The sequence below is a fragment of the Ochlerotatus camptorhynchus genome, unplaced genomic scaffold, assembly GCF_037179485.1.
Source record: "Ochlerotatus camptorhynchus isolate MF236.1 unplaced genomic scaffold, CSIRO-AGI_Acam_v1.1 ptg000616c, whole genome shotgun sequence".
Lineage (NCBI taxonomy): Eukaryota > Metazoa > Arthropoda > Insecta > Diptera > Culicidae > Ochlerotatus > Ochlerotatus camptorhynchus.
Window position 1 is genome coordinate 49560 of NW_027041095.1, and position 72089 is coordinate 121648.

The window sequence follows — 72089 nt, forward strand, 5'->3', positions numbered from 1 at the left end:
TCAATCAAGAATTGAACTAGTTCTACATTTCCGTTGTAGCATGCACAATGAAGTGCAGTCCATTTATTATCGTTCATCTCATTTGGGTCCGCATTTTTCGCTATCAACAGATTAACAATATTCAGATAGCCGTTCAACGCAGCAATGTGAAGTGGAGTTTCACCATTGATTGTCCGAGAGGAAATGTTCATACCGCGATCAATAAAGAATTGAACTAGTTCTACATTTCCGTTGTAGCATGCACAATGAAGTGCAGTCCATTTATTATCGTTCATCTCATTTGGGTCCGCATTTTTCGCTATCAACAGATTAACAATATTCAGATAGCCGTTCATCGCAGCAATGTGAAGTGGAGTTTCACCATTGATTGTCTGAGAGGAAATGTTCATACCGCGATCAATAAAGAATTGAACTAGTTCTACATTTTCGTTTTGGCATGCATAATGAAGTGCAGTCCATTTGTTTTTGTCCACCTCATTTGGGTCCGCATTATTCTCTATCAATAGTTTAGCAATATTCAGATGGCCTTTCTCCGCAGCAATGTGAAGTGGAGTTGCACCGTCGATTGTCCGAGAGGAAGTGTTCATACGGCGATCAATAAAAAATTGAACTATTTCTGCATTTCCGTTGTAGCATGCATAATGAAGTGCAGTCCATTTATCATTGTCCATCTCATTTGGGTCCGCATTATTCGCTATCAATAGTTTAACAATATTCAGATGGTCGTTCCTCGCAGCAATGTGAAGTGGAGTTTCACCTTTGATTGTCCGAGAGGAAGTGTTCGTACGACGATCATCAATCAAGAATTGAACTATTTCTACATTCCCGTCGAGGCATGCATAATGAAGTGCAGTCCATTTATCATTGTCCATCTCATTTGGGTCCGCATTTTTCGCTGTCAACAGTTTAACAATATTCAGATCGCCGTTCCCCGCAGCAATGTGAAGTGGAGTTGCACCGTTGAATGACCGAGACGAAGTGTTCATACCGCGATCAATAAAGAATTGAACTAGTTCTACATTTTCGTTTTGGCATGCATGATGGAGGGCAGTCCATCTCCTATCGTCCACCTCATTTGGGTCCGCATTATTCTCTATCAATAGTTTAGCAATATTCAGATGGCCATTCTCCGCAGCAATGTGAAGTGGAGTTGCACCTTTGATTGTCCGAGAGGAAGTGTTCATACGGCGATCAATAAAGAATTGAACTATTTCTATATTTCTGTTTTTGCATGCATAATGAAGTGCAGTCCATTTATCATGGTTCATCTCATTTGGGTCCGCATTATTTGCTATCAACAGATTAACAATATTCAGATGGCCGTTCCCCGCAGCAATGAGAAGTGGAGTTGCACCTTTGATTGTCCGAGAGGAAATGTTCATACCGCGATTAATAAAGAATTGAACTAGTTCTACATTTCCCTTTTTGCATGCATAATGAAGTGCAGTCCATTTATTATCGTCCATCTCATTTGGGTCCGCATTATTTGCTTTCAACAGATTAACAATATTCAGATGGCCGTTCCACGCAGCAATGTGAAGTGGAGTTTCACCTTTGATTGTCCGAGAGGAAATGTTCATACCGCGATCAATAAAGAATTGAACTAGTTCTACATTTTCGTTTTGGCATGCATAATGAAGTGCAGTCCATTTATTATCGTCCATCTCATTTGGGTCCGCATTATTCTTTATCAATAGTTTAACAATATTCAGATGGGCGTTCACCGCAGCAATGTGAAATGGAGTTTCACCGTCGATTGACCGAGAGGAAGTGTTCATACGGCGATCAATAAAGAATTGAACTATTTCTGCATTTCCGTTTTTGCATGCATGATGGAGTGCACTCCATCTCCTATCGTCCACCTCATTTGGGTCCGCATTATTCTCTATCAATAGTTTAGCAATATTCAGATGGCCATTCTCCGCAGCAATGTGAAGTGGAGTTGCACCTTTGATTGTCCGAGAGGAAGTGTTCATACGGCGATCAATAAAGAATTGAACTATTTCTGCATTTCCGTTTTTGCATGCATGATGGAGTGCAGTCCATCTCCTATCGTCCACCTCATTTGGGTCCGCATTATTCTCTATCAATAGTTTAGCAATATTCAGATGGCCATTCTCCGCAGCAATGTGAAATGGAGTTGCACCTTTGATTGTCCGAGAGGAAGTGTTCATACCGCGATCAATAAAGAATTGAACTAGTTCTACATTTCCGTTGTAGCATGCACAATGAAGTGCAGTCCATTTATTATCGTTCATCTCATTTGGGTCCGCATTTTTCGCTAGCAACAGATTAACAATATTCAGATAGCCGTTCATCGCAGCAATGTGAAGTGGAGTTTCACCATTGATTGTCCGAGAGGAAATGTTCATACCGCGATCAATAAAGAATTGAACTAGTTCTACATTTTCGTTTTGGCATGCATAATGAAGTGCAGTCCATTTGTTTTTGTCCACCTCATTTGGGTCCGCATTATTCTCTATCAATAGTTTAGCAATATTCAGATGGCCATTCTCCGCAGCAATGTGAAGTAGAGTTTCACCTTTGATTGACCGAGAGGAAATGTTCATACCGCGATCAATAAAGAATTGAACTATTTCTGCATATCCGATTTGGCATGCATAATGAAGTGCAGTCCATTTATCATGGTTCATCTCATTTGGGTCCGCATTATTCTTTATCAATAGTTTAACAATATTCAGATGGGCGTTCACCGCAGCAATGTGAAGTGGAGTTTCGCCTATGATTGACCGAGAGGAAGTGTTCATACCGCGATCAATAAAGAATTGAACTATTTCTGTATATCCGATTTGGCATGCATAATGAAGTGCAGTCCATTTATCATGGTTCATCTCATTTGGGTCCGCATTATTCTTTATCAATAGTTTAACAATATTCAGATGGCCGCTCACCGCAGCAATGTGAAGTGGAGTTTCGCCTATGATTGACCGAGAGGAAGTGTTCCCACCTTTATCAATCAAGAATTGAACTAGTTCTACATTCCCCTTGAGGCATGCATAATGAAGTGCAGTCCATTTATCATTGTCCATCTCATTTGGGTACGCATTATTCGCTATCAATAGTTTAACAATATTCAGATGGCCTTCCACCGCAGCAATGTGAAGTGGAGTTGCACCTTTGATTGACCGAGAGGAAGTGTTCATACCGCGATCAATAAAGAATTGAACTAGTTCTACATTTCCGTTTTTACATGCATAATGAAGTGCAGTCCATTTATTATCGTCCATCTCATTTGGGTACGCATTATTCGCTATCAATAGTTTAACAATATTCAGATGGCCTTTCACCGCAGCAATGTGAAGTGGAGTTGCACCGTTGAATGACCGAGACGAAGTGTTCATACCGCGATCAATAAAGAATTGAACTAGTTCTACATTTTCGTTTTGGCATGCATAATGAAGTGCAGTCCATTTGTTTTTGTCCACCTCATTTGGGTCCGCATTATTTGCTATCAACAGATTAACAATATTCAGATGGCCGTTCTCCGCAGCAATGAGAAGTGGAGTTCTACCTGTGGTTGACCGAGAGGAAATGTTCATACCGCGATCAATAAAGAATTGAACTATTTCTGCATTTCCGATTTGGCATGCATAATGAAGTGCAGTCCATTTATCATGGTTCATCTCATTTGGGTCCGCATTTTTCGCTATCAATAGTTTCACAACTCTCAGATGGCCATTCTCAGCGGCAGAATGCAGCGCAGTGCATTTATCGAGATTTGCATTGTAATCAATTAGAAAATTACATATTTCTAAATATCCGCATTTTGCAGAGACTTTTAACATTTCGTTTAGTAAATGAGTGGAGAACTTTTCAATTTTTAGGGATGAAACCAATTTCAGACAACCACTCTCGCATACCCACAAAGGTACGTTCCAGTAAAGTCTGCACAATTTGTTTAAAGTTTCGGAGCAGTTTTCATTTTCTCCAAGCTTGATCAGTGTCAGTTTCCTAATAACATCGTGTTGAGATAGAACGTTGATCAATAAGTTTGGTTTCAACTCGGAAATGTTATCACTTAAATATGTTGCTACGAAGTATTCACCAAATGATAAATGGCAGAACTGAACATTATTGTTGACTACTTTCACCAAAATAGATTTTTCTGCATCCTGCTCACAACGGCTTTTGAATGAGTCATATTTTTTCTTTAAAAACGGCACCGTGAATAAATCCATGAGCATTTCAATGTCCAGCAGCTTTATCGCTAGCAGTTGATGTTCCAAAATGTACATGTCAATTATTGAATTAAATTCAGCATCTTGGGTATCAACCCTGAACTTAAATTTTTCTACAAATTTCTTGTGAAAACATTTATTGGCAAACTGCTCTAACAGTTGCACAATATTCAATGTGTCTTCTGACCAATCAAACTGTTTCATATTGTCGGAATTCGCTGCTGAAATAAATTGTTCGAATTTATCAGAGTAAATTTCAGCGAGCATTCGCATCATCAAAGGCAAACCGGAAATTTCACTCAAGTTGGATAAAATGCTAGAATGATATTTTTTTAAAAGAAGTTCCGAAAAGTTTTCAACATCTTTCTCATCAACACTGTCCTTCATCCATATTTTCTTCAAGTACTGGATCTGATCCTCATGCCGAAAAGGGACTAGGGATATTAGCTTCACATCGAACTTCCTTTGCAATAATTCCTGCACGTGGAGTCTCGAGCTGATTATGAACTGAATACTCTTTCTAGAGCTGAGCAGTTCAAGTATACTAATTACTTTCTCGGTGTATTTGGAATGTATTTCGTCAAACGCATCCAATGCTAAAATAATGGAATATCCTTCGTCATTTCGCCTTTTCGGGGCATTAAGGATGAGATTACAGTTATTCTCTGAAAGAGCAGCGCTGAGAATTCCCCGGACATCGTCTAAGTTTGATACTTTTTCAATTTTGTTTAGTGCATTACAAAGCGTGCTTAAATACACCAAGAATACTGCAGAGTGGCTTTGTTTTTGAACCTGAAATGCCAAAAACTGCAGTAAAATGGTTTTTCCCATACCGGGGTCTGCTACAAGTAAAATGTGTTGCTGGTATTTGAATCTTCCTCGAAGCTCTTCAACTAATATAGTATCACTTATCTTTCGAACTATTGTGCTAGTCCTATCCTTATCTGTTGCCTTGGTTAATAATTTACCGGTTGGTTCTAATGCCGTCTCTTCGTACTTGATATGGCGGTTAATATACGTAAATTGCCATTCTTCCACCTCTGCCATTACGCGCTTTATGACACCCGTCTCCATTCCACGCTTTAATTGTCCAAAGCATTGTTCGATACCTTGTTTAGCCAAAAAACGCTTCCTATTTTTGGTATCAGGTTCGTTGCATTTGACAAAATTATCTTTCAGGTCGATATACACCTGATCCAAGTCCTTTTCCCCCAGCTTACCGAGAATGTCCGGTTGAATCCACGTCTTCATCCAAGCCAGTAGTTCACCAACGATGATGGGTTGCAAATCGTTCGGTTGACCCACAGATAGAGTTAAATCGCGAAAGAAGCCACGAATGTCATCCTCACCAACGAATGGTGGCAAAAGTTTGTTCCTTGAGTCTTTCGCCAGGAAATTATTGTTGACGGTTACTTCTTTCTCCATATCAACCTGATCGCTTTGCAACATGGTGTATAGCTTGGCAACATTGGGATTTGTATGTTCAGCATTGAAGTTGCTTGCAAAGCGACACTTTTTCCGGTCTATGATCATAACGTCTTTCAATGGAGTGCAATAAAGAGGTAAAATTTGGCTAACCGTTCCGCTGTGAAAGAACTCTTTGATCGCATCTTTAATCGCAATGAAATCTTTGTTGATGTAATTGCGCACCTCTGTGATAGCCTTCTCGTATGGAATAAGTTCCAGGTTTTTGGCACTGGATCCAGAAAAACGTAGAATTTCATTTACTTCCCGTTTTTCGATCTTCACCCACTCGTTATCGGTCTGTTTCAGATCCTTATTGGTGAAGATGTAAAACATCTTCTTGAACGCCGTTAGTTCCAATCTTCCAGTCACAGTCATGTAGGATTTGGCATACTTGCACAAATCAAAGTCCCCGGAGTGTTTGGCACTATTTCCAGTTGGAAACAGGGCATCCAGATCGATATTTTTAACCTTTTCATCCTTGGTATCGGCGTGTTTTGCTTGAATTAAGTGGATCTCCTTGTTTGTATCGTCAATCAACACAACATCGTCAAACTTGTCGGCCATCTTCATTTCATACGCCATCCTTGTAGTGGAACTTAATTCCCGCGTACGCAGCAACAGTACGAGGGCAACGTCTGTTTGGAATTTTTCGCCGTGGCCACCCGACTTAATTTCACTTTCATACGATTGTTGATCCATTTTGAACCACCTGAAAAAAAAGGATAAATATTTCATCAACAAGCTATGAAGGCCACCCGTTACAAAATTATCTTGTAAGAACAATATTAGATATAGTAACAGAATTTAAATTAACGCTTCGAACAGGGTGGATAAAAAAAAACTTTATGCTGACTACGAAGCCTCCGGAAAACGTGTTACGGAAAGTTTCCAATGACTTTGTTTGAAGTTCTTGACAAATTTCAAAAATAGTGGTACCACACGAATTTCTACACGGTAAGAAAAAAGTACCAAAATTGAGTTTCTTTCACTCAACGGCCGGCTTCAGTGGGGCTAGGCAAAATTAGGTTAATACATAGGTAAACTTTACCCAACGTTGGAATAATTCATAATTTAATAATTTTCCATTCTTTATAATGGAAATCAACGAATATATGACAACCAAAGTAAAATTGAATTTATTTGCAGCCATTGAAATTATTACACAACAATTAATAAGCACTTCCGCAACCACTCGTCTACGCGACACCACTCGTTTGCAGCAGAATAAATCCTCATCGTCCTTATACCAAGTTCGACTTCTTCGGAAGCTCATGGTCGATGCAAATCTACAGTAGATACAAATTAAGATTTTTGTAAACAACGGAAGAGCGTAAGGGCATCGTTGTGCCAGGTTGGTCGTGGCACATTTCAAGTATGAGAGGGTGATTGAAGTTTCCTCAAAAGTGCCTGAGTAAAATGCAAATACTTTCGATGATTACCCGTAGTTGCGATAGTGAAGATGTAAACCCATTTTTCCTGTTAATGTCCGGACGTGTTTACCATACATAAACCTTTTTATTTGATTTTGTGTGGGGATGGGTTTTGGGTGTGTATGGGCATATGGGTGAGACGATATTAAGTTTACATTAGAATAAAGTTGAAACATTGAGAAATGTATTGCTTCAGTTTGAGCAGTACTTGACTTAGCAACCGATGAACCATTCTGATGGCCCACATTACAGGTTCCGTGAGTTGGCAGGATCCAATATGGAACAGCTTGATGAGTCACTATCAGTTAAAACTGTATTTTTGAGCTTTATCTCTATATATTCTTTGGTGTCCATAGCATTGAACTGTCCATAGTTGGGCGTTGTTGAACTTGTGGTACTTGCACAGTAACCATATAATCACAACATAACTTTAAATGTAGGTTCAGAGTGAGACAATGTCACTGAGATACGATGTGGTTAGTTAGGAATTCAGATGAAACTGTTACTTTAAAAAACTCATCATTTTCTGTTGCACACTAACCATTCAAATCTATGATGCACCGAGCGTTCATTTCGGGTGGTGAGCGAACCTGAAGAAGAAGAAGAAGACTATACAGGATGAGTGGAACCATGAGCCCCTTCTCCGAACGATTCAAAGTTGGATTGGTGGCATCATTATCTGTACATACTGGAGAAAAACTATTGTGTAGAGTTTAAGTAACAAATTCATGCATAAAAATTTTCGAAAAATAAAGAATCGGGGCAGTTGTTCTGATGAGTTATTATTCGAGGTTTGCTAGGTGCGGACGAGCACAGTTCCAACCTCAGGATAATTGATTCATCAAAGAGCTTTTTCCATACAGTAGAAATGGAATTGCACTGTCATTCTGTCTGTCTGTCTGCTCTACGTTGGGCGCTTCAACACGGTAGTGAAACATGGATGCGCAACGGAGTTCGGGCGCTTCAACCGGTATTTGTCAGGAACAGGTCTAGCGTCGATGGGTTGCCCGCCGGTGAGATGAATGTTGGCTCGTCCGAGAATCAAACGGAGTACAGCCCATGCTGTGAGTGGTCGAACAGCAGACGACCGTTCTGGTTCTGCTGGTAGTTCATGACGACCATAGCCATTATCTCTTGCACCCCGAAACTTTTTGAGGCGATTATAGATGAAAAATTGTTTGCCCAAATCAAAAATAGAATATCTACTATGCAGCACGGCTTTTTTAAAGGTCGTTCGGCAACCACTAATTTACTCGAATTCATTAATTATTATCTAGGAACAATGGACAACGGAAATCATGTTGAAGTTTTGTACGCAGACTTCAGCTAAGCATTTGACCCGCGCTTCTTTTTAAACTTTAAAAGATGGGAATGCAGCCAAAACTTCTTAAATGGCTTGAATCATATCTAACCAACCGCGATCAAATAATAAGATTCAAAGGAAAAACAAATCAACCACTATTCATGCCACATCAGGGGTCCCACAAGGTTCTCATTTAGGGCCCCTTCTGTTCATTCTATTTGTACAACAAATCCTTATTCTTAAAAAAAACTCAGTTTTAATTTACGCTTTTTCTAGAAATTAAAAATGCTGAAGACAACAACCCATTCAAACATGAAATACAGATGTTTCACACTTGGTGCAACAAAAGCCTTGTAGCATACCAGATATTCAACATTAGATGAAGCATACCAGATAAACGCAATAGTCAAATCCATCTCTCATTAATTTCAATACGAATGAATCTTAAGTTCAGTTATCAAATTTTATAGCGTTAGAAACAGAAAACATTGAACATTTTCCTACATTCAAACCCTGTAACTTTCCCTCCGTCAAAAATCTTTACGTCACATAAATTGAATTATTACCATAGCAACAAATATGAACATGTAAACCACTTCAAATAATTTTATGTCATTCTTGCCACATTGGAACAGAGGTGATTTACCCGAGAGCCAAGCCCAAAAGTTCCTTGCCAGACAATCGATTAGGCGTAGTTCGATCTCCTTACTTACGCTGTAGCGCATCGTTTCCACGATGCAAGTGCCCAATCAATTATTCCACGTTCACAAACACAATACACAATACGATGTTTGTCAATATATTGACATGTGTAATGGGCGCTGAACAACAAACAAAAAATCCCGAAGGTGTATTTCCACGGTGTATCACCAGTGTTGGCAGTTCAAAGGATGGAAGATCCGGGGGGTAACAACTTGTAAGAAATTATCAGGGCGCAAGATGTTTTATTCTCAATTTCACGAAAACGAAAACTGTTTTTCTTTTTTGTTTTTAGTGATGCATGCTGATAGATTACACAATTAACTATATTTCAAGCATCTAGAAAATGGAAAGTTGTGAAATAGGATTTTCTCGATATGGTCATTTTGGAATTCTGTCCTTTTCAAATGTTAGTCTCCACAGCGTCGAATTCCGATAACGATAATAATACATGGCAAATCCACAATCTCGTACTGGCGAGCAGTGTTGAGCCAACCGGTGAACACTCGTGTTTATTTCAGTTACCATGGAGACGTAATTTGTGATTAGCCCCGGTCCCTTTCAAATTGTATCATTATTTATGAACGGTTCTTATATTTGAAATGACGTTTCACATTCATCTAGTGATGTCCGATTTTCATTCGAATAATCGTTTAATCGATTAACGAACCGAAAAGTAAACTATTTATAATCGGTTACATCATGCCGATATAAGCATTAACATCACCACAGGATCATCACCGATCGTTTCAAACATGTGCTGCACTCTCATTGGTATAAAAATGGCAGCACAGCGAACAAAAAATAATCGATTAGTTGTTAATCGAGTAATTAAAAAATGGGACATCTCTGATTTTGGTGTGATTGTTTTGATAAAAATGAGTGCAAAATTTCATCTCTTCCGAGGGGGCAGCACAACCACAAAATTACCTTGAATACGGGGGGTTATCATTGGATGAAAGGGACCGTGAAAGAAGGCACTAAAATAGAAAGTTTTTCTTCCGACAGTTTCATCTTAGTATTCATCTTTGGTTGAGCCTTGTCATTGTAATTGACAGACTTTGCGCAGTATAAGTACAAGACACTAAAGAAGTCTGCAAATTGTAGACGAAATACGCGTATGTGTCAAGGATAAGCAAATAAGGTAGTGGAATTAAATGAAAATTACTAATCCTTCTCTCGATCTTTCTGTAAACTATCCATAATTATAAATGTAAGCTTAAGTGTGACAAATATTATGACTCCCAAAAATCTGTGAATTGAAATTCTGATGCAGTGATGAAATAAATTCAATATCAGGAACGGCCGAAAATAACTGCAAAATCGGCTTTTAAGCTGAGCTGATTTTAAGGTAACAAAATAACCAAACGGAAAATCACAAGCTTAGTATTACAAACAAAATAAAACCCGACATCCACCGCCATTTTGAAATCCCAGATGGTGGAAAAAATTCAGTCAGTATGGTAGTCTCTGGACACCGCATATGCATCTAAACCCATAAAATATGGGTATCTATTGAAAGAGCTCAATGAGTAAAATGAAAACTGGAATGGCGACAAATTTCGATTTTCCACTTTTAATCATTGAGCCCTTTCCATAGATAACCATATTGCATGGGTTTAGATGTATATTCACTTTCGGGGGGCCACCATATTGGATTTTGGTCCACCATCTTGGATTCCAAAATGGCGGCGAATGTCAACTATCCACTTTCGCTCATCTAGCCCATTTTTCGTAGATATCCATATTGCATAGGCTTAGATGCATATTCGCAATATTCGATTTTCCATATTCGATTTTGGTTCACCATCTTGAAATCCAAAATGGCAGTGGATGTCAATTTGCCACTTCCACTCTTCGAGCCCATTCCGTAGATATTCATATTGCATGTGTTTACATGCTTATTTCCTGTTCAGAGGCCGCCATATTGGATTTTGGTCCACCATCTTGAATTCCAAAATGTCAGTGGATGTCAATTTTTCACTTCCACTTATCAAGCCCAGTCCAGGGGTCGCCATATTGGAGTTTGGTTCACGATCTTGGATTCTTACATGGCTGCGGATGACAATTTTTCACTTCCACTTATCGAGCTAATTCCGTAGATATCCATATTGCATGGGTTTAGTTGTATATTCCCTGTAGGGGGGCCACCATATTGTGATTTTAGGAGATAATGATCTTGAAAGAAAGTTGATTTTGATTTTCTGATCTTGATTTTAGGCAACACTGTTCTGGACACAGTGTCATTTAATCACAGAAACCTATGTTCAAATCCCTTTGTTGTGCAAAAATACAACGAAATTTAAAAAAAAATGACTTAAGTTGATGTTTAGGAATTTGGCCAATTTTGAAGCGTCTTAGTTTTCAAATTTTCTAAAGAAACCATTTTTTGAATAAGCTTTTTTATAAAAGATAAACAGTAAATATTGAACAATGTCAATTTATGTTAATGCAAGTATTTTGCCTAATTCTTCTCATGAAATTTATAAATTATAAAAAAAAACTACAACGGACAGCCCGATAGGGTTGTACGCAATGGTGACGTAGGACTACGTGGTCGTATATAATAAATGTTATTAAATCAGATATGAACCAGCCGATGGCTGAAAGTCTATTTAATAAAGAAAGATAAAAAAGATAATGTTATTAAATGTTATTAGGAGCTTGTATTTTGTGTAGGAATAGGAATTTGAGCGGGGTTCTCTCTGTGTATACTCCTTAGTATGACGCGCTTGGCATAGATGGCCTACAGCGACTCACGAAGAGCTACTGATTCCGATCAATATCGGTGCGGCTTCATCCTCCTTCTATGGTTGCTCATGTGGGCTGCAGCTCGTTGTGTACTGGAGAACAATGTTCAACGCCACGCGCCGGAAGCACTGCTGATGCCGACCGGATACCACCACACACGGTGATTGGAACTGAATCTGATCAGCGGTTGAGGACAGCCTTGATAGCTAGCTGTTTGCGGGGAGCCTTTGGTCGTGTGCTGGAGAAAACCACCATTCACCAAGCGGTGATTGAATAAACACCGTTTGGTAAGACCAGATGGAATTCAACTTTGAAATCTGTGTTAGCGAAATCGCTTTTCGCAAGCAATCGGTGATAATTTTAATAATCATAGCAACAGTTGCATGTTCGTGTAATTTATAATAGTGACATTTTGAAAAATGATAAGTTCTCAATTGCGTAGAAATATTCCTGATCGATTGGTGATAAAATTATTGAAATTGGTCCAGGGACAGCTTTGTTATTAACGTTCAAAATCTATCATAATTTTGTTACATGTTCCATTTCCGGTTTTCTCAAAGTGTACCCCCATATAGAAATCACAGACGTAGTCTTACGTCAAAAAATTTCGTTTTTTCGAGTTTTCGAGCTATGATCAGCGAATCCAAACACATAAAGCAACCAACGATACAAACAAAACGCTTGCTACGACTACCACGACAAACTCTCACTGCAACACAGCTCGATCGGAGTGGTAGAAGGATAATGCTATATTACTTGCCTGCATTGTTGCAATAGACATGGCGGAGGACATAAAATGATCGTGTATCGTGTATCATCTTCGGCTATACTTCGTGAAGAAGCTTGCAAACAATTTGGTCGTTTCCTTCTAAAGCTCGATTCAAAGTAAATCTCGACGCACGGTTTAATACACCACCGCGCCCCTGGTTGTTGGAACAAAAAACGTTTGACAGGCATTTGTTGATGTTTCATTGACGAAGAAATCGGTGAAAAGTTTTTCTCGATTGATCGACGCTTCCCGAAATTACGGATCGTGTAACATGATAAAAGAAAATTAATTGTGCACAAACATTTAGAGAACCCTTCGTGGTCTGCCTCAAAAATAGCAAAAGTGTTAAAATTTCCAAAGTCAACGGTGAGTCTTGTAATCAAACGTTACAAGAATACTCTGAGTGTGGATAGAGCACAGCACATCTATCATAAAAGTGGCACTAGGGACAAAGAACTGAGGATTTTACCCTTCATTCGGCAACACAAGACCAACGTTATGTTTTGATCGGATCTAGCCAGCTGCCAATACTCTGAGGAGGTACTAGAATGGTATGCTGCAAACAATGCTAATTTCGTCGCCAAAGAAATTAATCCTCCGAATTGCCCTGAGTTCAGACCGATCGAAAAATATTGGGCAATTGTCAAGCGAAAACTTCGAGGATGCGGTAAAGAAGTGACAAATGCACAACAAATGCGTTTAAAGTGGAATAAGTTCGCCGGTACAGTGTCACCAGCGACTGTGCAGATCATGATGGCATCGATCACAAGTAAAGTGCGACAGTTTGTTCCAAACGGTGAAATGTAATAACTTGTTATAAATCGTTTGGAAGCTGAATAAATACCCTTTTGTTTGACGTGTATGTTGTTGTTGTTGTTGAGTAATGATCACTTGAATGCGTCCAAATTTATTTTGAATCGGGCTTTACCTTCTACGAGCTATGTTGCAGAAATTATTCGTCATGAAGAAAAAGGAAGAAGATTATATCATTATTGCTTTTCATTTCTGACATAGCTTGTTTATCGTTTGCCATTTTGTCTTCTGGAGATATTTTTGATTCCTTGGCTATGAAACTGACGAATAGGCCATATTTTTAATTTGTACAAGGAAATGGCAACACAATAATGCAGCTTGCAATTGTTGCAACTCATTACAAAGTTCAACATAATTAATTATTTTAGTTAGTTTAGTTTAGCTCTGGCGACTTTCAGCACCTGGCTGGATCTTGTCTAACTTTATTATTTTTCATGTCGTAGCTGTTGTACAAAACCAGGGCCTTCTAAACCACCCTTGGGACCCAATGAGATGAACTAGCCAAGTGCTAAAAATCTCAATAATAACGAAATTAACAAAAAAAAAATCTTGGGAGCCCTGGTCTATTCCTTTTTCGTTTGTATTTCTTTCTGCAACCTGCTTTTATTTTAAGCGTTGTTTCCACTCAGTTGCTATAAAAAATGTTTTTTAAATTATAAAATCGTTAGATGTTATTATGATATTGTATACTTGTAAGTTAAAAAGAAGAGGTTGCAAAGTGTGCGTTTGACACATGAAACCTGTCAATTTTGCTTTCAAAGTGTCAAAATCAACGATTTTATGAATTATGAGCGTTCACTCAGAGTAAGCGCTCGAGGGCCGTAAAATCGCTGATTGTGACTATCTTAAAGCGAATTTGACAGGTTTTATGTGTCAAACACTTGTATTTCAGCCTCTAACAAGTACAAAGTATCATAATAACATCTAATGATTCTAAAATTCCGAAAACCGTTGTTTTATAGAAAGTGAGTGGAAGCAAGCCTGATTTTAACTGAATAAACTAAATCTGATAACGACTCCTCATACTTAAAAATCAGTTAATAGAAGTGTTGTTGATATGAATTGATATTATTTCGTATTCATGATCAGTCACCAATAATGGTTCAATTCACTGTGATGTATTTTAGAAAATTTAAAAAGAAAAACAATTTGCTTCGACGCATTATTAAAGATCGTGAAAAGGTTGCGTCATTTTACCCTATTGCTATTTTACACAAAATGACGCGATTTTTTTGAAAATTGAATGTAAAGTTTATATTTTCCGAGTCTGGTTTATAGCATCCCTCAATTTATTTTTCAGTCATTTCAATGAATCTTGAGAAGTTTGTGGTCATTATTGAAATCAAAACCCTATGGATTATTTCCACATTTCGGAAAACCAATTTCCCCAATAGAAATTTTGGCTCTATCACAGCCTTGCTACCTATAATTTGGACTAATAGCATGCTTTAAAACCTTGATAAAACTGGTAATACTACTTGGGATCAGTCCATATGTCAATGATTCGTTTGTACAACTCGTCTTCTTCTGGTTTCCAGTTCAGGCTTACTAAAAGAACGAGATTACTTTCTAGTCCTAATGCATTGGAAAACCACACACTATGTTCAAACATTTACCGAACGTAAACATTTCCGAAAACAGTTCAATGTAGATCACAATCTTCACCAACTGCAAGAAACGGATTACCAATATACTATTGCAGAGCCACGAGAGCCGACGTCCCGCGAGAAGGAAATCAAAACACATTCTACTTACTAACAGATGTACCCATATACGGCAGTGGTATGGACCGATAATAGACTTCTTTGAAGTTTATGAATTGCACAAGTATTAGTGCAGAACTTTGGGTGAATTCAAAGGTTTTCTAGCACTAATACTAATAAATTACTTCAAGTTCTGCACTAATCCTTGCGCATTTCACAAACGTCAGAGAAGTCTATAGTACGCGACGCGCGCAGCTAGGAAGCGAAGAGAATAAGAGTAGAGAGGGTAAGAATGCCCAAAGAATTGTGTACGTGCACGCTAACTCGAAGGTACCCATTAAATGAGTATCTTGTACTCTTTTTTTGAAGTTATTCAAACCTGTCAAAAAATGGGTATTTTCAAAAAACGAAGAGCGGGTACTTTTTCCCCATTTGAGAAATATCTTCTGCAATCAAAAATGGGTAAAAATATGCCTTCAATCAATGTAAACACATCTCTGACGAAGTGAAGACCCAGAGTGTTTAACTTTTTTTTTTAACAAGTGAGTGTTGTGATCATTCCCGAAACGAGTATTGTTTGTTTCATTGGAAACAAAACGCTCCGAAACCATTGCAAAAATCGTTGCCATAGGAGTTTGGAACCGGTTGATACGAGGTAAGAATTAGAATCATGATGAACATTAAGACACGGTATTTTGAAAATGTGTTCCGTTTCAGGCTAGCGAAGAACTCCAAAAAGGGAAAAGTGGTAGGATCTGGGCCTGTGCGATATGCAACGTCTCTCTCTCGCTCTGACCCGCAGTGAACTGCACCTGTGGTCAAAGATTTTTAACGCGATTTATAAAATCAAATAAATTATAATGATTGTGATTATATTCAATAAAGAGTATGAAGTGTTTTAATTATATCCGCTTTTTTTATAATTTAATTGGTTACTTCCAGGTAGCCCAATAAAGCAAAACAAATCAATAAAATGTGTAGTTTTTACTCATCTACAGAACCATCAAGAAGGGTAATTTTTTTTGACGAACACTCAAAAAATATTGAAATCTAAATAGTATAAAAGTTACGCTAAATAGCAACACTCTTTGTACCGACGCAAAGGTCGGTATAAAGGGAGAGAATGCAAACTTAGTATATAAATGGTTTATGCGTGCCATAGTATAAAATCGAAATATACTCACAATGCATAGATACGGTTTATTCAAGAGAATGTATTTTTCGCTTCTTTATTTTATTTATGGTAAATATTATTGTTTTCAAATGAAAATAAAAATTGTCTCAGGAAGCTTTTTTCATTAGTTAATTTTTTATTAATAATATTAAAAAAAAATACTTACAATTTCGATGCTGCCCTGCAGATTACAGGCGCAGTAGAAATCCGCTGGGACAAAGCCCTTCACCAGCACGAAGCTCCGAAGGGAATCCAGATGTTCTTATTCCTGTCATATTAGTAAACACTGATCGAATTCCACTCCGTTATTCGGACTTAGTATAATTTTGACGAAAATTTTAATCGAACCAATGTATAAATTTTGAAAAACCATAAAATGCATAAAATTTAATCTATACTCGTTTTGTAATATTTTTGAGTGTATTCATCGAATACTCATTAATGAGTAAAGTCTGTTTTACTCATTTCATGAGTTAAGCCACTTTTCTTCAAAATGGGTCTTTATTTACTCTTTATTGTGTACTTTTATGTTAGCGTGTAGTAAATAGGTTTTTTTTCTTTCCTTTATTTAACGTCGGTCTCTGTTCCGCAATCTAGTGCCAATCACCGACGGACATCGATTGCTATCCATTGACGGCAATCGAATGTGCAGGAAGGCAGCTTCCACACCTGCGTAGGATATCGCACCCATTCAACACACATACATGGGCCGGGACCAACGGCTTTACTTCCCTTCCGAAGGAAGACGTGACCAGAGATTTTTATGCCTCAGAAAAATCCCACCGACCTCGGCTGGGATTGAACCCAGACCCATTGGGGTGAGAAAGCAGTCACGCTTACCACTACACCACCGGCGCCGGCTATAAATAGGTTTAGGATAGGATCAAAGAAATCGATTAATTAATAAACGGGGAAGTATGTTCCAACTCGAAAAGGGTTGCGGTGGTTGAGCGAAAGTGAATTGGACGTGAATTATTTCCAACTTCTTATATGTGGGCCTGCTTTTTGTAAATCATTGGTCTTGGGCAGCATTTCTCAACATTATGAAATGCACATCTTTACCAAAGAAGCCAAATTGAAGTACATTCTAGGTGGTTGGAACCAGAATTAAACAGAAACCTTAAACATATGGTGCTTTGTGAACTTCCCTTTTTTTCATGATATCAACTTGCCTGATTTATTGATTCAAAAATAACCAACTATTCATTTCTTGAAACATATTATTGAGAGGATATGATTGGGGGCCCTGGTTTCAACCCACCATAATTACGGCACTTGTTCAATCGGTTTCTTTTGTTCACCAAAGCTGACTCTCATGCACCTCGAAAGCAGTGATGATTACTAAATTTGGAATTGGAATTGAATTTTTGATTACAGAGTATTTAATCTAATCAATACGCACTAGTTAACTGTTTTATGTGCACTTAAGTACTAACCTTTTAGGACATACGTAAAGGTTAGTGCGTAGTCTGTGTTCCACTTTGAAATTAATCAGCTTAAGACTTCGAGGAGGGGTTCGATGGAATTACCTCGAGACTACTATTTTTTTATCTCTTTATATGCTCCAAATTCAAAATAAATTTCATTTCATTTTAACATAGGTGCTCCAGCTACAACAGTAACTTACCAGCCTTAATTGTTATGATACATATCTAAGTGTTTTTAAATTGTTCCTGCAGTGGTATTTCATTATTTTTAACAGTTTTTTTTTAAACCTGCATGTCAGTAAGGCAGTTGAAATCTTAAAACTAAAACTAAAACTAAACCTTATCTAGGTATACAGGAAATTAATCGTTGCAATTGAGGATTGCAACCATTTTTGCCTGAAATTATTAATTATTTTGTTGGCCATTTGTTCTAAAGTCTCAACATTCGAAATTCTATGTACTTCGGTAGTACTGTACCAGGGAGGCAACTTCAAAATCATCTTCAAATTTTTTTTCTGATTCCTTTGAAGTGCTTTTTTACTGGTAGTGCAACAACAAGACCATATTGGCACAGCGTAAAGCAAGGCCGGTCTCAAAAGTTGTTTAAATATTAGAAGTTTATTCGTCAGGCAAAGTTTTGATTTCCTGTTTATAAGAGGCTACAAACATTTTATACATTTGTTATATTTAAAAGTTAATTTTTGGTCAAGTACTGATCCAAGATAATTCACTTGGTTTGACCAGGAAATTGGAACTCCGTTCATAGTGACTAAGTGACTACTATTAGGTTGCAAAAAAGCAAGCTCTAGGCTTATGTTTATATATAATAAGTTGAATTTTGAAAGCGTTGGGAGAAATTTTCCATTTTTGTAAATAAGAAGAGAAAATATCTAAACTTTTCTGCTCTCTGATGCAAGTAACACGAAGACTTCTTCCTTTAGCGGAATGCCTGTGTCTTCAGCAAACAAAGATTTGCGGCAATCCTGAGGCAAATCAGGGAGGTACGAAGTGAAAATGTTATACAATATAGGCCCAAGAATGCTACCCTGAGCAACTCCTGCTATAACAGGTAGTCGTTCAGATTTGGAATTTTGATAATTTACCTGCAGAGTTCTGTCAGTTGAATAATGTTGAACTCCTGATGAATGTGGGCGTCTTAGTGCAATATCTGTATAAAGAGAGAAAGAGAGAGAGAGAGAGAAAAGGATTAGTAATTTCCATTTAATTCCACTAGCTTATTTGCTTATCCTTGACAGATACGCGTATTTCGTCTACAATGTGCAGAATTCTTCAGTGCCTTGTACTAATACTCGACTACTCGAATTTTGAACTAATTTCATAATAAAGAGTGGAAAATTAAGCTTTTTCAATTTAGTGTAGTATACAGCTTTCCAAATCATTCAAATCATCAAAATTCACAAAGGTCTACTACCCAAACAATAACATGTATTTTCCAAGTTATAAACTACATATCAGGTTTTTCCCGCTTCGCTTCCAAAACAACCTTTTTATGCAAATCGGCAAAACCTTTCTTTTAACTTTTCCTTGGACTTACCCATAATAAACAGAACACACAGAATGGATGCGCAGCCGCATCCAATGCCACTACTTTATTTAGACTACCTGTCCTAGAGCTACCCGAAAAACATACTATTGTAACTTAGTATATAAGCCGTTCTCCATAATAAAGACAGACATCTTTTTTAACTCTAGTGTACTCGCAGACGGACATGCTGTTCGTCGTTGTTTCATTTGAAGATCACCTTCTCCGCGAGCATAGCTGATTAGCGAACAAATCTTCATGCCAAACACAGTCGAATGCTTTTTGTATGTCTAGAAGAGCAACTTCAGTTGAGCAACCTTCAGATTTGTTTGAACGAATTAAATTGGTAACTCTTAAGAGTTGATGAGTAGTTGAATGTCCATGGCAAAATCCAAATTGCTAATCTGCAAAAATTAAGTTCGTATCAATGTGAAACATCATTCCTGTCAAAATTATCTTTTCAAAAAGTTTACTTTTTTTTTTATTGTAGTCACTTTAACACTCTTGGGTTATTCGTGACTTGTCCGGGGGTGAGATTTGAACTCGCGACTTTGGCGTGAGAGGCAGTGATGTTAACCACTACGCCGGGACCGCCCCAAAAAAAAAATTGAAGAAAGCAAACTTATAGGACGGTAGCTAGAGGCTTCAGCTGGATTTTTTTTTGCCTCTGGGAGTTTTTTTTTGAAGATGATATAGAAAATTCCATCATCACGTGGAGCTATCTTATTATGAAACTTTTTAGTTTCCGAGAGAAAATATTCAGATAAGCATTCTGATTCTTATTAGGACTAGTAAGACCCAAACTGAAATTATGGGAACTCTAAAATTGCTTAGCAAGTTTCTGAGCTTTGAAACGATAAGATAATTAATTGCCCTTTTTGTGGGGGGCTTATGGCTTCTTCAGTTTCTGGTCTTAACGGCCCGGGACTACCATTCCAGTTCAGCTACAAAACTCGACTCATTTATTCATTAATTCTTTAGCGAGCGCAAGCTCGCTGGCTGTGGTGCCTACGTGACCCTTTTCGTCGCATCAGCATAAATGCGTTCATCGCCCGGGTGGCGTGATCTCATTTATGCTGATCCTCAATGTTTATAATCGCTCATGGATAAATATCCGGGCTCGCGCAGGGTTGGCATCCACCACACGCCCTATTTTATAATTTTTAAATTTTAAGCTATAGTCTAAAATTTAAAACTATTTTTATCTTTTTCTTTTTTTTTTAAACAACCTACCGTGTGTGCGATACCCCGTATCAGCACCACGTAGACCTATATTCTATCATGAAAATTTCTAACCATACTTGTGTGTGATACCCCGTATCATACACCTAGTCCTAAATGAGGTTTTTATGGATATCTCATACCCGTGATGAACCTCTTATCCTAGTGTGGCAACATCCACCACACACCCTATTCTACTTTTATCTATCATTACCTATAAAACTTTCTAACTCTATCCTTATGTATTATTTCGCTTTTGTTGTTCATTTCAATTACTACGTTTGGCTCTTTCTCCTCTATCACGGCAAATGGACCAAAATATTTGGGGTCGAGCTTTGTTCCGGTCTCCTGTCTGACCAAAACAAGCTCTCCCGGATTAAATTTAGAAACTGTTTTGTTCACGTTGTATTCTAGACAGCGTTTTTGTTTTGATGCCAAAAGTTTACTCCTCACTTCTGATTGAAGTGTCTGGAGTTTGAATTTTAAAATTTTACAATAATCCTCCATGTTATAAATTGGTTCTATAGGTGATTCGTCCGCTAAATTAGAAGGCAGTTTACATTGCTTTCCAAATACTAGTTCAAAAGGCGTAAAATTGGTCTCAGAGTGGTACGTAGTATTGTAATCAAATTGAAAGAATGGCATCCAGGATGCCCATTCAAATATTTTGCTACCAGCGTGAATTCGGAGAAAGTTACCCAGAGATTTATGGGCATTTTCCAAAGCTCCAATGGACTGATGATGGTACGCGACAGAATTTAATTTCTCAATCTTGAGAAGTTCACAAATATCTTTAAATACCGCGGACATAAACTCAGTACCTCTATCCGTCGCAATGATACTTGGAATACCAAAATTTAGGATAACCTTCTCAACGAAAGCTCTTGCAACTGCGCTCGACGATTTTTCCTTAATCGGAGTCGCAGTTATGAATTTAGTCAACTCACACTGTGTGGTGAGGACGTATTTATTGTCGTCAATATCTGGTGGTAATGGACCAACCAGATCGAGGTATATTTTCTCGAATGCCGTGTTGGCAGTCGTCGTTACTATCATTGGTGTTCTGTTTGTTGGTAAATTCTTATTCTTTTGACATAATTCGCAAGTTTTTATAAAATTTCTAATATCTTGCTTCATTTTTGGCCAATAGAACTTTTGTTTTATGGTGTGCAGGGTTCTATTGATCCCTGCATGACCAGCTGTCGGTAGGACATGATAGTCATTTATAATTGTCTGTCTTTCTTTTTCATCATTAATTTTTCTAACATCATCCCCGATTATGACTATTTTTGGCAAGCCTTCATATTTCAAATTTCTTAAATTTTTGATAATTTGTATAGCGCTTTTATGTCTTTTAATGAAAATGTGCACATTTTCCAATTTATTTTCCTTTATATATATCGCTATCCTTTCCATTAGTCTCCGTAGATGATCCAACGTACTTGTAGCCGGTATTTTTATTAATTCAGGGGAGATCTCAATAGTTTTCAATTCCGGACAGACTTTCATTTGGATGTATTTAGTCTCTGACACTTGAGGTTGATCAGACCCATCAGTGTCAGATTCTATGTTTTGTAAAGTCAATGTTGAATTTGTCTTCGATCTTGTTGTTACTGGCATAGCCATAGCTTTTAAATCAGAAATAGATATACGTGATAACGCGTCCGCTATTACGTTGTCTTTTCCTGGGATATAGATCGTTTCGAAGTCGTATTCCTCGAGTGCTAATCTGAATTTGGTCAGGCGACTCGAAGGATCCGTCAGAGAGAAAAGGTATACTAATGGCCTATGATCAGTATGAACAATGAATTTCCGTCCATAAAGATATGGTCGAAAATGTCGAATTGCCCATACCAAAGCCAACAGTTCCTTCTCTATCGTTGGATAATTTGTTTCTGCTTGGTTCAATGCTTTACTGGCATATGCAACAGGTTTGCCATTATCGTTAGATAAGACAGCTCCTATCGCGTAACCAGAAGCATCCGTATGTAGATGGAAAGTATTGGTTTTTTCGAAGTTCGGGTAATCTAATACTGGTGGGTCAATGAACTTCGTCTTTAAAATGTTGAATGATGTTTCACATTCTGAATTCCACATAAATTGTGCTCCTTTTCTCGTTAGACGATTTAAGGGTGCACACAAACTTGCAAAATTTTTAATGTGCTTTCGATAGTAATTAGCGAAAGCAACAAATCGCTTTACCTCATCAGCATTTAAAGGAGTAGGCCATTTTTTCACTGCTTCTATTTTAGCAGGATCAGGCCTAATACCTTCTGCAGATATGAGGTGTCCCAAATACAGTAATTCTGTTTTAAAGAAATTACATTTCTTAGGATTTAATTTCAAGTTCACTTTTCGAAGTTTTTCAAAAACAGAAATCAGATTTCTGTTATGATCTTCGACTGATTTCCCAAAAACAATGATGTCATCTAGATAGACCAGACATTTTGTCGTATCTAGACCTGACATAGCAATTGTCATGAGCCTTGAAAAAGATGAAGGGCTTATTTTAAGGCCCATGGGCAGTCTCGTCATCTGATACTGCCCCGAGGGTGTTGAAAATGCTGTCACGGGTCTATCTTCCGGTCTTAAAAGACACTGATAGTAGCCCTGAGAAAGGTCCAAGTGTGAGAAATATTTCGCACCAGCAAGTGCGTCAATAATATCCTCGATATTAGGCAATGGAAATTTGTCATCTTCGATCACAGTATTCAATTTCCTGTAATCGATGACCAGCCTCCATTTCTTCTTATCCCCAGAACTCTTCTTAGGGACAAGTAAAATGGGGCTGTTCCATGCCGAAGTAGCTTTTTCAATAATTTGGTCGTTGACCATTTTTTGGATTTGCTCTTCCACTTCGGTTTTTTGCATATGCGGCAATCTATAGGGTTTACTATAAATTGGCTGTGCTTGTGGATTAGTTTTCTTGTGGTGCCTACGTGACCCTTTTCGTCGCATCAGCATAAATGCGTTCATCGCCCGGGTGGCGTGATCGCATTTATGCTGATCCTCAATGTTTATAATCGCTCATGGATAAATATCCGGGCTCGCGCAGGGTTGGCATCCACCACAGCTTTTTCCAAATTTGCGATCAAAATTTTACCACCTTCTTTATGCCCTAGAATAGGCTTTTGAGGTTTTTTTTTTTTTCAAAAATTTTGTGAGTTTCCAAAAAGGTTTGGAACTCGGGTCCAACCAACAGCGCAAAACAACAACTCCGATCTGTTCTCAGCAGACGAACTGATGGAAATTTTCGTCAACATGTCCGGTGCTCTTCGTAAGTGCCGCAATAAGCCCGAACAGATCCAAGTGCTCGGTAAGTTCATCATCCTCTAAGTATCGTCACCTGGAATGCTTGCTCTGTAAGAGCAAAAGGTATTGAGCTTGCCGACTTCCTCCGCAAGCACAGCGTCGACGTGGGCCTTCTAACCGAAACCCATCTAAAGTCCAGCGACAGCTTCTGGTTGCCTGACCACAACATTATTCGGCTTGATCGCACCAGCTCCAGGGGGGTGGTGTGGCGGTCGTCGTCAAGAAAGGAATAAAATACCACACTCTGTCCCATATCCGCACCTCTTTCATCGAGGCCCTTGGTGTGGAGGTGGAGTCGTCTGGACTGGATACGTCTACTGCCCTCGACAGTTTGCCGCCAGCAGTGGACTAGCAGCTAAATTCAAGAAGGACTTGTCCACCATCACCGGTAACGGTTCTCGCTTCGTAGTAGGATGAGATCTAAATGCTCGTCATGAGGCCTGGCGGAGCTACCAGCAAAACCAGAACGGTCGTCTGCTGTTGGACCACTCACAGCATGGGCTGTACTCCGTTTGGTTTTCGGATGAGCCAACATTTATCTCACCGGCGGGCAACCCATTGACGCTAGACCTGTTCCTGACAAATATCGGCTTGTCCAAGCCGGTAGCCTTGAACGAACTCAGCTCCGACCACCAACCGATGGAGGCTGAACTGGGCTGCAACGTGGCTCCTGCTTCAAGCAAGGACTATCAGTTAGGACGCGTGGTAGACAGGCACATCATCGACAACCCGCTGCTTGACTCCGCGGAGGACACCGACCGGGCGTTGGAGGGACTCCACCAAGCCTGTTACCGTTTGTAACATTTGTTGATGTATTTCTGTATGTTTATCGTATTCTGCATATCCATTTAAATTTGAATAATAATTACCAATTTGATACCCCTAGTTTTAGTAAACTAAACAATACCACAGTTTACTACCAACTGCTGGAATAGGTGATGAGCCAACAAATTGAGTTCAGTGGAACATAGGAGAATGGGTACGAGAAGTACAGAGAAAGGGAACGGCGAGTAGCACGGAAACTTCTTCCGCCACTTGCCAAGTAAACTGAAACAAGAGCAGTTACATAAGCTAAAACCCGTTAAAAGTTTATTGAAGAAGAGTAAGAGTGTCGTAGTAGCAGTAGTGGATAGAGAGAGAGAGAGTCAGGACCCGTTAGTTGTGAGGGTAGCTTTTGGTGGAGAACTGGCCTCTCGACGATACCGAGGTTGGACTCGGGAAGATTAGGATTTGGGTTCCACCCCAAATGGTACCTAGCAGGTCTCCACACACCCGTGAAATCCAAGTCTGCCATCTCCACAGACTCTCAGCATAGCCAACATTTGTTCGCCAAAGTCCGCCATTGTGCTAACCGACCGGCGTCGCCAGACGCTTTCACCGAGTCTTCATCAGCCTCACTGTTTCCCGCCATCAAGCTAGCCACCGTCATCGAGACCACCACCACCAGCACCATCACCCCCACCAGTAAACTCCAGCAGCCACCGGCCGGTCAGGTAGTACACACCACATCCCCCCCCCCCCACACACACACACACACACACACACACACACCATGTTTAATTAGGGAAATAAATGGTAAAATTATATTTCACCAGCTTCTTTTTACTACACCTTAGCCGAGGTCTGATTTGCCGAGTAAAGTACACCAGCCGACCTTGAGACTCAGAAATAGTTCTCCAGCTCTGCTAGCCATTAAAAGAGGTTGTTGTATAACCCACCCTCATTGGTAGGCCGTTGCTTAGCCAAACCCGCCGAGGTGTTTGTCCTGGTAGCCCCCTAGGTACCCCACCCTAGCAGCAACAAGCCATAAACGTGGCTGACGAGGCGTGCGTCCGATGAGTTCCTGTGAGGGGTAAGTTTATTGCCATTGATTCCCACACCCAACTCTTGATTCGCCTGAGAAATGTTCGTAGACGCCAGTTCCAGATAACCGGAGATCTAGCGAGGAAACGTGGAATGACCGATCTGAACAAGGAGATTGCTTCCAGAATGGTCTCACTCCGAAACGACAGTTTCGGGCGGCTTGTCCAGAATCTGGACGAACGCTCCAGACCATTCTGGAATGTTGCCAAGGTCTTAAAGATGCACCCTAAACCCATTCCACCACTCAAAGATGTTAATGATGACGATCGGCTTCACCCCTCAGGAGAAAGCAAATGCGATTGGTGAGCATATTGCCAAATCGCACTTGCTTTGCTCCAACATCCGCTCGAAGTATAGGTTAAGCAATGCGTACTCAACCTTGATTCCTCCCATTGTGCCATCCCCTCGGAGACGGTTGCGTGTTCTTCCTGTTCGCAGATGATTCCTCAATAACCGTCAAGGGTAGGATGCCTCGCGAAATAACAAACAAGCTCCAACGATGTCTTGACGCCTTTGCTGATTATGCCACCACGTGGAAAATTAAAATCAATGCCTCCAAAACACAAACAATCATGTTCCTCCATCGGCAATCACCCAAACTAAAACCGGTTCCCTCTTGTACTGTAATCATGGACGGCACAAGGGTTGAGTGGTCCGCTGAAGTAACCTATCTCGGGATGTTGTTTGACGAAAAGCTCCTATTCCGCTCGCATGTGGAGGTGTCTGTATCCGCTGATTTGCCATAGATCCCGCCTCTCAAGGGTAAAAAAACTGGCGGTCTACAAACCAGTGATGGACAAAACACCGGTACAGCACCGGTACGGATTTCTAAGTCATAACCAATGTGCTGATCTGTTGTACCGAGTGTTTGGTGCTGCTGTCGGTTCGATGCACACGGTGCGGTTCTGATTTTACAGTACCGGTGTTCGTGTTCACAAGGATTGGCGTTGACGGCGACTCTGTAGCTCTTTACTCCTATGGAAAATCCATAAGCAAACGTCAGACTGTGCGTGAAACATGGCGGACTTTGTACTATCCTTTCACTCTACCGAAAATTCTTATAAGAAACTATCTATATTTGCTGGAAGAGAAATTTTTTCGGCGGTGCCGTCAACGCCAATTGAATTCAAGAACCGATCTGGTACTGTTGTGTGTTTATGTGCGTGGTGTGCATTATTCAGAATTGCCAGTGATGGCAAATAACTAAACATAATTTTGGCGGGGGAGTCTCCCGCCAGGGGGAGTTTGGTAAAGAGAGATGATAAAACCGATTTGTCCTAGCTCGCTATCTACTTTCTATATGCAATTTTCACACTGCCGTAATCTAAACGGAACTATCAATTCTATACTTTCATCTCCTCCTCATCTATCGTATAAAAACTACCACTTGAGGGATTCCATCCAGAATGAGCTGAAAAAACCTGAAATCGTGCTCGACCATCTTCGATTTGGATGATACTTTGCCCATATTTTCAGTATGATAGACCAAATATTTTCCGCAGGAGAGGAGACCCTTTTGACCCAAGGGTAATTTTCGAAAAGGGCCTATGTGTTTTTGCTCACATACTTTAAAAAAATGTAATTCGAAAACAGTTGGTTGTAGAAAAAAATTTACTAAGAAGAAGTTGTAGGAAACTAATAAGGCTTTATAAAAAAATAGCCACACTGAATTTTTTTTTCGTTTTTTTACAAAAAAAATAATAATAAACCTCAAAGTTCAAATAACAAAAAAAAAACATATTTTTGATTTTTTTTTTTATATTTTTTTATAAAAACTCGAATAGAAAACAGAAGTTTTAAAAACAACTCTAGGATGGACAAATTTTCAATAAAAAAGTTTTTCAAAGAGCAACTTTTGAGGCATTTTTGAAAATTTCATTATTTACGGCAAAATGTTCTGTTTGATATTAGTATATGATTATAAAAATCATTTCAAACGATAGTGCCAATATCGATAAACTTCCTAAATATAACCGTTTTCGAGATATTTCAAATTTACTTGCATCAAAATCATTTTTTTTGTAGAATATAAGCCATTTTCATAAGTTAATCGTGATTCTCCATCAACTTTGATAAATTTAACAAGATACACATATATTTACCTTCAATTTGTCTTTTGACGATTGAACGATCAGACAACCCGTTTAGAATTTACAGGGGAAATGAAAACACTATTATTTTAAATATAGAAACCAACACAAGTTAAGTTGCACTTATTTTCATTTTCGAGCGTAGTGTCATCCTATTTAAGTTGTTAATATTGATGTGCCTGTCCATCTTATTATCTTAGGTACATTATAATGTCTTCCATGGTATTTTTCTTAAAAAAAAAGAGCTTCTCTGTTAGAGTAGCTTCAATCCAAAAACAAAATTTATACCTGAATATCCAAATAGTACCTACGTTTGTATATAAGCGTGACCATCCTTTTGAAAACAGACATCACTAAAAAAATCAAGAAGGTCGAGTGTTGCAAGCCGTTTTCCTAAACGGTGTTCGTCAAAGCTTTCGAAAATTATCCGAAAATTTGATTGAAAAACATAAGTTCCTAGAGTGGAAATTTAATTTGGATACATCTCTATCAATCTGTGATACGTGTCGCTTGAATTTAAATAGAATCGAACCATGTGCTGAAGAGCTGGAACTAGAAGTGCAACCGTCAGTCATGGACATCGTGGAGCCACAGCCATCTACATCTCGACATGGCCTCGAAGAAATACCATCAATAATGTCCATCCAGAAATACCATCGAAATACGTCAATAACAACAGTATCATCTCAGGATAGTGGAGAGCAACAATTTTCCAGGACGCATAATATTGAGCTATTCAACAAGGGCATAGCTGGTGTCAACGTATCGACAAATCCAGAATGTTAACTATCCCCGGAGAAAGTATATGGACATTACCAATGGCATTAAGAAACGCATCTGCGGTTTTCAAGCGGAAGAAGATGACCTGGAGCAACTAAAATTAAAAGCTGCGGAACACAATGAGATGATTGGACAACTGAAGGAGAGATTTGCTGATCCAGGTTCATCGAGAGACGATCAAATAAGGATTCTGACGATTTTGCCGAAATCTTGGTCAACGCAACGGTAATGGACGAGTTTGAAACAAGCTCGATGCTTGGCAAACGGGAAAGGAGTATTGGCCACCCCCAACAAAAGGTTAGGACACGGTTTGGATCCCGAAATTAAAAACGAGGTATTGCAGTTCTTCGAAAGCGACCAGATAAGCAGAACCACGCCAGGACTAAACGTTTACGTTTCAGTGAAGAAGGAAGGTAAGAAGATTCATATTCAAAAGCGACTTTTAGTTTGTACATTGCGAGAAGCTTTTATTAAATTTCAAGAAGTTAGTAAAAATAGCATTGGATTTAGTTCATTTGCAGCACTAAAACCAAAGCATTGCAAATTACTTGGTAGTTCAGGTTCTCACAATATTTGTGTTTGTACCATCCATGAAAATATTAATTTAATGCTTCATTGTCTTAGAAAATATTCATTCGAAAAAGATATCAACCGTTATTTTGAAGAAATATTATGCAGCTCATCATCCAGAACTAAACATTGTTATCCCCGCGAATGCGAACGTTGTCCAGGTCTCTCAGATTTTGAATGAAGTTTTTCAGAAAAATTCGAGGAAAAGGGTACGTCTGAAATATGTTTTGAACAATGGGTTTCAACTGATCGATGTTGTTTAGAGAAACTTGAAAAACCAGTAAATGGATTTGTTCCTTATTTTTGCGAAAAGTTGGATAAACTGGTATCCCATGATTATATTTAAACTCAGCAGTCTAGTTTCTTGAGAAATACAAAAAATACTCTTAAAAATGGAGAAGTTGTCATAATTTGTGATTTTACTTTACTGGAATAATCAACAAGCTACTATTCATCCTTTTTGCATTTATTATTCAGAATCAGGTATAATTAAAAATTTAAGTTTGATCGTAATCTCTAAAGTTTTAAAACACGATACAATTGCGGTGCAAGTATTTATTTCAAAATTACTGACCTTTTTGCAAACAAAAATTCAAGTAAAAAAGCGATGATTATGTCTGATGTAAAATTTGTAAATTTAAAACGAAGTACAATATTGATATTGAATGGCACTTTTTTGCAACTTCGCATGGCAAGCGACCATGTGACGCGATTGGTGGCACATTAAAACGAATGGCAAGGAACGCAAGTGTGGCTGTAGAACACGAACATCCAATCACAAGTGCAGCAGAGTTATATGCATGAGCTAACCAGAAGAGTAATGATTATTTAACAAAAATATCATTTTGTTTTGTGTCACAAAAGGAATACGAACAGGGGGCTGCAGAATGGAAAAGCATTTTTGAAAAGGCCAAAACGATCCCAGGTACAAGAAAATATCACTGTATTGTTCCGATTTCCGAAAATAAAATATCAGCGAAACTATTTTCGAATGACGAATAACGCACCATTCATAACATATAAAAACGTGCAAATCAAAAGTTCATCAAATAAAAATATATCCAACGAAAAGGTTTATGTACAAATTATTATTTTTAAAGACGATCGAAAGTAATAAATGTAAGATGCGAAATAGCATCTTCAACTATGTAAAGCCTGACGAGCTTTCCGTTGAAAGTAAAATGGCTTAAGCGCCACTCCCGAGGGAGACCATTTACCAATTTTGAGGTTGCCCGACCGTATGAGACCTTGCAGGATTAGGTTCCTATTTTTCCCAAATTTTGGGCGGAAAGCGAGTTGGCTGACTAGAGCTATTCAATTAGAAAAAGTATGTCACAAATAGTGAAGTAAATGCAACTGAGGAGAATATGCTGCCAATAAACCGCCCGGACCAAGATTAACCAATGCAAGATTCCGGTTGTAGGAAAACTGGGAAATACTAGCAAATACCCTTCAATATGGGTGTTTTCGGAATCGGGATGACGTATATATACCGGATATCAATGTCAGACGTCATCTTGAAACCTAATATGGCTGCTTCCGGTTGCAGAAAAACTGGGAAATAATGCCAAATATCTTTCAATATGCGTATTTACGGAATCGGGGTAATGTCAAGAGACCAGACATCAATGTCTGAAGCCATTTTTAAATCCAAGATCGCGGCTTCCGGTTATAGAAAAACTGGGATATAATGTCAAAAATTCTTCAATATGGGTATTTGTCAGACTTCAAAATGATTTCCAGTTCCTTCGCTACCAATATTGTCTATCAAAATATTTGACAATTGAATTAACAACTGTCGTTTGGTAAAAATATTTATTCACATATTTGGGAGCACTGTTATTTAATTATTGCCAATGATCTGAACCAAGAACGGTATACCCGGTTTTGGTTACATATAATTGAACCATGCACACGGTTCAGATCTCCTGAACCAAAACCAAAATTCTAGCACACCGGTTTTCGGTTTTCAAGCTGCGGTTCTGAACATCAACTCGAAAACCGGCATTCGGTGGTACACGAAAACTCAACCGAACCAGTTTACACGGGAGTATTTTTTTTAACACGAACTAGCACACGGTGCGCACCGGTTGGTTCAGTTGCCCATCACTGCTACAAACAAATCATAGCACCGGCGATCCTCTACGCAGCTCCGATGTGGGAATCATGTGCAAAGACTCACAGGAACAAAATCCAGATCGCTCAGAATAGAATGCTGAGGATGGTACTTGATCGTTTCGACACTTGAATAACAAATTTACACAAACATTCCCAAAATAGATTCCAGAATTAAGGTTCAATTTACTTTGATACATTTTTTAAAAATTCAAAAGCAGTTTTTTTCGACGCATTATTTTAGATTGCAAAAAGCTCGCGTCATTTTGTGTAAAATATCAAAAGGAATCGATTAGTGCGAGCTTTTTGCAATCTGAAATAATGCGTCGGAAAAAACTGCTTTTGAAATTTTCACAAAAATGTATTTTATCAGAACATGCTTTGATAAGCAATTTTTATTTAGTAGATTAGGTGTACATAGTAAATGTAGGTTAGTTGTAGTTGTAAATAGTAGTTATAAGTAGTCTCCTTTTTCCAATTCAAATCAAACCAATCCCACCAAGGTGGTCATACTTTAAAATAGGCCTGATAGAACTAGGAACTGTAAATAATAATTAAAATCTCAAATGTACAAAAGTTGAAAAGACGCATCCGTGTCACTTGAAAATTCATACGTGTAAAGCATACAAAAACAAGAAATAAAGATCATATAAAGTCAAAACATCCCACTGCGTCCTAGCAAGAAGTACGGTCGACTTGTTTCGCGCTCCGTTAATTTGGAAGTTTTCTCGCTATTATCTGACGTAAATAATCAGTTTTTTCTCGCTTAGTGATTCCTGGCATAATTCCCGATACATTTTTATCAAAAAGTGAGTTTTTTTTTCTGAGAAGAAAGTGTGTTTTCGGCATCATCGGAAGGAAAATTGTTTTTGCGATTGCCAATTCGCCAACCATTTTGCGCACCATCGGTGCGTGGTAACGCATACTTGCACACGGATCATCGTCATCGAGTGTCAGCATCTGCCTCCGCATTACACCGCTCATCTATCATCGTGTGTTCAGCTGAGTGCCGACCCTCATACAAGCACACACCAATGAAGACCGCCCGCACACGCGGATCGAAGATCATCCAAGCTGCGCGTCGCTCCGCTGCTGCTGTGTAAACGCTCGGTGGTAGTAGTATAGGATTATCAGATAAGTTTTTGTTCTTGTCTCTTTCTTTCTCCCATCAGTTAATTTTTAAGTTTGTGTTTCTGTGTTAGTTTTCTTTTTTCGTGTATTGTGTCAGAGTAATTTTGATTATCGTTGCAGTGGTAGAGCGTTTTTCGCTCCTACTAGTACGGCAAAATGGACATTTTGTCGGAAGACGAAATGGACGTTTTGTCGGAAGATGACACCACTTTGCCACACGATAGCAAGAAGGGTCGAAAACGTCTGTCATCCCAGAAATCAGTTGATGCCATCCCTGGTTCGTCATCTCAGTCTGGTAATGGACAGGGACAGATAAGTCCCCGATCGCGAGCCTACCCAAAAGACTCGACTGGCCCATGGGTTGTTTACTTTCAGCCCAAAAAGAAACCTTTGAATGTAATGCAAATTACTCATGATCTGACGAAGCGGTTCTCGGCCGTGACCGAAATCTCGAAGGTGAGGTACAATAAACTTCGCGTTGTTGTCTCTAACCTGAAACAAGCTAACGAGATTGCTGCCTCCCAGCTCGTAATGATAGTATAGAGTGTACATCCCAGCTCGTAATGTGGAGATCGAAGGTGTGGTCAACGAAGCGAGTCTGACCCCCGAGATCTTGGCGAAGCAAGCGGTTGGCCGTTTCAAGAACCCCTTGCTTCCCACGGTTGAGATAATGGAAGTCCAGAAGCTGAACTCAGTATCTTTCAGCGAGGGTAAAAAGAGCTTTACCCCCACAGACTCGTTTCGAGTGACCTTTTCTGGTTCAGCCCTTCCTCACTACATCGAGTTGGGAAAACTTCGGCTACCTGTGCGTTTGTTTGTTCCTCGGGTCATGAACTGCCAAAACTGCAAACAGTTGGGACATACGGCCTCTCACTGTGGCAGCAAGGCACGCTGTTCCAAATGCGGGGAGAAGCACGAGGATGGCGCCTGCACAGTCACTGCACCAAAATGCGTGTACTGTAAAGGAACTCCTCATGGTCTCTCATCGTGCCCGGCGTACAAACAACGCGGGGAGAAAATAGAACGCTCTCTTAAGGAGCGTTCCAGGCAGTCTTTTGCAGCAATGCTAAAAACAGCCACACCATGAACCAACGACAAAAATCCCTTTGCTGTTTTGTCTGATGCCGAGTCTGACTCTGACTTGGCTGAGGAGGGAGTTTATTTCAGTCTTCCGGAAGGTTCTGCACGGAAACGAAAACGCATCCGTTCGCGGAAAGTTGCAGATAAGGAATCCCAAATCAGCTTGCCCAAATCAAGGAGTGATGGAAAAAAGGAAGTTTCAACTCCTCCTGGTTTCCGCAGAACTGACTTTAACCAGAATTTTCCATCTCTCCCGGGGACATCAAAAACCCCTGATGGCCCATTTTTAAGAACAGAAGCCCCTTCTTCATCCGGGTTGTTCTCATTTGATAAAATTGTGGACGATATTCTCAAGTATCTCACTATTTCTGATCCTCTCAAAAGCATTGTGAAGACCCTCTTGAAGCAATTGACATTGAAGTGGCCCCTCATTGCAGCAATCATTTCCTTCGATGGATAATTTTCCAAACGAGGTCGGGGATTTGATCACTATTCTACAGTGGAATTGTCGAAGTCTTATTCCTAAATTAGATTCTTTTAAGTTTTTAGTTCACAATAATGATTGTGATGCATTTGCTGTTTGTGAAACTTGGCTCTCTTCAGATATAGATCTTCCTTTTTATGATTTTAACATTATTCGACTGGATCGTGAGGATTCGCGTGGAGGAGGGGTGAATCTTCCACAATTTCCAGGTATTGAAGTTGTCGCATGTCAGGCTATTATTAAAGGTAAGAGCCTTTGTATTGCTTCTGTTTATATTCCTCCTAGAGCCGTTGTTAATCGAAAACAACTTTCAGATATCTGTTCGGTACTTCCTGCTCCACGGTTGATTATGGGAGATTTTAATTCCCACGGTACAGGCTGAGGGAGCTGTATGATGACAACCGTTCTACTTTGATATATGACCTCTGCGACAGCTTTAATATGACAATTCTTAACAATGGAGAAGTAACACGTTTGGCTGGCCCATCCTCGAATGGAAGTAGATTAGACCTCACATTTTGCTCTAACTCATTATCGTTGGATTGCACGTGGAATGTGATCCAAGATCCCCACGGTAGTGATCACTTGCCGATCAAAGTTTCAGTTGCCAGTGGGTTCAATCCGTCGGAACCCGTTAACGTCGCGTACGATCTTACCCTAATATCGATTGGACAAAGTTCAAGAATGTGATAGAAGATGCCATAACGTCGGTAGAAGGGCTTCCACCGTTGGAGGAATATAACTTCCTCTCCAATCTGATCTTGGACAGCGCGCTTCGAGCTCAAACTCGGCCGGTTCCAGGAACGTCTTTCCGTAGGAAACCTCCTTCCCCTTGGTGGGACCAGCAATGCACTGAGGTTTATCGTAAAAAGTCCGACGCGTTTAAGTTTTTCCGGAAACGTGGAACCCCCGTACATTTCGAAGCGTACTCGGCTCTTGAACGCGAACTCAAGAGCCTCATCAAAGCCAAGAAACGCGGATACTGGCGGCAATTCGTGGACGGATTATCACGCGAAACGTCGATGAATACGCTTTGGAATGCGGCGCGAAGAATGCGTAACCGGTCTTCAAACAACGAGAGCGAGGAGTACTCGGATAGTTGGATTCTCAAGTTCGCGCGAAAAGTATGTCCTGATTCTGTGCCGGCACAGATGATTCCTCGCGAAACGATGAATTCGGTAGACGAGATCAGCCAGCCTTTTTCAATGCTGGAGCTCTCACTCGCACTCCTTTCGTGTGGCAATTCGGCTCCGGGGGCTGATAGAATCAAGTTCAACTTGTTGAAGAACCTCCCAGACGTCACTAAGAGGCGCATGTTGAACTTGTTTGGTCAGTTCTTGGAGCTTAATATTGTTCCGGATGATTGGAGGCGGGTGAGAGTTATAGCCATTCAAAAGCCTGGAAAACCCGCGTCAGATCACAACTCGTATCGTCCCATTGCGATGCTATCGTGTATTCAAAAATTGTTGGAGAAAATGATCCTTTTTCGCCTGGACAAATGGGTTGAGTTGAACCACCTACTCTCAGATACTCAATTTGGATTCCGTAGGGGCAAGGGAACGAACGACTGTCTCGCGTTGCTTTCCACTGAAATTCAGTTGACTTTTGCTAAAAAAGAGCAAATGGCTTCTGTCTTCTTGGATATTAAGGGGGCTTTTGATTCAGTATCGGTTGAAGTCCTTTCAGACAAACTCCACGCTTGTGGCCTTTCTCCATTAATTAATAACTTTTTGTACAATTTGCTGTCAGAGAAACATATGAGCTTTTCTCATGGAAACTCTACAGCTTCACGATTTAGCTACATGGGTCTCCCCCAGGGCTCATGTTTAAGCCCCCTTCTGTATAATTTCTACGTCAGAGAAATTGACAATTGTCTAAGTGACAACTGTACGTTGAGACAACTTGCAGATGACGGAGTAGTGTCTATGACAGGGCCCAGAGAGGCCGACCTGCAAGGACCCTTACAGGATACCTCAGACAATTTGTCTACTTGGGCTATTCAGCTAGGTATCGAATTCTCCACGGAGAAAACTGAGTTGGTCGTTTTTTCTAGGAAGCATAGCCCAGCACAACCGAAGCTTCAACTTTTGGGTAAACCGATCACTCATTCTATGTCCTTCAAATATCTTGGGGTCTGGTTCGATTCAAAATGCACCTGGAGATCCCACATTGAGTATCTGAGACGAAAATGCCAACAAAGGATCAATTTTCTCCGAACAATTACCGGAACGTGGTGGGGAGCCCATCCGCAAGATCTTCTAACGTTGTACCGGACAACGATTTTATCGGTTTTACAGTACGGTAGTTTTTGCTTCCAGTCGGCGGCTAAAACGCACATCATAAAACTGGAACGGATCCAGTATCGCTGTCTTCGTATCGCGTTAGGATGCATGCACTCGACTCATACGATGAGTCTCGAAGTGTTAGCGAGAATGTTGCCACTCTCTGATCGGTTTTCGGAATTATCCCTCAGACTCCTCACCCGTTGTGAAATTATGAACCCACTGGCGATTGCAAACTTTGAGAAGCTTCTTGAGCTAAACCCTCAAACTCGTTTTATGACATTGTACTACGTGTACATAACACAGGATGTCAGCCCTTCGCAGCATAATCCCTATCGTGTTTGCTTCTCCGACTTCGTCAATTCTGTTCATTTTGATTTATCCATGACGCAAGAGATTCGCGGAATCCCAGAGCATCATCGTCCCATGATTGCTCCGTCAATTTTCGCTGCCAAGTTTGGCCAAGTTGATTCCGCAAGATCGTTCTTCACAGATGGATCACTAATAGAGGCGTCCGCAGGTTTTGGTATTTATAACGAATTTCATAGCGCCTCTCGAATGCTTCATGCTCCTTGTTCCGTATATGTTGCTGAGCTGGCGGCAATACATTATACGCTAGAAACGATCGCCTCACTTGCACCAGATCATTATTTTATTTTTACGGATAGTCTCAGTTTTGTCGAGGCTATTCGCTCCATGAGGCCGGTAAAGCACTCCTCGTATTTTCTCATGAAAATACGAGAGCTTCTAAGTGCTTTATCTTTAAGATCTTTTTATTTATTTATTTATTTATTTGATCACCATCTTCGACTACGTCGTACAGACTCATTACTTAAAACCTAATTTAATCTAAACGTCTTATTCTAGCACTAAACACATGTTTGGTCAAAATAAAATCAAACTCGCTACAAACATCATTAAAGGAACGCAAACAAGAATTAAAACAATTATTAAATCCAAAGTTCGTTCTGTGAAATGGAATTGCAAGTAACGGGGAATTACGGAATCGTCGAGGAGGAGTATTCCATGGAATCAGTTCCTGAAGTTCAGGACAGTCCACGTTTCCTGTTATGAGGTCAAAGATAAACAGTCGTTGCAATTTGAGACGCCTGGCAGAGAGGGATTCCAAATCAATCAGCTTGCATCGGTCGGGATAACTTGGAAGATTGACTGGATCATTCCAGGGGAGCTGACGCAATGCAAACCTTATAAAACTTTTCTGAATCCTTTCAACCGCAAGGATATGCGTAACGTAAAATGGAGACCAAACCGGGGAAGCATATTCTAAAATGCTGCGAACCAGCGAGCAGAATAGCGTCTTGAGACAATAAACATCGGTGAAACCAGAAGCATGACGACGAATAAAACCAAGCACAGTATATGCTTTAGCAGTTACGATGTTTATGTGTTCGTTAAACCTTAGCTTCGAATCGATCGTAATGCCTAGATCACAGATTGAAATTGCACGTTCTAGAGAATCCGGCCCCATGTAATATTGATGGTGAATAACGTTGTTGCAGCGAGTGAAGGATATTATTTTGCACTTTTTGCTGTTTACGCGCATGCCGTTGTCACCGCACCAGACTATCACACGATGTATATCTTCTTGCAACGCGACACAGTCAGTGGGAGAAACAATCACACGGAAAAATTTTAGATCATCGGCAAAAGAAAGTTTGGATGATGAGAGCATGTCACACAGGTCATTAACATAAATGATAAAAATAAGAGGACCGAGAACACTGCCTTGTGGCACGCCAGATGGTATGTTGAAAGTCCTGGAGCGTGCGGAATTCACCATCACGAAAGCATTGCGATTAGACAGGTATGAATAGAGCCATTCAGTGATCCATGTTGGAAATCCAATGTGGTTCATTTTGGCAGCGATGAGATTGTGCGGTACTGTATCAAACGCTTTCGCAAAATCAACATAAACCGAATCCACTTGTTGCTTCGATTCTAAGCTACGGGATATCGCTGATACATAACACATTAAGGGGGTATTCCCAATCTTTTGCCTTTTTTCGGCCTGTTTTTCAATTAATTTTTTTCAAGGAAAATGAATAGTAATGCGCCTAACTCTTTGGGATTCTTGTTTATTGAACATTAAAGTTTACAAATAAAAATTTTTCGACATAAAAAAAGACATTATTGACGTCACAAAATGGCAGCAAACAGACCCCTGTTCGCCGCAAACGCCTGGACGGGCGAAGACTTTTCTCGGAACGGCTATCTGAAACAGATTTCGTGATGAAATTAATAATCTGCATAAGATTCTCTGGAGCTTCTCCCGTTGGCAGCAAAAAATCTTGCAAATTAACAAAATGGCGGCCAGATGAAAAAACAGGCGATTTTTAGCCCGCTTTTTTGCAGCTTTAAGGTGCTTCAAACAATGTTAAATGTTAATATTTTTGGCTGAAAGTGGGAGAAGCTCCAAAGAATTTAATAAGGAACAAAATGCGCAAAGATTCAAGTCAATATCTCTTATAGTTTCTGAGAAAAATCTTCGCCGGATAAAAAAAATGTGGTTTCGAGAAAAACGCGTTTAAAGTTTTGACTTTAGTTAAAACCATTTGGGGGTTCTTACCATTAATCTGCTATGCCTGGACACCGAATTCGCTGATCGGAAAACGGCTTGGGGGGATGAAAGTATATAGTCTAAAGTACAAAAAAACGTGAAAAAAAAAATTGATTTTTTGAAAAAAAAGATCGGGAATACCCCCTTAAGTTCGATGTTGTTGAACGATGCTTCATAAAGCCGTGCTGACTGTTGGAGATGATCGGTGCAGCAGCTCTGTACAAAACGGTGTGGATCAGTTTCTCAAATACCTTACTGAGACTACAAAGTATGGATACACCTCGATAATTGGTGACACACTTGTAGCTTCCGGATTTATGGATCGGTACTATGGACGCCATTTTCCATGCATTTGGGAACGTTCTGTCTTGGAGCGAACGGTTGAAAACAGCAGCAATGGGCGTCGCCAGCGTAGCGGCGCAGTTCTTCAAAAACACAGGAGGCAAGCTGTCTGTTCCAGGTCCTTTCTTTGAATCAAGCTCATTGAGAACTTTCTGTACTTCGTCTGGAGAAAACTGTATACACGGTAGATTAATGTTATGGGACGGTATCTGTTCAAAACAGTTTTGACGTTGCACGGGTGATGCTTTACTAAACACGCTCTCGAAGAAAGTAGCAAAAAGATTGGCTGCTTCTGAGCTTGACCGAGAAGTAGTTCCATCTAAGTTGACTGAGCCAGGGATTCCATTTCCAGCTTTCCGTTTCTTGATGAAGTCCCAGAAGCGTGAAGGATTTTGCTTGACGGTTGACTGAATACTGAGCAAATAGTTTTCATGTGTTGCAGAAAGAATGACTTTGTACTCCAACTCAAGCTCACGGAGTCTAGCTTTGTCAGACCCAGTTTTTGTAAGGAAATATCGGTTGCGCATCTTACGTACATTGTTATGAAGGTTACGTAGCTCAGGAGTCCACCACGGTTGGTTGAAAACAGATATCGATTTTTGTCTTTTTCGAGGTACATGACGGTTGATAACTTCTGAGAGAGATTCGTAAAAAGCTGATAGCATCTGATCTACCGTACCATTATTCGATAATCGTTCCCACTCAATATCCATAAAAGTAGAGTTCAACAAATCAAAGTCGCATGCCGAATAGTCAAATTTGAAACAATGATCATGATCGTCAAGTAGTGTTGGTGCGTCACTCTCGTCAAGTAGTAAAATAACTGGTGTGTGATGGTTATCTATAGGCAACAGCGGAGTAGATGGTGCAATCAGGTCAAGATATTCCGGTAGATTGGTAAAAACAAGGTCCAGCAGTCTGCCATTTGTGTTGACGAAACTATTAATCTGTCTCAACCCGTTGGCAAACATTGCTTCTGTAAAGTTCAACTCAGTATCAGTAGATACATTCGAAGGAATGAATCCATTAATGTCCTCGTCAAGATGCCATCGCAAATTAGGAAGGTTGAAATCGCCAACCGACAAGATTATGTCAGACTCCGATAGACGATCTGCAACAAGTTGCACTGCATTAGCATGAGCAGTATATAACTCGGTACTCGAATTAGGTGGGAGATAGATAGCAACTACGTAAAGCGAACGAAGTTGTGACTTTATGCAAACTGCGATTTGTTCTAGTTCATTACAGTTAGCCATCGAAACAGATTCACACTCCAGTGTGTTCTTAACCGCAATCAGCACTCCACCACCTTTGTCATCACCTTTGCATGGGTCCCATCTCATTGCTCGATTGCGGGCAATGAGAAGGCGGACTCGCTTGCAAAGGTGGGCGCTATGGAAGGCGATATTTACGATCGACAAATCGCCTACGACGAATTTTTCTTCATTTATCGTCAACAGTCACTCGCCAGCTGGCAAAATAAATGGAGTGAAGGGAGTTTAGGACGATGGTTATATTCAATCATCCCTAAGGTGTCGAAGTGTCCTTGGTTCAAGGGGTTGGATGTGGGTCGAGACTTCATTCGTATGATGTCTCGCCACATGTCCAATCACTATTCGTTAAACGCTCACTTGTTCCGTGTTGGGCTGGAGGACAGCAATCTCTGTGAATGTGGACAAGGTTACCAGGACACAGATTACATTATTTGGTCATGTGCTAAGCACCGTGGAGTCAGATCCGAGTTGTACGATTCCCTTCGGGCTCGAGGTAGACAACCTAATGTTCCAGTTCGGGATATTTTGGCTAGACGTGATCTGGAGTTTATGCAACTCATATATGTTTTCTTGAAGAATATTAACCATAGATTGTAAGTTTGACTAACCTTGTGTTTAGTTTGTGTTTTGTATGTGTGTGTATTTTTTTTGTAGATTTGTTTCTGTAATAATTGTATAATTACAGAGTTGATATAACGTCGATAGGATTAAGTATATGTTTTAGAAATAGTGACATTTTTTAATCATAAATCATATTCCAAATCTCCTTTTCCCTCTCCCGATCCAAACAATTGTCATCCACTAACCTCGAAAAGACCGCGAGTAATCGGTTCAAATCCTTTAATTTTAGATTTAAGACATTTATAATATATAAAGAAAATGATAACTTGGCTCTGTAAAGTTTATTCGATTGAGCCTGTACAAATAAAGTAATTAACAAAAAAAATATAAAGTCAAAAAAAGAAGCGCGTGGGGAAGTGGAACCGGTAGATGTATAGTTATGGACATACCGATGCTCTACCCACGTCCACCAACCAACCAACCGTGGCCTAGACGCTGACTCAACAACATCCCCGTATTCGACTCCATGCACGAGGCACCTGGCGACAAGAATCAGCATATCACACCAAACAGGCCAACGCTTACTCGACAAAGCACTTTGGACACCGAAGAATTCGATGACCAGCAATTGTCAACTTAGCAGTTGACGATCGGTTACCACCCAGAGGAGTTTTGCTAAGACAGCAGCAACAAAAAACAAAACCAGTTGCAGAGGCAGGAGCGAGCGTAGTTTATGTTAGGTTCTAGGTGAGAACAGGAGTAGTTCAGATTTAGTGTTAAAAGTGAAATGTTATTACCTTTTAGGGAATAAAGAATTTTTTTTTATGATGCCAAGAATCATCCTGGCATAAGTGTATCTCTTAGCTGAAATGAATAATCACTGAGATTATTTCTAATACAACCGTTTCAACTTGCCCGATGTACTTTAACTATTATGCTTACTGTCAAAGCATTGAACAGGTGGAGAATCTGTATACGAGCTTTTGTTCTGACTTTGAAATTCAATAGCTGAAACCCCCCAATTTTCAATTAATGTTGTTCTAAGCACCTACTTATTGGAAACCAAACGTTTGATTTGAGAAAACTCACAGTATTCAATTTTGCATCATTCTACGAACATGCTGTAAAGTACATAAAGATGATGCATGATAATTATGTTAGGATTGTCCTCCTAATTGGAGAACAAAGAGGTGCTAATTCAACCCTTTAATTTTTTTTTTAGTTTTTAGTGATGCATGATGACAGATTACACTATTAACTATGTCCAGAAAGTCGTGAAATAGGATTAATTTGTAGGTCATCAAAATTCGGAAGTGATTTTCTCGATATGGTAATTTAGAATTCTGCCCTTTTCAAATGTTAGTCTAAAACTAATCTTAATAAAAATAACGATAATAATACATAGAAAATCCACAATCTCGTACTGGCGAGCAGTGCTGAGCTTTGTCATTGTCATTGACAGACTTTTGCGCGATATTTACAAAATTGTTTTTCACATAGTCTTAGATAGACTTGATCCTCAAAAAAAAAAACCTTCGTCAGAGTCTTATTTATTTTTTCGTCAATGACAAAGATTCACCTGGTAACAAAAGGTGTAATTTCGTGTATTCTGTAAGAGCGTGTGTCACTTTTACTCATTCGTATGGAGAGATTTCTAAAAGCGTAGGTAGCTCCGGTGTCCGGTTTTAACAGCTCAATTGTAAATACAGTGCTTTCCCGTTTTTGGCAACAGCGAGCAAGGTGATTAGACCAAATGGAGCAGGATCTTGGAAGTGTGGGACGGTCGAAAAATTGGAGACAAGCAGCCACGGACCGAGTGAATTGGCGTAACCTTGCGATGCAGGTGCACTCCTGAGGGATGTCGGACAAGGATAAGTAAGTAAGTTACTTTAATGATATGTACTCATGAAACTGCAAGGCGTTTGGAAAATGAGGAAATTGGAAGTGTGGCTTTTAATACCTTTGATGCAACATGGGGCTGCAAATTGATTTTGATATTTTTCTTTAACTTTGGCGATACTAATGCAATTGAAAAGCGTTTGTTAAGTTTTATAAAATTGAAACTGCTGGTTTGAATGTCACTTAAGCAATAGGAGGCACAAGGTTCTTTAAATGAATTTGTTTTTATTTTGATGGCGTTCAGATTGCATCCGGAAATTGGAATGGTTGGTTTGTTACAAGTTATGCTACGGTCCTTATTTTAATTTTAATTCATACTTTGATGACACAACCCGAGCAGGAAGAAATGACTCATCAATAGCTAATTCAGATCCTGATACCAAAATGTTTAGCCTGCTCAGACAAAGCTTATCACAGATAATGCAAATGTTCTATTGAAGTGTAGTAATTGTCTGTCAGATCAGAGTTGTGACGAGCAGAATGTATCGGTTTCGGATACCAAAATGATGGGGGAAGCAATGAAGCAATTTTCTTCTGTTGCTAACTCTATCATCGGTATACGAAACAACGTTGCTGCTCCGATAGACAACGCGTTGAGAATTGGCATGGAAAAAATGCAACAAAATTTGAACGATTCTTTAAGTTGCTTTGAAAAATTAATTAGTGAGAAATGGAATACGATGACTAGTTCATGTTTTGAATTTAGTACGGCAAATAAATTAGCTGCAATGAATGGTGCATCTAGCACGGTTCATTCTGAATCGGACCGAAATCCCAGACGCAAAAACAGTAAATTTCAAAATAGTGACAACGATTCGAATGATGATGTTTTTCAAGAAAATGCGAGTTTTGCGGTTTTTGTAAAAAGATCTAGTCGTGCAAATAAAAGTAAAAATATTAGTAACAGTAACAGTAATAGTAGCATCAACAGTAACAGTAACATTAATAGTAACAGTAACAAACAGAGTAATCGTAAGACTCGTCCGGTCATTGTGATCAAACCAAAAGAGTCCAAACAAGCTTGCGAAGATGGTCGTAAGTTTTTGAAAACACAGTTAGATCCAAAAACACACAAAATCAGTAATTTCAGGAATGGTAAAGATGGCTCCATTATTGTTGAGTGTGCAACAGAAGCTAATCTAAATTATGTGAAAAATGGTATTGAAAGCAATCTGGGTGACAAATAAAGTGCTGTTGTTCCCCCTTTCGGTGCCAAGATTGAAAATAGTGGGCATGAGCGATAAGTTTTCCTCCGATGTCTTCATTGACTACTTAAAAAGTCAAAATGAAGACATCGCTATAAATGATGTAAAAGTAGTGAACATGTTTGAAAATCCACGCTTCACTTATAACAAGTTTAGTGTTGTAATTGAAGTCGATGTCGATACTTATAAATGTTTGTTACGTGCGAAAAAAGCAAATGTAGGGTTTGATCGGTGCTCGATAGTTCCCGCGATTAATGTGTTGAGATGCTTCAAATGTGGAGAATTTGGGCACAAGAGCATGGATTGCAAAAATTGTGATAGATGCTCTAGGTGCAGCCAACAACACAAAACGTCGGAGTGTACGTCAACTGTATTGAAATGTATTAATTGTTTGAAAACGAATAAAGAACGAAAAATGAACTTGGACGTCAACCATGCCGCATTTAGCTCGGAATGTTTGCTTTATAAAAGACTTTTTGATCAGAAGAAAAGCAGCTTGCGTTTACATAAATAGCAGCCAAGTTCCAGGAATGTGAATCAATTCGATTTTTTATACTTGAATATTGCGGGGTTGTCAACAAACTACGTAGCATTACGTCAGATTGTTGAGGAAAAACGTCCTCTTTTTGTTTTATTATCTGAAACTCATATTGTTGAAACTGAAGCTTTTGATCAGTATAGTATTCCGGGATATATTGTTGCTGCTTGTTTATCACATTCTAGACACACTGGCGGTGTTGCTATTTATGTCAAAGAATCAGTTCAATTCAACCTTCGTACCAACGAAGTTATTGATGGCAACCGGTTCTTGGGCATTACAGTTGTACGTGGCATGAAGATGGGCAATTATGGTGTTTTGTATCATTCTGCCAGTTCTAGTGACCAGCGTTTTGTTGAAGTTTTAGAGAACTGGCTCGAGACATTCCTTGATTGAAGTAAATTAAATATATTGGCTTGTGATTTTAATATTACTTGGCGTGATAACCATAATTCGAATCATTTTAAGCGTTAAGCTGAGTTTTAAAACCTAGTAATTGCAAACCGCGGTCCATAACTTTTCATGGCACATTAGAACAGTCAGAACAAGTTATTGCAGCTAAGTTTAATGATTATTTCGTAGATAGCGTTTCATTGATTAATCAATCTATTAAATTGGTCGATGAACCTGACGAAATAAAACAGCCAGTTAATAGTAATTGTAGATTTGAAGTTTTTCACCCAATCACATTAGATGAACTTAGAGTTATTTGTTTTTCATTAGGAAAATCGGCTGGAGTAGATAATGTTAATGCTAGAGTTATTCAAGATTGCTTGCATGTCATTTGCCACATCTTTCTGGACCTTATTAATGAATCATTACAAACTGGACATGTGCAACAAATTTGGAAGGAATCCTTAGTGGTCCCTATTCAAAAAGTTGCTGGAACGATTAAAGCCGAAGAGTTTCGTCCCATCAACATGTTGCACACTTTAGAGAAAATTTTAGAACTTGTTGTTAAAGGCCAGCTGTTGGAGTATTTAAATAGTAATAGTTTGTTGATACCAGAACAATCGGGATATTGGGAAGGTCATTCTTGTGAAACCGCGTTGAATTTGGTTTAAGCGACGTGGAAAAATAACTTGGAGTGTAAAGATACGATTGTTGCTGTTTTTTTGGATCTTAAACGCGCTTTTGAAACAATTTCTAGGCCCTTATTGTTAAGATCAATCAAGCGCTTTGGAATTACGAGTATGGTTTGAAAGCTATTTGTCTGACAGAACTCAACGGACTGTTTTCAATAATTCTGTTTCCAGTCCCGTGAAGAATATCCTTGGAGTACCCCAGGGAAGTGTATTAGGGCCCCTGTTATTTATTATGTATATTAATGACTTGCGACGTGTTTTACGATTTTGCGACATTAATCTTTTTGCAGATGATACTGTGTTATTCATTGCAGCTAAGGATTTAGATGATGCCGTTTTACACTTGAATGAAGATTTGCGTTCTCTAAGTAGATGGTTGAGGTATAAGCAGTTAAAATTGAATACAAGTAAAACTAAGAAAAAACTAAGAGTAAATGAGAACGTCTCTGTTGTAATTGATGATGAGACTATTGATCGCGTTCGGGAGATTAAATATCTTGGCGTGATTATTGATGACACACTTAAGTTCAACTCTCACATTGACAATGTCATCAAGAAAATTGCCAAGAAGTTTGGAATTCTATGTGAGGCTGAAAAACGATTCAACTTTTGCCAGTAAAATACAGCTATACAAATCAATCATCTCTCCTCATCTAGACTTTTGCCCTTCCATTTTATTTCTGGCCAATGCAACACAAATATCGAGATTACAGCGTTTACAGAAAAAATAATGCGTTTGATTTTGAGATGTAATAGATTCACTTCCTCAACTTTGATGCTAGATGCCTTACAATGGTTGTCGGTGAAGCCAAGTATTGTATATTTGACTGTGGTGTTCATTTTAAAATACTTAACGATTTGCTGCCTCGATATTTGTGTGATTGAATTGAAAGAGGAAGTGACTTTCATAGATATAATACTAGAAACACGGCTGAAATAAGAACACCACATTTCTTGACTTGTGCTTCACAAAATTCATTATATTATAATGGAATAAATGTTTTCAATTCGATGCCTAGACATATCAAACGTCCAGCAACACTTACAGAATTTAAAAGACACTGCATTTCACACGTTAAAACTGTCTTTTGAACAGTTATCCAGTGATTTTTTTTATGAATTGACAAATTATGTATCTTGACGATGTTATCTCTAACGGATTATTTTATATGGATAGCTGTCATAACGACTTTTTAATAATTATTTTAGCACTGCAGAAACTATTTCTGTTCACCACGAGGGTAATGATGGATTTTTAATATTTGATTTAAAAGTAGATTAATTAAAAAAAAAGTAGTCTACAAAGGTTTGAGCCTCGCGCGCTTATTACGAATATAGAGGACTGAATTTTACATTTGTTAAAAAAATGCAATTTTGTAGCTTATTTGGAAGATACCTTGAGTTAGTAGTAAGTTTTCTGGCAAATGTTAGGGGTTCGTGAGCATTCCTGACATTGCTGAAAATTATGACAGCATCAGATTGCGGGGTTGCTAGTGTAATAGGATGCTTTGTTGATTGTTCATTAACTCTTGATTGCTTGTAATACTTATGATGATGATGATGATGATGATGATGATGATGATGATGATGATGATGATGATGATGATGATGATGATGATGATGATGATGATGATGATGATGATGATGATGATGATGGTCCCACCTCTTACCCCTACAAAGGTTATCTTAAAGATAAATCGTCCAGCTCAAACCTTTGTAGGAGTAAGAGGTGGGACCATCAACATCATCATCAAAAAAACATAGTTGAAATAATTTATACACACTTTTTGAACATTTTGAGTATGCATAAGACGTTTGTAAGTCTGAAATATAACTGTAATTTTAAAATAAGGCAACTTAAACAATACAATTGATATATTATGTATCCAAAATTCTAGTATTTTTTTGTTTGCAATCAATGCAACCACCCTCCTAGTGCGTGAGCTCGCTTGCCCTTTTCCCATACCTTACCATTTTTGGTGCAATAAAAGTTTCAAAGCTGCATTTAAAAATTTTTGTACTTCGACGTGAAGTTCAAAACATAATTCAGTGGATGAATTATTTTACAGAGATCTTCGTCTCAGTTTTGAATTATTTACTTTATAAACTATTTTTTTTAAAGATTTGTGTCTACAAACAACAGTTTTTTAAAGTTTTCGTTAAACCTCAAAATTTTTCAAAGAAAAGCGTCAAAATCTGGAAAGCGCAAGGAAAATGTTAGTAAGTAAACATTATCTCTTCAAAATTATTGGCGCCCTCAAAGCTATGAAGCGCCCCCTTTTGGTAGGCGGCTCCCCCAAATGAAGAGGACTGCACACGCCAGTGGTCAGCTTTAAACGACTTTCATATTATGATACTCACACTTAGTTGCGGCCCAATTTACGCTTCGTTAGTTTCACTAATTTGAATTCTTCTGAGTACATTTTTTTCACCGAATTAATCACCACAAAAAGACCTCAAGGCACTGAGTGCTTCGCCTTACAGCTGAGCACTTTAGATAAGGACTAACTAACACCATCACATCGCTCTCATAAATTGATTGTGATGAACTTATCTGCTCCACAGCATCGAATTCCGATAACGATAATAAACCCATATTGAAACACCGGGCACGTGAATAGAACCGTTGTTACACAGTATAGTTTTTGATATTATCCATAGATAGACGAGGCCTTAAAAGATATTTATATTTTTATTGGTCTCAGTTTCTGCACTGCTCAATTGAACAGCGATTGGAGTTCAAATCATAATTGAATAATCAATTGATTTATGCCTTCACGTTTATTTCCTAACATGGCAATCATTTTAAGATATGATTGTGGCTTATCTATGTGGAACTGATATGAGTTTTACGTAGTGCGAAGTGTATATACATCATTTACTTTTTCTTGGATTACAACTGGAGCTTTATGACTTTATACTTAATCTGCTTTATTGAGCTATTTACGCCCAATATTATAATATACAGTCTTATAATATTGCAATCATATTTGTTGCTGCTAGGGTGGGGTACCAAGGGGCCTACCAGGACAAACACCTCGGCGGGCTTGGCAAAGCAACGGCCTACCAGTGAGGGTGGGTTATACAACAACCTCTTTTAATGGCTAGCAGAGCTGGAGAACTATTTCTTAGCCTCAAGGTCGGCTGGTGTACTTTACTCGGAAAATCAGACCTCGGATAAGGTGTAGTAAAAAGAAGCTGATGAAATACAATTTTACCATTTATTTCCCTAATTAAACATGGGGTGTGTGTGGGAGTGTGGTGTGTAAGGTGGTTTGTTACAAATACCTGACCGGCCGGTGGCTGCTGGAATTTACTGGTGGGGGTGGTGGGGGTCTCGATGACGGTGGCTAGCTTGATGGCGGGAAACAGTGAGGCTGATGAAGACTCGGTGAAAGCGTCTGGCGACGCCGGTCGGTTAGCACAATGGCGGACTCTGGCGAACGAATGTTGGCTCCGCTGAGAGTTTTTGGTTCCAGGCCTGGAGATGGCGGACTTGGATTTTACGGGTGTGTGCTCGGTACAATTTGGGTTGGAACTCGAATCCTAATCTTCCAGCTTCCAACCCTTTGGTTGGGAAACTACGACTGGTATAGCACAACCACGCGGGATAATTATACAATTACTCCAAAGCGAGTCCAACCTCGGTATCGTCGAGAGGCCAGTTCTCCACCAAAAGCTACCCTTACAACTAACGGGTCCTAAAGGGCACAAAAGAAACGGTCTTAGGCCCGATTGTGACATGTGACCTTTTCAATCCCAGTTCCATACCTGACCCTCTCTCTCCACTCCTGCTACTACGACACTCTTACTTTTCTTCACTATAATTTTAACGGTTTTTAGCTTATTTAACTGCTGTCGGTTAAGTTTACTTGGCAAGTGGCGGAAGAAGTTTCCGAGCTACTCGCCGTTCCCTTTCTCTGCACTTCTCTGGACTCAAATTGTTGGCTCATCACCTATTCCAGAAGTTGGTAGTAAACTGTGGTATTGTATAGTGTACTAAAACTAGGGGTATCAAATTGGCAATTATTATTCAAATTCAAGTGGACATGCAGAATACGATAAACATACAGAAATACATCAACAAATGTTACAAACGGTAACACTACCACATACTCCCTCTATAGAATAAATCTTTATCAACGATAAAGTTTATTTTCGTTTAAACTTTCCCTCAGCAAATTAAGTCCAGGTTTGAGACAACACCTTTATGGGCTTGACTCGACAAATATGAAAATAAGCATTTTGAACGCGAAATTCGACAAAATAGTGAGTTTGTTCCGATAATCGAACAAGTACTATTTTAACCGCGCTTTACCCTATTCCTTTCAAGGGCGTATTGTACTAAAACTGCTAGAAGCTCTTCAATATTGATTTACTGCAAAAAGGTTGTATGACGAACGCATTGAGAACCATTTGAAAGCTACAACAAAAGCTATTTAGCAACAATAAAAACCCTTTCCGAGCCATTTCCCCTAGCCGCTTGCTAAATCCACTAGGAAAGCTTCAATAAAGATAGAAAAGGACTTATGAATCCGATCTTATCAAAATAATTTAAATAGAAACTGATGGTATGAAAATCTTGTTGAATATCCAAATTTTGTTACAATAGTTCTCATTAAGTGGCCTAGTTTTAAGTGCCTTATTAAATTTTATGTGAAATGTACGTGAAAACATCGAAAAAAAAATACGTCCGCCCTCGTAAAATGTCGATTTTACTAATTATTTTACATTGAAAAAAAAAAATTCTTCAGATCGAGGTAGGCCGAGATTTTTTTTATGATTTTCGCATTTAAATGTTTGCTCATTGCTAAATTTACCAAAAATATAGCTATATCCAAGAAACTTGTTCGCGACCGAACCGTTCGCTCCGGAAAGACTGCCAAATGAAACCGAACGACGCACACCAACAGAAGCAGCGGCAGCAGTAGAAGCGACGCACACCAACAAAGGCAACCTACAAGAAGAAAACGTAGAATAGCGCGCAGCGCTCCGCCCATTATACGTTGTCGGATCGGTGAATGACTGCAAATAAAGCAGCCCATTTGTGAATGAGCTCAGTTAATTTTTGTATCGCACACGGTTAATATTGGAGAATAAAAGATTAAAAGTAAAAACTTGTCCTCCTTTTATTCTGCCGCTTTCGAAACCGCTTTCGTTGGACTAGTCGACCAACTGACTCGATTCTGCTTTTTCTGGCTTGACGAGGAGAATTCACTGCCTTGGTGCCAAGAAGCGCGCCAACATATGGTCCTACCGAACCGGATAACCAACCAGTGTCGTGTCGACATTGAATTCCAGTGTGGAAAAAGTGGATCAAAATGCCGAAAACGAGAAAGTCTACCAAGCAGGAGGCAGAAGATGATGCCAAGGCAGCATTAGTTCACCAGCGTCGCCAAATTCAGGCAAAGGTGACAACGATAAGTCGCACACTTGAAGAAGCTGAGGATACTCCAAGTAAAATTTGTGCATCGCTTTTGAAAGTGTTTTCGAAAAAGCTCGAACTACATTACAACGAGTTCATTTCAATTCACCAATCAATAGTTGCTTCCACACCCTCCAATGAGATTGAACTGGAAGATGCTTTGCTTTGGATATTTTCGACGCTCTCCATACCAACACGTTTGCCTTGCTTGAACTGCTCACCGAAACCATTTCCCCTTCCGGTGCTAGAGGTGAAAATCAACCCGTGATCATCCAGCAGCAATCACTACGAGCTCCAGTTCCCACATTCGACGGGAAGGTAGAGAATTGGCCGAAATTTCGGATGATGTTTGAGGATATTGTCGGACGGAGCGCCGATTCCGATGCAGTTAAGCTGCATCATCTCGATAAGGCGCTAACGGGTGATGCCTCCGGTTGGATTACGGCAAGAATGATCGTTGACAACAACTTCAAACAAACCTGGCAACAGCTCAGTGACCAGTACGAAAACCCCCGAGTAATCGTCGATACGCATATCGAAGGTTTGCTCGAGATGAAACCGATGACCACCCGCAGCCATAAAGATTTACTCGAGCTAGTGAAGACATTCATCCGTCATGTTGGCGGTCTCGAGTACCAGGGACTGGAAGTTGATGTACTATCTGGTCTCATCCTCACGAAGATCCTCACTTCACGATTGGACGATCAAACACTCCAGTTATGGGAGAGGACACAGCAGCATGCCAAGCTGCCCCAATACCAAGAAACTGTGGCCTTTCTTCGAAGCGAATGCCAGGTGTTGGAAAGGTTCCAAAACCGGCACCAGATGACGGCAAAAGAGCCATTGCCAAGGCAACAACAGGGTTCGAAACCAACTAACCAGAAAGCCCACGCTGCAACGACTGTGACCTCCAGCAGTTCCTGCCAGGTATGTAGTGGCTACCATCGCCATTTCGAATGCCCGAAGTTCCATCAAATGTCACCGGCTCAACGGAATGAAAAAGTGAAGGAGTTGAGAATCTGTTTCAACTGCCTTCGCCCTGGTCATCGAGCCATTGATTGTTCATCCAAAAAGACGTGCTATCGCTGCCAGAGAAGACACCACACTCTGTTGCATGAAGAAGCAGATTCGAATGCAGTGGAGGTGGCACCAACCATCCAAAATGAAGAACCAGCTTGCCAAACCTCTTCCGAGAACCACTCGGAGTCTCAACGAGTCACCGAAACTGTTGCGTCATGTAACCATTCTAAAGCTGCCAAAACCGTTATGCTCATGACCGCTGTGGTGCGAATCAAGGATTCTCGTGGATGGACAACTCCCTGCCGTGTTCTGTTGGATAGCGGCTCGCAAGTCAACTTCCTATCCAAGGCAATGGCTGACCGCTTGGCCACCGAAAGACGACCTGCACATGTACCCATCGCTGGAATAGGTGGGTCCAAAACCTACGCGAAGGAGAAGATGATGGTGGAAGTGGAGTCCAGGCATTCCGATTTCTGTACTACTATCGAATGCCTCGTAGTTCCTGAGATAACGGGAGCGATTCCAGCAACGAAAATCAACGTTTCGGCATGGCCAATCAACACCGATCTACTTATGGCAGACCCCAACTTCCACACTCCTTCCGATATCGATATGCTAATCGGTATCTCCCATTTTTTGCAATTGCTAAAGACGGGCCGTATTCAACTGAGTGATAAGTTACCTGAACTACAAGAAACCCATTTAGGATGGGTAGTTGCAGGAGACATCGACGACGTGTCAACCTCCCAGCAGTGTCTAGCTGCCCTGACGGATCCTATTTCTGAAGTCCTTCGCCAATTTTGGGAGCTGGAAGAGATCTCTGAGTCAGTAACACAACCCAGCGAGCAAGATGAGTGCGAAAAAGTATTCCAGTCTACCCATCGTCGAGATGAGACCGGCAGATATGAGGTGAGTTTGCCATTCCGCGAATCGGTGCACGAGCTAGGAGACAACCGAAACTTGGCCTTTCGTTAGAGCGAAGATTCAAGAAAAATCCGGAGCTAAAACAACAGTATTGTCGATTTATCGATGAGTATGAAGCATTGGGGCATTGTCAAGAGGTGAACGAAGCCGATGATACTCCCAATCAACGAGTGTATTATCTCCCGCATCAAGCCATCCTACGTCCATTGAGCTCGACAACTAAAATTCGAGTTGTTTTCGACGCCTCTGCCAAGGCATCCCGGTCCGAGAAGTCATTGAACGACGTTCTTCTAGTTGGAGCAACACTGCAAAGCGACATCTTCAGTATCCTGTTACGTTTTCGGAAGTATAGGATAGTATTCACCGCTGACGTTTCAAAAATTTTTCGACAGGTACGCATGGCACTACTTCACGCGTGTTTCCAACGAATTTTCTGGCGGTCAAGCCAGGAAGAACCCCTCCGTGTCCTGGAACTCACAACCGTTACTTACGGGACAGCTGCAGCCCCATTCTTGGCGACCAGATGTTTGATACAGCTCTGTGACGATGAAGGCGACTCATTTCCACTCGCTGCACGAATCATCCGCCTAGATTGTTACGTCGATGATGTCATCTCAGGTGCGAACACCGTAGAGGAAGCCATCGCAAGTCAAACCCAAATTCAACAGCTACTTGAACGAGGTGGATTCCCGGTCCACAAATGGAGTTCTAACACAACAGAAATTCTAGAAAACGTTCCAGAAGCCGACCGTGAGAAATTAGTACGTCTGGACAACACCTCAATCGACGTTATGAAAACATTGGGATTGATCTGGAGCCCACAACGAGATGAATTTGTGTTCAGCACCAATCAAACCGATCGAGAAGCAAGCCATCCTACGAAGCGAACAGTGTTATCCGAAATTGGCAGACTGTTCGATCCACTGGGTCTTGTGACGCCGGTAACCATTATCGCCAAAATGATCATGCAGAGGATTTGGAGATCCGGTCTCCCGTGGGATACCCCGTTGGAAGGAGAACTTCTACAATCCTGGAAACAATTCCGTGAAGCCCTACTCTTGGTAAGCGAAATCAAGATTCCTCGATGCACCATTTCTTCTGATGCCACCACCATCGAAATCCATGGCTTCTCCGACGCCTCGGCGGCTGCTTACGGAGTGGTCATTTATATTCGCTGTATCCTACCGAATGGTAAGACTCGACTCAACATGCTGTGCAGCAAATCCAAGGTCACTCCGATAGCTGAATTGAGCATTCCACGCAAAGAATTACTCGGTGCCCGACTACTTGCCCGGCTACTCGTAAAAGTGCTGGACTCCCTTCAACTAGATGTATCGCAAGTTGTTCTGTGGTGCGACAGTCAGGTGGTACTTGCCTGGTTGCGGAGCCGTTATCATCCCTTTAAGTGTTTGTGCGCAACCGCGTAGCAGAGATTTTGAAGAGCACCGAAGGCTACACGTGGAAGTACATCAAATCGAAACAAAACCCAGCAGATTTAGTATCCAGAGGTCAATTTCCACACGCCCTGAGCACCAATGAACTTTGGTGGAATGGGCCGACATTTCTAAGTACCGCGCAGTACCAGTCGGAACTTCCCGATGACATCGCTGATGAAGATCTTCCGGAGTTGAAAAAGGTAAATGTAACCGCCATTCCAGTCGTTAACGAGGAGAAGATGGAAGTATTTTCTAGGTTCAGCTCGTTTAGAAAGCTTCAACGGGTAGTCGCGTTGGTCCAGCGATTTAACCGTAACTGTCGACTGAAATCTAGCAACGAACGAGTCCTCCAACGTCATCCTACAATCCAAGAACTACGCTCGGCTTTACCGCTGATTGTAAGGGTCATTCAGCTTGAAGCTCTGGGTGACGAGATTCATCGTGTGACATCCAACGAACCGTGTAAGAAAATTGCTGCTCTGAATCCGATTTACAACAATGGAGTGCTGCGCGTTGGAGGAAGGCTTCAACATTTCCTGCTACCTTTTGAAACCAAGCATCCACTATTACTTCCTAAACATCCGATCACCGATCAAATCATCCGTACATACCACGAAGAGAACCTGCATGTTGGTCCAACTGCCCTATTGGCCGCTCTCCGATCACGTTTTTGGTTGCTGGATGGAAGGTCGTCCGTCAGGAAGATTACCAGAAGCTGCATCACATGTTTCCGGTCGAAGCCTAAACGTTCTATTCAACTGATGGGAAATCTGCCGCCCTGCCGAGTAACACCCGCTGAACCGTTTTTGAAAACTGGCATTGACTATGCCGGACCAGTATTTGTGAAGGAAGGTCATCACAAACCGAAAATTGTCAAGGCCTACATCGCGGTGTTTATCTGCATGTCAACGAAAGCTGTCCATTTGGAATTAGTTTCCGACATCTCTACCGCCGCGTTCCTAGCTGCACTTCAGCGCTTCGTCAGCCGACGGGGCATTTGCCGAGAGGTCTTTTCAGATAATGGCTCCAACTTCAAGGGAGCCAAATCCGAATTACATGATCTATATCTCCTATTTCGCAGCCGCAATGCCGTTGACGAGATAGCATCCTTCTGCCAGCCAAAAGAGATCTCCTGGAAATTTATCCCACCGGAAGCTCCCAACTTTGGCGGCCTCTGGGAGAGCGCAGTGAAGACCGCTAAGTATCACCTGAAGAGAACTCTAAAAAATGCCAAATTGACTTTTGAAGAGTATGCTACAGTCCTTAGCCAAGTGGAGGCTATAATGAATTCCCGGCCTCTCTGCTCAACATCAGATCCAGACGACGAAATTTTGACACCGGGCCATTTTTTGATTGGCCGTCCTCTGATAGCCACGCCGGAGCCTAGCTACAATGAGATACCAACCAATCGCCTGTCAAGATGGCAGTATCTACAGTATCTCCGTGAGCAGTTCTGGAGACAATGGAGCCGGGACTACTTGTTGAACCTGCAACTGAGGGGGAAAAACCGCCAAAGACAACCAAACATTCGCCCTGGTATAATCGTGCTGCTTGAGCAGAAGGATATCCCACCGCAATGTTGGAAGATGGGAAAGGTCGTCCAGATTTACCCAGATTCCGACAATTTGGTGCGAGCGGTAGACATCAACGTCGAAGGTTGCATCTATAGACGAGCGGTATCCAAATTATCCGTCCTTCCGATTGCTGACAATGACGACCAAAACATCGATTCAGTGAATTCTTCGCAGCCTGGGGGGAATATGTTCGCGACCGAACCGTTCGCTCCGGAAAGACTGCCAAATGAAATCGAACGACGCACACCAACAGAAGCAGCGGCAGCAGCAGAGATGCCAGATCTACGGAAATCTCCGTAGATCTACGGATTTTACAATTTTTTGCGGAAATACGGATCCGTAGGCAAAATCTACGGAATTCGGTACAGTTTCTACGGATTTTTTCTTCAGTGTACGTCTCCCTTCAGAATCGAATTTCACAATGTGGAGTATAATCTGATTCTGAAGGGAAAGAAGCATAAAGTAAAATACACCCCTGTAGCTTGTCAGCCGTTTTCTTGCTCACTTATCCGCTTTTTGATATAATTGGCGTTGACGGCGACTCTATAGCTCTTCCCTCATATTAAATATCGCGTAAGCAAACGTTAGACTGTGCGTGAAACATGGCGGTCTTCGTACTATCTCTTCACTCCGCTGAAAGTTCCCATAATATACTGTCAATCTGTGCTAGAAGAGAAAATTTTTCGACGGTGCCGTGTGAAGGCGAATAAAAGTCGTGTCGAGACTAGTATTGTAAGCCGTCACCGTAGTCGACACATTTTTTATGATAATCTACTGCCTTTGCTTCCGACACTTGCAAAACAAGCTTCCAAATTACAGTACCAAACTTAAATGTCATACGACAGGCTCTGTCATACGACACAGGCTCTGTCATACGACAGGCCGTCACGAATGTATGTATTTTAGTTTTTCTTATAATAAGAGCTGCTGATGTTGTGCTGGTATGAATTCTGAAAATAGCTAGCAACGATGGCCTAGTAATTACATTTCTGAACAGAAATGGTTTAATTTACACCAAATTGAGACGACACGACGCTCTCTTCCCCGCCAGCTCGATGATGATCAGGCCTTCAACGTGTTCATCAAAAAGCAGGTAATGCATAAGTCGTCGTACTTGTCCGGCTTTACAAAGGAAACTACGGTTAAAGCGTGGCATTCTTATTAGATTACGATACCACTGTACCGCCGCTACGGGATCAAAATTGATCAGATCGCCATAGATGGTCTTAAAACCCCTGAATTGGATCCTCAAATTGAGCTGGAGACCACTGTCGTGAATAATGAGACAGAATTGCTGCTTGGGCAACAGGAAACGCTCCTTTGGAATGAGATGCCTGGAGATCGCTCCCGCGCAAAACAATGTTCCTCTGCCATTATTATATAACGAGCACGGCGAAGAGATAGCTTTTCCTGCCATATGTTTCGGTCATCTACGGAAATTCAAGCCAGGGGTTTGGGTGACATATTATAAAGAGCCTGAATTATAAAGAGGCATGTCAAAATTGGAACAATCGATTATTATCTGTCAAAGTCATAGGAAAAGTCATTCCAATCGAGCAGAAGACCTGTCAAATGGATAAGAAGTCGTCTCTTTATAAATTCAGGCTCTTTAACATATTTCATGATGGCATACAGTGAAACTCGTCGTTAAGACAGGCGTATGGCCAAACCACAACATTTGGTGTATATGACAATGGAAGTTCTTCACCTTAGAGTTTCCGAAGGCTTGCAATGCACTTTTAAGTGCACGGGGACCGCAAACATTACACGTGTTAACCTTAAGGACCGCCTTATTCATGGAGCAGTGCATTGATCGAAATCTATTCTTCCTAAAATCAATACCGAATTCAGTACAGTATTGGCAACAAAGGAAGAGAAATTTGTTCACCATGATGCGACAATTGGGAAAACCTACGACGTTCCTCACACTCAGTTCAAATGAGATGAAGTGGCCCCATTTGTTGAATCTCCTACATCGATTGTCAGAAGGACTCAATCCAGTCATGTGCTGTGTGTACTTCAACAAGCTGATTGACACGATTGAATTTCAGCACCGTGGAAGTCCTCACGCGCACATCTTGCTATGGTTAAAAAAGATCCCCAGGAATCAATCAGTGAAGTTATGCCAAAAACTACAGGTGCAACTGTATCATGGTATTCATGCCTGTACTACCATCGGCCCTTTTCAGGACCACCAAGATTTTTGAAAAAAGAGTTAAATTTCTGAACATGTCCCAACTAAGATTCATATCAAAAGCTTCTTTTCATGGCAATCATAGTCATACTTAAGAGTATAAACAGAGAGAACCCCGCTCAAATTCCTATTCCTACACAAAACACAAGTCCTGCTACAGTTAACAAATAACATTTATTATATAAGAGCACGTAGTCAGACGTCACCATTGCGTACAACCCCGGAGGGCTGTCCCTAGTAGTTTTTCAAAAGTTTTTTGCATCGATTTACGTAAAATATCACCTTAGAATTAAACAAAAAAGATATCACCTTCGACTAAAAAAAATCCGTATAAATCCGTAGATTTGAATAAGTCTACGGAATTGCATAGAAAAAAATCTGGCATCTCTGGGCAGCAGTAGAAGCGACGCACACCAACAAAGGCAACCTACAAGAAGAAAACGTAGAATAGCGCGCAACGCTCCGCCCATTATACGTTGTCGGATCGGTGAATGAGTGTAAATAAAGTAGCCCATTCGGGAATGAGCTCAGTTAATTTTTGTATCGCACACGGTTAATATCGGAGAATAAAAGATTAAAAGTAAAAACTTGTCCTCGTTTTATTCTGCCGCTTTCGAAACCACTTTCGCTGGACTGGTCGACCAACTGACTCGATTCTGCTTTTTCCACCTTGACGAATTCTCCACCGCCTTGGTGCCAAGAAGCGCGCCAACAGAACTACAGATTGAAAATCGAAGATTGTAAAAAAACAAGCAAACTAATTGTAACATGGCGGTGGCATAAAAGTTGATTTTCATGGGTCATTTGTGAAAAAGTTGTTTTGCTTTCAAGAAATCCTTAACAAATTCAAAAGGTTTTAAAATGGCTTTTATGATGAAAACTTGCAGCCTGAATTGTATTTATCTAAAGCCATTTTGCTTGATCCTAACCCGTTCAGATTTATGGCAGCATTTATGGAGACAAAGTTGCCTGCAAAAAGTTAAACGTCAAAGTTTGTTTATCTTTCGCTATTTAGTTGCGCTATGCGATCCAGGGTTCTTCCAGGCAGTTTTCTCCCGATGGATTGGGAGCAGCTACTCAGATAGTTAACGACACTGTTTAGCAACATTTCGCATTTCGAACCGAAAAAGATCCCCTTCTTCCGCATGGTTACAGAAGTGCACCATCCAACGATGCAGGGATGTACGCTTGAATGAAATTTTCGGAGAGTTGATTCTTTCGCCGAACAAAATCGCTGCTATGGATCGGAAACCAGCTAATCTCCGCTAACTAACAGTTTCAGTGGTTTGCTTTTTTTTTTTCCTTCGTTTGGTTTGTTTTTTCCGTCGATCTTGTTTTCCGTGCTGAGCACCAATGCTACCGACGTGCCAGGAAGGCAGCTTCCACACCTGGACCCTACCTATCGACCCAACAACTCATGAACCGGGGACCAACGGCTTTACTTCCCATCCGAAGGAAGGCGTGATCAGAGATGTTATGCCTCAGAACATCCCGGCGGCGCCGACTGGGATTGAACCCAGGCCTGCTGGGGTGAGAGGTAATCACGCTTACCACTACACCACCGGCGCCGTTCAGTGGTTTGCTGTCGGTTGTTATTTCGATTGTCATCTATTCGCAAGATCTGAAGAAGGCTGGTATGTTTTTCAACTTTCGACAATGTTTTACGATTTCGAAGTCCCGCTCACTTTACTCTTCTCCGCCAGATGGTCAGTCGTTGATGATATGATGATAAGGAAGTAAATTTTGCTGAAATCGACTTGAATTTTTCATCCTACTTCGTCTATCCTTCGAGATTTCCTTGTCATAAATTGGGCTTTTATTAACTATGACGAACCATCTTTTAAGCTCAATTTGTATACAGAGTAATTGGGAAGTTTATGATGCACTTTAAAAGGCCTAAAAAGCAACAATAAATGCTTTTTGCTCTAATGCAAAACCTAATGGTTTTATGGTTGCTTTTATAATGATAGAACACGTTTATAAACTATTTTATCAATACATTAATAAACAATTGCTAATGACGTTTATGCTTGAATAACAGAGCAGTTTTAAAGAGGGATTGAGAACTGTTTTAAATTTGTTTTTAAAACAAGACAGTTTTTGACTTCCTTTTCAGACTATAAAAGGTTTTTAAAACAGCAAAAAGCTGAATTACTACGTAGGAATGTTTTACACTTTGAAATGCTGTATGCTAAATGGTTTGTTCATTGCCGTTATAAAACCATCCTAAATCAGAGTGGATGCCAAATGGCTACTGAATTGTACCTTGGGCTGGCGGCACTCTGAATTTGAAAGACTTCACTGGATTGCACAGAACGGGAGCAGATATCAAGCATTCTTTTATGCGGAGAAAAGCCTTCTCAGCTTGTTCGTTCAACACAATCATTTTGGGTTTTTTTTTCGAAGCAAGTTCGTGAGTGGAGCGGAAATTTCACTGAAATTATTAATAAATCGCCTGTAATAATTTCCATGCCCAAATACCGGCATAGGGCGCGAATTGAAGTCGGTCGTTCGTAATCGTAATCACGATCGCTTCGATCATATCGGGATTGGGCTTCAAACCATCTGGTGTGAGGAAATAACCCAGATTAGGAAGTTCATTGAGACAAAATTTCGATTTTTGCAAATTAACCGAGAGATTTGCGTTCTTATGACGATGTGCTACTTCCCGCAAACCATTGAGATGCCCTTCGAAAGATTCGCTTACGATGGCGATATCGTCAAGGTAAACGAAAACTTCCGGTTCTAGCTCTCCGTACTCCTATACTTGGTTCTTCAGCCTGGAAAGAGTGGCTGGGCTGTTGATGAGGCCAAAGGGTAAACGAAACGGATGAATTAAAATAATCCTCTACTCAGCACCGAGAACGACGTATACGTATAAGTATATATACTCCTTCGAATTGGGCTCGAGAGGAATTTGTAGAAAAGCTTTCGTGAGATCTATTGTCGACAAATACCTGCACGCGCCCAATCGACTTAGTATGCGATCTTGGGTAGGCATCTCGTTGCATTCGCTCGTTCAAGCGTCGAGCATCTAAACAAAGTCTCACTTCTCCGTTCGGTTTCATAACAGGTACCGTACTCAATGACCAGTCGCTATGGTTTTTCTCAACAACTTGCTGAACTGTCTTATCAGAATGCATTTAGAGTTGTGACCGGAATCTTAACTTTGCGGACCACGGTATGGTCCATCAGAAGATCCGGAACATGTGGTAAGTGGTAAATCAATTTATCTGGTCTTAGAGCTCCGTGTTGATTTCAAAATCACTAAAAGACGCCTGATCAGAATTAATTCAGAGTTGTGACCGGAATTTGGATCGGAACATCCGTAAAAATGGTTAATTCATGAAACTGAACCTAGAGCATCTTGGTTTTTTCGAAACCACTCATAAAACTTTTATCAGAATAAATTTAGAATTGTGACCGGAATCTGAACCCTCTTGACCATGGGATGGTCAATTAGAAGATCTGGAACATTAGTAAAAGTGGCCAATTAATGAAACACATCCTAGAGCTCTGTGGCTTTTTCAAAACCACTCATAAACGTCTTAACAGAATGAATTCACAGTTGTGATCGGAATATGGACCTGAGGACTTTGGGATTTTAAAGTAGGCTGCGCTGTTACCGCACTTCAGTTGTTATTTGAAGGAAGGCATCCAGTCGTAGGTTTGGAAATTGCAACAAAAGTACCAATATTGTGGGATATTTGACAAAATTTACAAGCTTTTCTCCAACCGGAAGCCAGGCTGGCATATTGAATTTCAAAATGGTGTCAGACATGGGTTTCAAGTCCCTACACGTTAGCATGATTCCAAAAATACCCATATTGAGAGGAATTTGACAGAATTTCCAAGTTTTCTCTAACCGGAAGCCGCCATCTTGAACTTGAAAAAGGCGTCAGACATGGTTTACACGTCACCAAGGTTTAAAAAAATACCCAATATTGTGAGTAATTTGGCAGTATTTCCCTAACCGGAAGCCGCCATCTTAAATTTCAAAACGGCCCCAGACATCGATGTCCGGTCCGTGCACGTCACCCCGATACCAAAAATACCCATATTGTGGGATATTTGATAATATTTTCAAAAAACTTTTTTTATGAAATAAATCCCAAGTAATGAGGTTTAGTTACGTCTGGTTTGATTTACGAACCGCTGCGCCGGTTTGGTTCGTAGATGGAGGTTCCAGTGTATTAATAATTGAAAAAAAAAAACACGATCCAAAAAAAAAAAAATCTTCGCTCGCAATCGAAAACAACAAACAGCAAAAACTGAAAGGGTCTAGCACAGACCGAACATTTTCAATTCATTTTAATGATATTTTAATGCATGATTTCAAACATGTGAACGCGGATTATGTTTAAGAAAAAAAAAATATTTTAATCTACCTTGTTTGACATGGAATACGACTCGAAACGCATGTTTATAGTAAAAAATAAAAACCTGCTATTAAACTGATCAAACTGACATTTCAGCGAATGAACACCGAGTCACTTTGCAACTCACCTAAGAATTGGCGTTGACGGCACCGTCGAAAAATTTGCTCTTTCAGCAAATATAGACAGTTTCTTATAGAAATTTTCGGTGGAGTGAAAGGATAGTACAAAGTCCGCCATGTTTCACGCACAGTCTGACGTTTGCTTATGGATTTTCTCATAAAGTAAAGAGCTACAGAGTCGCCGTCAACGCCAATGAACCTCTCACGTCACCCGAGTCCAAGACGGTTTTAATACAGGTGGGCAGGAACTCACGGTCTCCCAGTGTTGGTGAGTTCTTTGCCGTTAATGTTCACGAAAAGTTCACTATTTTGCTATACAGAAATTCAAAACAAAAAATTTTATCTGCGGATTTGAACAGTTTTTGACCTGTTTCATACTACCGGAAGGTGTATGCTGGTCACAAATGCCGTGCCAAACTGATTTCCTACTCAATTAATCAATCTTTGATGTGAAATTCGCTAATAAACACGAGGTGCATTTCTTATAGCAAACATGCCATAACAAAATGGGCGGTTCATTTTAGTAAACAAACTAACACTTCTTCCGACTGTGGCACCTATGTATTAGGCGCCGAGACCCGAGTCGACTGTCAGAATAGAGTGAGAAGAGTCATGTGACTGCGAGGTAACAATTGTCGTCTCACCTCATTCGCCACGCAGATTAACCCTGTAAGGGAGAACAGCCCATAATGCACCCCTGGGGTAAAATGCCCACTTTTAGAAAAACAGCGATAACTTTTCCTCAGATGCATTTTCCGGGTAACGGTTTGTGATTGTTTTCAACTGGAGGTTTCACAAATAATTCTTGATCATAAAATCATGTATTGACCAGCTGATTCCTTAAAAAAATTACATTTTGTGCAAAACAGGACACAGTTGTTAAAATCATCGACTGTAAATTAAGCTTTTAACCATGTTTGGCATACACAGTTTTGGTCACGAACTGCTCATTTGCTAGTAACTTTGCACACAGTTGACGGAACTTAGTTCTTTTTGAAGCAGTAGATAGAATAGAGTGTAAGCTTGTTATAGATATGTAAAAAATGTAGATTTTAATTCTAGTAGTAAACTGTATTTGTTTTTGCGTTGTAAAAATGAGGTGAGAAATGCTCACTACACATCTCGGAATTGAAGTGTTAAATTGGTTAGTGTTGATTTAAATGTAAAGCTTTACCAAATCTTCGCATATCTATAGTAAACTAAAGCCTAATCTATAAATTGCTTTAGGGAAAAATAAGTTTCAGCATCTGAGTGAGAAGTTATTACCAAATAAGCAGTGCTTTTAACATCATATATCACAAAAAAAAATAACAAATTTACGTTTCGTATATTTTTTTAGATATTTTACTTGATGAATCACAGTTTAACATTCTATTGAGATTTTGAGACCTTATTTCTGATGTAACATAAAGAAATAATCATTTGAAATACCGCATCCCTTTGCATTATCTACTTGCAGGGGTTATGGTTTGTTCACCATGGGGTGCATTTTACCCCAATGATGTGGTGCGTTTCGGCCATTGTTGTCGTGCGTCTTGTCCCAATGTTGTGGTGCATATTGCATCATGAATCAGGCGTTTTGCCCCGCTATCATTTTGGAAGCAATTTAGAAAATACCTTGAAAGTCATGGAAAATCATCCTTTTGTAGTTCTAAATCACTCGATCTTTGTAGAAAACATGGTAATGAACCAAACACCATTACTTTCTTCTTGATTTTAGCTTCCATTCGCCAGCCATTGACGATTTTGCTTAAAGGGTGCGTTTTGCACCATCCTACTCTATACCAACCCTAGGTGAAAATTACGATGCCAGCAAAATATGAACCTGACAAATTTTGCAAACAACCTTTCTCTGATCCAGGTTCTTCGGTGGGTAATTAGACCTCGCTAAAGTTGTTCCATGCTGCATGGAGACACATCAAACTGTAAACTATATTGGTTAATACACTACATTGAATTCCTCTTTAGTAATATGACTTATATTACAGGTATACTTCTATGAAACGTAGCTGTCACTTTTGACTTCCATCGTCAATATCTCGCTAATAACAATTGAGTCATACTCGTTAATATTACCGATAGATAGGAGATTATTTCATTTATTTTATTACTATGCTTGTTTGAATGACCGTTTGCGAGAAATCGGCAATGGAAGACAGGAGTGACAGTTGCGTTTTATCGAGGTATATCAGTATGTGTTTATTTTAAAGAGGATTTAAATGTATTTAAGAAGATCAAGTTCAGCACTGGGAGAGGCTTTGCGTGTGTTCGAACCTGATGTTTGTTTTTTCCGTGGAGTTTTTTTTATTATTATTTATTTTATCTATAATCGGTTGCTGATCTAGTTATAACCAGGCCCAGGAGACAATTTCTAGTTCCTCATTCTAGGTCCCTATTATATGCGCGCTGAGAAGCTTTTCCGAAGCCAAGTAGAACCTCCATGAGGCGTCGCATCATTCGTTGAATCACAGCGTTGAACCTGACTATTGGTCACGAAAAGGCTTGCATACACATCAAAAATCGACTACATACATCCGAACATTTGTTTACCTCAAATCGAAGGAAGACATTCCACGCAACTACCATAAACCGTACTAGTTAATGTTGATCTTTGTCAAGCTTCGTCTACAATTTGAACTTCTACATCAACACATGTCAGGCAGCCTTCAGGTTCAATTGGCTAAACTTGGTCAGTTCGTTCCATTTTGTAAATTTTTATCTTTTCAAACCAGTAACGTTGGGAAATCACCTTTTTGTTGTGCGTTACTGGAATAAGATATACCACCGAACCCTAGTCATGACAACTTCAAACTAGGGAATCAGGATTTTCCAGTAATCAAAGGATCACATTTTAGTCCTTGTTACTTTTTATGACTTGATAATAGTGACAAGACTCGGGTAGTGACCACCAATGCATGGAACTGATCCAATTTGTTTTAAACGGCTTATTGACGTCTTATTTATCATTATGAATTCAGAGTTGTGTTCGGAAACTTTACCGTAGGGACCACGGAATGGCCTTCCAAAGGATCCAGATCATCCGTAAAAGTGGTACATTCATGAAACTGATCCTAGAGCTTTTTCGATTTTTCGAAACCCCTCATAGATGTCAAAATGGGAGGTGTGACCGGAGTCATTGCCAGAAATTTTACCCTGGAGACCAATGGACGGCCCTCGGAAAGATCTACAAAAGGGGCATGTAAATTTCGGTGCTCTCAGACCGATACATGCAAGTGGCCCCTTTGACGAGTTGCATATGTTTCGGTTTGGGAACACTTAATTTTACATGACATGTTTGTTTACGTTCCATGCTTTACGTCAAAGATAAATTACGTCACGTGTAAAAATATTAATTTCTAAGTGTGTGGGTACGTCTTCATACAATATTCAAAATTGGGTATATAGGGTTACGGTATGTAATGTGGGTCTAGTCCTTTCATTCGGCCTATCACGCAAATAAATAATTAATTAAGGAATATTACACAAAAAATAAGGAAAATATTGATCACTGATGATTGATAAATGTGTACCACACACAAATCAATTTATATCACAACATTTCAATACATTTTCAGCTCTCGTAAGTAATAAAACTGGTTGAGAATATCACAATGTTCGGAGTTTTTAGCCGCCATGACTTATAAGGTTAAGATGGGAAGGTTGACTGACGATCATCAAATGGCCTGATTATGGCATTTATTGATTGGAATTACCTGATAATACACACTAGACGTAAAACTTACAGTTGCTGTTTGAATATTTTATGTTTATTTTAATTGTTTAACAACGTTTTCACAAGTAAAACATGGACCCAACTTTAGGGACACATTTCTTTTCTATGTTCCTAACTATGGCCCATGAAATTCATTTGACAGCATATAGCAATAAGAGTAACGTCAACAATGTTGTTTTGCATTTGGATGATAAGGAACGAACAGGAAGGGAGATTTTTTCTGCCAAACCTGTATAATGAACATCACAATGTTCTGATTTAGATATTCTGCGGTCAAAAGACGATAAGCGAAATTTTTAATTTTTAATTTTTAAATTGAGTGATTTAATGTAGTTTTCGTAAAATTTTCTCTAAGAAATGTTTTGAGGAATGAAGAGCATTAAGTTAACAGTGATAGTGATAAAAAAAAAATACATCAGAAAACGTTACCAAGAGCGTTTTTTTGAGGATCAAACAAGATAGGACGAAGTTGCATCCATAAATAGACCCAATTTGGGGACAATAGACCCATATTACATACATTTCCCTCGTGAGTTATTGTCTTAAAAAAAGTAAGTTTTTCAACTTTTCGTGGTTTCTGATAGCAAACGACATGATAAGCATATCTAAGCATACCATTTAGCAGTAGAATATCGTTTGCAGGTAAATTCATTGATGAGTTATGATTAAAAACGTAATCGATGGCTGCATATTAGACCGAGGTTAGGGACGTATACCCTAGTTTTTAGCGTGTACAAAGTTAGAAAAATGGTTTTAAAAATTGAGTATCTCGTTTTAGCGTGCACACCCAAATATTTTGATGGGTACCATACTATAAAGTACGCATACTCAATGTATGGCAAAAATCAATACCTGTTACCCACATTCATAAGCGAACTTTTGGTGGCTTGGGAAGAAAGTACTGTCGGAACTTTATTTGAATTTTATGGAACTTGAAAATTCTGTCGGAACTTTATTTGAACTTTATGGAGCATGAAAGTTCTATCAGAACTTTATTCGAACTTTATGGAACTTGAAGGTTCTGTCGGAACTTTATTTGAAATTTATGGAACTTGGAAGTGAGTTTTATCGTTGAATGCGGAACTTTTGGTTACTTGGGTAGGTAGGGTCCAGGTGTGGGAGCTGCCTTCCTGGCGTCGATAGTTGGTGCTCAGCACGGAAAACAAGATCGACGGAAAACAAATCAAGGAAAAAAAAAATACTGGTTCAGTGCTTGAACTAACATTCTGGCACATGATATTTCCGGAATTAGTAATGGAAAAGCAACGAAAAACTGCACGGGGCCATTTTACCCTCGGGGTGCATTATGGGCTATTCTACCCTACATTCCACGATTTCTTCTTCTGAAGATAATGCGGAAACTAAACATAAAGCCTTTCCTTAACTTAAAAAAAACGGGTTTATACGACATGCACGTATCAACCATATTGATCGGATAAGCCATCTCGAAAAAAGCTTGCCTAGATGAAATTGGGAATCGATTGGTTTCTATAGCTTGGGAATGTTTTATACAGGTGAGATAGCTTGTGTGGATGGCTATCGATCACAGACGTGTGACAATCGATTCTAATACCTATGTTACGGTAGTAACAAAGGTAATACATAGCAAATCCACAATCTCATACTGGCGAGCAGTGCTGAGCAGTGTCGAATTGCGACCAAACATTGAGGTAACGTTAGGATAAAATCAAAACATTGAGTAATATAACGCATCACTTTCAGAAATACTTCAATTCGCAACCGATGAACCATTCTGACGGCCATATGAGTAGGGGAAAGTAGGTAAAGACGGACACCTTAAGGTTAAGTTGCAAAATCTGTTCAAATAATAATATATTTTTCGCACTTATTGTACAATTGAAGGTCACATTTTGTCATTATACTCACATACACCGGTGATTTTTTAACAAGTTTTCTATTTTCTATGATAATTAAAAAATGTCTCAAAATCGTAGTTTCTACACATGGTCGGGAAAGATGGACATAACGTATTGAGTAAGATGGACACTTTGAAGGGTAAGATGGACACTCACAGAAACTGAGTTGTGTGTGCTAAAGTAAGCTTATTTTCAATATTACTTGAATGTTCTTCGATTCTTAATGAATGAATACAACATTTTGATGTGTTTTAAAACTTGTTTATCAACAGAAACTTAACGAAAATTCAATTCATAGTTCCAATAAATCATATTCAAATCAATTCATGTTTCAGTGCCAAAATCAAGTAGCAGGAAGTAGTGAGTTAAGAGCAGTTGTGGCAAACAGTTGTAGCAGCAACGTGGCATCCCGTGTGAAACCAAGAAAAACATTGCAAGCACATTGTCCATCCTATGCCTGCATCCGAATCCGAAAATTGGCAACCGCATTTGTCACACAGATTGTCAGATGAGGTGTCTGCCTTGCATTGCTTTTTCTTGGGGTTCTTCGACGATCTTTGCTTCCGTTCCTTTTTAATGGATTGTATGTCTTTCGATGCTTTTGCCTTCTTTAAAGTATCGGCATACTGATTAGATGTTACGTCAGCTGCCTTCCCTGCTTGGTGTTGCCTTTTGGTGACCCTCGGGGTTATCATTTTGGGCAATGGCAGTACTTCCGATGGTGATACATCGAACAACGGTGTATTTGCTGCTGTTGAAGAGCTATCAGTTCCAGAGCATTGGGCCATAATGTCTTCGGGGAGCACCTGAACGGCTTTATCTTCACGTAGGAGATGATCTCCATCCGATGGAACTAAAGTGGGTCCAGGATCCGATTGATGCGCTTCTCCTTCGCGAGGTACCTCAGCACCAGCAGGTTGATCAGTCACTAGTGACGGAGCAAAAGCATCCTCGCCAAAAACGTTGCGATTACAAGGCCAGATTCCAGTTTTGCAGAACCCGTTCACGGCCACACTCATAGTGGCTGCTTTGATGAATGCCGTTTTCGTCAGCTCTGCAACGTCGTATTGACCGACTACCTTTCCTGGATTCTGTTGCATGAATCGCTCCACTTCAGATGCGTAATACGATTTGAATGGTGCCATAAAAGACACATCCAGTGGCTGCATCTTGTTGCTGCAATGGGGTGGCAAGACCAGAACGGTGACGAAGTTAGCTCTAGCTTTCTGTGTGAAAGGTAGGTTCTTCGTATGTGAAGAATGTCCATCAATGATAAGCAGGGCAAGCTTATCTTCAGATGGTTTCACATGTTCCAAAAAATGGTCGAACCAGTCGTTGAAGATTGCCACTGTCATGTAACCCGACGGATTGCATGCGAATTTACTTCCACATGGTGCCCCTTTCCCCTCGTGCATCCGCATGCGAGCAAAAATGAAAAACGGTGGAAGGTGCTGGCCGCTTGCTGACATGCACATTACTGCCGTGGTTGTTTGGGGAACCTGGGAGAAATGTAGATGAACCTATTTATTTATTTTTTCATTAAATACAAAATGTAGACAAAACTTACAGTGCACACCTAGCATAGTCCAGGTCTCGTGGCCGTAAAGGACCACCGGTCTAATCAGCGTCTTGTAGACAGTCAACTTCGTGCGGCGGCGAATTTTATTCGACCGGAGCGTCCTCCGGAGTCCAAAGTAGGCACGATTCCCTGCCATAATGTGTCTTTGAATTTTTCTGCTGGTATCATTTTCGGCGGTCACCAGTGGGCCCAAATACACGAACTCATCGACCACCTCGATTTCGTCACCGTCAATCTGAACTCGGGGTGGGAGGCTAACATTGTCTTCCCTAGAACCTCTTGCTTTCATGTATTTTGTCTGCGTCTGCGTTGATGGCAAGTCCAATCCGTCTAGCTTCAGCCTTCAGTCTGATGTACGTTTCCGCCATCATCTCAAAGTTCCGTGCCATAATGTCAATGTCATCGGCGAAACCAAGGAGCTGGATGGACTTCCTGAATATCGTGCCACTCGTGTCTATCCCAGCTTTTCTGATCACACCTTCTAACGCGATGTTGAACAGCAGACACGAAAGTCCATCACCCTGCCGTAACCCACTTCGAGATTCAAAGGAACTCGAGAGTGTCCCTGATACTCAAACAACGCACATCACTCGATCCATCGTCACCTTGACCAATCGCGTCAGTTTATCCGGAAATCCGTACTCGTGCATAATCTGCCATAGCTGATCTCGATCGATTGTGTCGTATGCGGATTTGAAATCGATGAACAAATGATGTGTGGGCACGTTGTATTCGCGGCATTTCTGCAGAACCTGCCAAATCGCGAAAATTTGGTCCGTGGTAGCGCGGGCACCCATGAGTCCCGCCTGGTATTTCCCCACGAACACTCTTGCATATGGTGACAGACGGCGGCATAGAATTTGGGAGAGTACCTTGTAGGCGGCGCTCAGCAGTGTGATCGCGCGGTAGTCGCAGCAATCCAACTTGTCGCCCTTTTTGTAGATTGGGCATACGACACCTTCCATCCACTCCTCCGGTAATATCTCCTCCTCCCAAATCTTGGCAATTACCCAGTGCAGCGCTCTAGCCAGTGCTTCACCACCGTATTTCAATAGCTCACTTGGTAGTTGATCTACACCAGTTGCTTTGTTGTTCTTCAGCCGACCGATCTCCTCCTCAACTTCTTGAAGATCAGGGGCTGGTAGCCTGTCGTCTTCTGCGCGTGCTCCAAGGTCTGTTGCCGTGCGACCTTCGTTTTCTGCTGCTTCACCGTTGAGGTGCTCGTCATAGTACTGCTTCCACCTCTCAATCACCTCACACTCGTTCGTGAGAAGGTTACCGTCCAAGTCCTTGCACATATCGGCTTGCGGCACGTAGCCTTTGCGCGAACTATTTAGCTTCTCGTAGAATTTCCGTGTGTCGTTTACGCGGTACAGATTTTCCATCGCCTCGCGATCTCGGTCTTCCTGCTGACGCCTTTATGTCCGTCTTTCCCAAATCTTAGAGTGTCTATCTTTCCCAACTTTATCACTATACACTATTTTTAAAACGTCCATAGCTCTTGACTAAATATCCAAAAAAATACCGTTTCTTCACCAGATGTGTGGTCGATGATCAGGATAACTGGTTATCGTAGAAAGAACGCAGAAACACAATACCGTTATGACTTAAAAGCAATAGTCCGTCGACGCAAAATTACTTCCACTAGCGTATCCACGAAGAAAATATTTGTTTTGTTTATAATTTTGACAGTTAGCGTCTCCGATATCAACAGTGAGTCCCAAAAGTATTGCTACACTATATCAAAAGTTGTTCCGTCACTGAAACATTACATGAAACTTTTATTTACGAATTACGGTTAGTGTCCATCTTTCCTGCAGTGTCCATCTTTACCTACTTTCCCCTACCCAAGTTACCATATAATCACAATATAGCTTGTATATTCTTACTTTGCTTGAGTATGGTTAGTTGGGGAATCTGATGAAACTGTCACTTCTTGAAACTGATCTCATTCGTATTTCTTTCATTCTCTTTTCGCACACGGAGCGCTCGGTGGACGTGAGCCTCGTCCCAGATCACCATGGCAATTCGATGACAGATGATCTACGGAATGAAATTGCCGGTGAAGCACGGAATGAAATACGAAGCGTTAGAGAAAAAGTCCAAGGTATTCCAAAAGAAACAATTAACGACGGCGGAAG

General features: G+C 40.2%; 3 protein-coding genes across 3 annotated transcripts; 2 read left to right on the forward strand and 1 right to left on the reverse strand.

Annotated features, from left to right (window-relative positions):
* Positions 1-4486: 4486 nt before the first annotated feature.
* On the reverse strand, positions 4487-48087 carry LOC135714118 (uncharacterized; the record flags this gene model as incomplete). The annotated part of the gene is made up of 2 exons (XM_065237395.1): positions 48050-48087; positions 4487-6375 (listed from the first exon to the last, which is right to left on the reverse strand). A coding segment is annotated over exon 2 (1879 nt), but the record flags the coding sequence as incomplete, so codon positions are not given.
* Positions 48088-51458: 3371 nt separating this feature from the next.
* On the forward strand, positions 51459-53108 carry LOC135714119 (uncharacterized). The gene has a single exon (XM_065237396.1). It carries the CDS (start codon positions 51459-51461, stop codon positions 53106-53108), a length of 1650 nt encoding a protein of 549 aa, XP_065093468.1.
* Positions 53109-54016: 908 nt separating this feature from the next.
* LOC135714120 (uncharacterized) lies at positions 54017-56367 on the forward strand. Its single transcript, XM_065237397.1, has 2 exons — positions 54017-54416; positions 54485-56367. Exons 1-2 carry the CDS (start codon positions 54017-54019, stop codon positions 56365-56367), a joined length of 2283 nt encoding a protein of 760 aa, XP_065093469.1.
* Positions 56368-72089: the final 15722 nt, after the last annotated feature.

Coding starts and splice junctions, on each gene's coding strand:
- LOC135714119 (XM_065237396.1), top strand. CDS start 51,459: ATGTTTGAGGATATTGTCGGACGGAGCGCCGATTCCGATGCAGTTAAG.
- LOC135714120 (XM_065237397.1), top strand. CDS start 54,017: ATGATCATGCAGAGGATTTGGAGATCCGGTCTCCCGTGGGATACCCCG. Junction 54,417..54,484: donor AGTTGTTCTGTGGTGCGACA/GTCAGGTGGTAC, acceptor GCAACCGCGTAG/CAGAGATTTTGAAGAGCACC.